Here is a 72,089-nt window from a genome sequence, read left to right as displayed (position 1 = left end):
AAAAAGGCAGCTTCAATGGGTGAGAACGGGCAAAACATGGAAAAAAGTTGAAAAAAAATAGCAAGAAGCAAGACAAAAAAGATACTGGCAAAAAGGGGCGAAAAATAAAAAAGAGATAGATTAGAAGTAGCAAAAAAGGAGGAAAAATTGTAAATAAGTGCAATGGAAATATAGAAAGAAAAAATAAAGGTTGATAATTTAATTTTAATGGGGAACAAACTGGCTGATGGATCATTCCTGAGGTTAAAGTTGACTGTTTTTAAGGTTGTCTGGGGGAAAAATATTTCAAATAAAGATGTAAAAGAGCCACAAATCATCACAAAAAAGCCTCATGTGGCTCAGAGCCAAGCGTTGAGTTTCACTGCTCTAAAGACTCTTCCTCAAGTGTGAGGAAGAGAAACAGCTGGCCCGCTGCCTCGCTGACTGATGAAGCAACTTTCCCTTGTAAATCTTCACGCCTCCTTCATAACACTTAACTGTTGCTGGAAGCACTACAGAGACCAGAGCCACTCACGGCCAACGCCAACAATCTGTGGTTAAATTTTCCATAAACTCATCATCCTGCATACAATCAGTGTAGGAGGCCTGCTACTATTTTCAGATTCACACACAACAGAGTGACTAAAGGGATGATGATGGTCATAAACCAAGCAGACATCAGGCAGAAACAAAAACCCGCTAATAATCCCTGAATCGTCAGATTAAGGTCAGATTAAACCCGGCCCTATCTGGTGAGATGCCAACGCTCCAACTGAACAAACGGCCGGGTTTTCCTCTGAGAGTTCCATAACCACCTCTTACTGCTACAACCCTAATTCCATAAAAGTTGGAGCGCTGCTTACAGTGTAAATAAAAACAGATTGATCATCAGATCTCATGAACCCATATTTATTCACAATAGAACAGAAACAACAGTTCATCTCAAAAAGTAGGACGTTTACCACTGTGTAGCATCCGCTCTGCTTTAACAACAGTCTGTAAACGTCTGGGAAGTGATGGGAGAGGAATGTTGTCCCATTCTTGTCTGATGTATGATTCTAACTGCTCAACAGTCCTGGGTCTTCTTTGCTGGATTTTTCCTTCTCTGATGCTCCAAATGTTTTCTGGTGAAAGGTCTAGACTTCAGGCAGACCAGTTCAGGACCCAGACTCTTCTCCTGTGAAGCCATGCTGTTGTGATGGATGTGGTATGTGGTTTAGCATGGTCTTGCTGAAATAGTGGCAGCCTTCCCTGACAGAGACGTTGTCTGGATGGGAGCATATGTTGCTCTAAAAGCTCTCTCTACTTTCCAGCATTGATAGTTCCTTTCCAGATGTTAGAGCTGCCCACGCCATAGGCACTAATGCAACCCCATACCATCAGAGATGCAGGCTTTAGACCTGAGCAGGAGAACAAGCTGGATGCTCCCTCTCCTCTTTAGTCCACAGGACACGGCGTCTGTGTTTTCCTCTGACCACAGAACAGTTTTTCTGTGTTTTTTCCTAATTTTCCCTAATTTACCTTATTATTGATAAAATGCTCCTCCAGCTGTTTTTTATTAGTACACTTACTTTTCCAGCCTTTTGTCCCCAGACAATACTTTTCAGGTCTGATATGTTGTTAAGTCCTACTGCAGGGGTGTCAGACTGACACTGGGTCCTGGGCCAGATTTGCTCCAATGAGACGACCCAAGGGCCGGACTATTTAGGCCAGGGATGTAAAAGTCAGTTATAACAAGGTCCAGATTCTGACTTTAGGCCTAACCAGAGAGCCCAACAGGGCCAACATTTAACCATTAACTGTCAACCTCATTCTGACCAGTAATATAATATGACAAAAACCCTGATGACAAATCATTCTGAGATAAAAGAAAGTCAAAATGATGAGTGTAAGGGCTCAAAATCTGAGATTAAAGATAAAACTTATTAGTTAGAAAGGTCACAACAAGAATTTAAAAGTCAAAATAATGTTTTTAAAAGGCAAATATCTCAAAGTCAGAATCATGAGTTTAAAAGGTCAAAATATGAGATAAAATAAGAAATTATGAGTTTAAAAGGTCAAAATATGAGATAAAATTAGAAATTTTGAGTTTTAAAGGTCAAAATTTGAGATAAAATTAGAAATTATGAGTTTTAAAGGTCAAAATTTGAGATAAAATTAGAAATTATGAGTTTAAAAGAGAAAAACATGAGATTAAAAAGTCAAAGTTAGGACATTTAAAGGTCCAAAAATAACAGAATTTTAGATTGTGAATTTAAAAGGTCAAAATATGATATAAAATTGTTAAATTTATTAATTGTAAAGATAAAATATGAGAAAAAAATTAAAAATCATAAGTTTAAGTCAGAATCAAGAAATGTAAATTCAGAAGCATGAAATGAAAACATTAATCATTATTTTTTCTGACCTTTCTAACTTTTCTAAATATTTTTACTCTTTTTCAGATATTTATGTTTTCACAAGGTTATTTTGAGTAATCAAAGTTACATTGATGCTATTATACAGTAGAAAATCTGCAGACCTCATACTGATATAATAAGAGTATGATATGATCCTGCGGGCCGGGTATTACTGTACCAGTGGCCTGATTTGGCCCCCGGGCCTTGAGTTTGACACCCCTGTCCTATTGTGAATGATATAAGGGTTTATGAGCTACCTGTTTTTATTTACATTGTACACAGTGACCCAACTTTTTGGAATTGTGGTTTTAAAATTTGAAGTAACTTCTTGGCTAAGAGCCTGAATGCTAACGATAGCTGCTGTTGGTGAATGGATGATAAAGTATCTTGTTTTAATGTTGGTTGTTTGTTTTTCCGGTGGTTGACAATAATCTGGCAGATCTTTTCTATCAGTCAAATGTTACCGGGACTCAGTAGCTGATCTTCTAGCCTGAGCTTGATGTTAGAAGAGGATGTAATTATGGCCACACACAAAGATGCATGTCATCACTTTAATACTTAATTAAAAATTTTCCACCTTTTCTTTCAGAGCATCGACGAGCCACGACGAGCCAAGCAAGAGGCAACATCCCCTCAAGGTGTGTGGTTCTTTACCGTCAGAAAACTTGATGTCATAATCTACAAATGCTCTCAATTTCTCCTGCCAAACACAACAGACAGAACCTGTTTCTTCACCTCTTTTTCATACGCTCTTTTCATGAAAACTGTTTGTTTTTTGGCAGCTGGTGTTCAAACAAACCCTGACAGACTGCGCATTGACCTCAGTGAGTATTTTTCTCTAAATTTGTCTCCTTTTGCATGACTGTGGCAAGTACAAATATGCATGTTTCACATGCTTCAGTTTGCTTGAAATTCCACAAGTATTTCTGCCAATACTCCGTCACAGTGGTTGAATATAATCACACGAAATAAACTCAATATCCTCTCCAAACAATCTAGAACTACTCACACCCAAGATGATGCAACGTCAGGAAACATGAGGCGCTGGCTAACATCGCAGCAGGAAACTCAAACGTAGGAAGATTTACGAGGAGTGAAACCAGATGCAGTTTGGTCTTGGCACAATTACTAAGTCTTTGGTAAATGTGGAATAAAAAGCTGCTAGTCATTCTGGCATAGCTGCACTGATCCTGAAAAAGGACGGTGACATCCAGTGAGGGTAATACTCCTACAGCATCACTCACTTCAGTCAGATGTAAAAAGTTTTAACTTTTTGCCTAAATTCCGTGCCACTTGTAACCTGACACGCCAGACACGTTTGTTTCACACATCCGTCTGGAAAACCTCTCATAGACCGCGTTTGGGAAAGGGTAGAGGCTTTGAAAAAAACTCAGTGTGGTTGGCTGAACATTCTGTCACATCTTTACAGGCCAATCAGAGCAACAAAACACGTGACGTAGCCGCTATTGAGGTGCAGCTACCAAAGAATAACACGAACCATGGCGACTGTAGACATGTCAATAGTCAAATTTTGTGGTTTTTGAAAAGAAAATGACTCACTGCTGTTCTTTGTTCTTCTTTTAATGGAGAAATGTCATCAAGTTCTGATAAAACTGGCACTTTAGCAGCATCTACGCTGCTAAATAAATAATGAGTTTTCAATGTCAAAATGTGAGATAAAATTAAAAATACTGAGTTTTAAAGGTCCAAAGATGAGCTAAAAATGTAAGATTTTAAATAGAAAAGGTTAATACTTGTGATTAAAATTCAGAGTTTGGAGTTCAAAATTTCTAAATGTAAGATAAAATTCAATTTCACGAGTTTAAAACGTCAAAATATGACTTAATAATAAAATCGTGAATCTAAATGATTAAAATAAGAGATTAAAAGTCAAAACCATATCTTTAAGTCATAATTGTGAGATGCAAATTAGAAAATATGGAGTCAAAGCCAATTTTTTTTCCCACATTCCTGACTTTTTATCTAATTATTTTAACTCTTTCTAATTCTTATCACTCAACAGGGATGTTTTTAATCATCAAGGTTAGGTTTACAGTGTTATACTGGAGGAAATCTGCAGACCTCATACTGGTGGGCCGGTTAGAATCAAAATATGATGTGATCTGGTGGGCCGGGTAAAACTGCACAATGGGCCGGATTTGGCCCCCGGGCCTTGAGTTTGACACCTCTGCTCTGAATGGACAAAATCTGCAGGCATGATGTGATCGTTAGTTTCACTGTAGATCTCACTCCCTCCACCCCTTTCCTCCCACAGCCTCCCAGAATGTTCCAAACGAGACCTGTCCTCTGTTCCTGAAATGGGAGCCTCTGTTTGGGGACAGACACTACAGCGAAGAAAAGCGAGCCATCAGGATCCCGGTGAACGGCTTCTATTTCTTCTACCTGAAAGTGTTTTTCTGCTGCAAGCTGAGCAAGACCAAAGAATATGACACATTAAGTGTGAAGCTGCTCAAGTGGAATCCACAGCATGAAAAATCAAAACCCCTCACCAGTGAAATGGAAAGTGCACCGTGCAAAGACGACGTTTTCAGGGTTTTAACTGTGGGGCAGCTTTTTTATTTGAATCAAGAAGATCACGTGAGAGTGGAGGTTCAAGAGGGAGAATCAATGATCATTAAATCATCATTCGGAGCTTTTTACACATAGAGAGGAAGGCTGCAGGAGAATATGCATTTCCAGTGCATATCAGAATTCTCTCTTTTATTTTATTATAGTTTACTTACTTCCATCCAGTCCCCTTATTTGTGGAAGTTCTTCCTGTGAGGGTCGTGTACTGTAAAAGGAGACTTAGCCGCTGTGACTTATCTAATTTAACCTCTCTTAATGCTGAATAGAAGTATCATAGGAATGTAAAGAACGATGCTCATGATAGTTAACCCTTTCAAGCCTGTTTACATATTTTTATACCTCTATCTAATCAAAATGATCATAAATGACAAAAAAAAGCCTTCTGAATACAGTCTGATAAATTATAAAAGTGGATTATCAGTTACCAAAAACACCTAATTTATCAAATGAGATACAAAAATTTATATGTTAAACTTTATGGAAATTTAGATTTTTTTAGGGGATTTTAGTAGAAAGTGAAATAAACATTTCAGTTCCAAAAAATGAGATTTTTCTGGCTATAATTTGTGTTTTCAGGCTTAAAGGGGTTAATCTTGGTTATTTGTCTACTATAGCCAGTTTTTTATAAAAACATGACACTGAAACACATAAATAATTTTGAGATACTTTTATTTCATTCCTACGAAGCCTGGTAGGTGACATGAACATGTTTTTTTTTTCTTAATACGCACGCGTGATTGATATAGTATCTCGCGCACGTTTTAGTATCTCGCACGCGCGTTTTAACTAATTTATTAGTCCACCTGTCATCTCTGTCTCAGACACCATCCAGCATCATGAAGTGCTTTAATGCGGACTCTTTCATTTTCCGTCAGCTCTCCACGTTTTACCATTTTTGAACAGGAATGAGGAATTTCAAACTGAATTCACCCAAATTTGAGCCGGCTCACTGGGCTTCTCTGAGAAGTCAGAAATCAATCAAGCATAACATTCAACCACTAAAACTCATTTTTCTGTTCAGGAATGACAGTAAATAACTATAATTTGACATATTGATCAAGGAATAATAATGTGCTTTACTATTTTTTCAGTTTTTTTGTAAATCAGTAAATTAGAAAACTATGGATAAAATAATAATTGTATTTTAGCATTGAAAATATCATTTGGGTTGAAGAGCTTCTACATATTGGTGTATTAACCATTGCAGAAACATCAAAAATGATTTTGTTAATTACCAATGCTGTTAATTTAGGGCAGCTGTGGCAGAAACCTGACTTTGGGTGGTCTAATACATTTGTTAAGCACTGTAGATAGTATAGGCTATTTCGCGTGCACGAGATATATGAATAAAACGCGCGTGCGAGATACTAAAACATGCATTTTAAAAAAAATAAACGGGCTCCGTACATTCCTCCTACAATCAAACATTCCAGTTCCTTATTTTTCTTCTTGATTGTAAGTCATCTATGCAATTTGCTTGCTACATTTTATTGCTATTTTTTTCAACGCTTTGACACCTAATTGAATTTTATGGCCTTTAAGTGTTTTTATCACCCTTTTTAGTCATAGATTGCTGTTGATATTCTGGCAGTTTGGTTTCATTACATTCCATCAACTAAAAATAAAACTCCAAGGGTCAAAAAGACATTAAAAAACACATACCTCAAAACTCAATAGCTACCTAGCTAAGGCAAGAGCAAACGCTCTAATACTTGCAAGCTAACTGTGTTATTGGCCAGTTTACATGTTAACATAAAAAGGCCTTTAACTTTGATTTTATAAGCTTGAAATGGTCATAATAGTTGTAAAATCTTGGCATAAGCTTTTTTCGCCTTTGTTTTCAGTAGGTGACATTAATATTTGCTGGATATTATGCTAGCATGAGGTGGTTACCTTAGCGTTAAGTAGCTAATATTAGTATTGACCAGGTAGCGGTTAATTGTTAGCAGAAGCTGTCCACCTTTGATTAAAGTAATACTGGCTGGACAAAATGTTAACATGAAGTGGTTGACCTTAGCTTTAAGTAGCTAACATTGTTAATAGACAGTCGTTAAATATTAGCATACGCTGTCCACCTTTATTTCAATGCTAATATTACTTTTGGGTAGCATAAAAGCTAGCATAAGGTGGTTTAACTTAGCTGTAGGTTGCTAATGTCAATATTAGATTGTTTTAGTGAGGTAGTTGTGACATTTTTGCATAAGCTGGCCTCCTCAGCCTTTACGGTAATATTAGCTACCGATATCCGATATGCCGATACGTACAGATTCATTTTAGCCGATACCAATGTCAGTACCGATATTCAAAAACCCTTTTCAGACAAAAATTGTCAGTCCTTTTGGACACTTAAGGTTTAAGGATGATCAAGGAAACAAACTTTTATCCTTAAAAAACACTTTCAAGTTTAAAGAATGAGGAAAAATCCAGAAAAAGACCAAATACAAAATATGGGATGTAAATATCGGCAGTAATTTTGATATCTGCCGATACCAATACCAGACCGATAATATCGCGCATCCCTATTAGCATTAGCTATTGTTCTTAGCGTGATCATTTTTAAAAGTTTGGCCAGCAATCATTAAGAGAGAACTGAAACATTTATCCTTCATTTAAACAAAGTCAGAACTTTTTCACAGCGTTGAAGAGCTATTGTACAACCAGTCAGATATGCTTGCTATGTTTTTTTGGTTGATGAAGTCAAACGTTGTTTCGCTTCCTCTATTATCGTTAAGGTTTATCTGATTATAATTTTCTTGGCCATGCTCAAAGACTCACAAACACCCGCCACCATCATTCCTTCAGTCTGTGGATAAACAGAACAAAATGTTTGTAGATCAGCTCTAACAGAAGTTCAGAAGATATGTTCCCCAGCTTTGGATCTGATTTTAATGAATAAATAACAAAAGTCAATTGCATTTATTTGTACCTATCTCATGTTGCTTAAACTCCAGGAATAAATATTTAACAGCTATTTTCTACAAAATAAAAACAAAGCAAACAGGACAGTCTTGAGTTCACATCAGAAAATGTGACTTGAAGGGAGAAAATTGAAGTTTTACACCTTAAAAAGTATCCTTATAAATTTTGAATAAAAGTGTAAAAATAATTTATTTGTAACACAGGCTGTTGCTATAATGTTTGTTTTTTATGCTTTATATTTTTTTTTATAATGGGTGCCTTTTAACTGAACTAGTAAGAGATCATATTTGACTGTAAATGGACTTTTTTATTGGACTCTTCTCTATCAACAGTTACCTTTTATGCAAGAATCTAACTCTATATTCACTTTTTCACTTTTTTATGTACAAATAAACTCTTAAAATGTCTAATCTTGTGATCGACGGCTGTTTCTTATTTTGAAAAGAGCTTGAATCAAACCCAGGGGAAATGTTGTGATAATGAACACAGAAAATAAACCTGGCTTATGTACAGATTCCTGCTTTGTGTGTTTATTCATCAGGGTCACTGCATGTGTCTAAAAGTCCAGTTAAATACCTTTGAAAGACCCTGGCAGACAAAGTTTAATACCCTTTTCTTGGTGCATCAGTGCTGTCTTTGCAAGTTTTCCTTTATAACAGGGGCCGGATCCTGGATTCAGGTCTAACCTGAGCAGGGTTGCCAGGTCCGCGGTTTTCCTGTGGAATTGGGCTACTTTTAACGTACTGCCACGGGTAGACTTTGTTGTCCGCGGGTTGAGCAGACCCATTTTTATGTCTTGTCAGTGGCGCAAAAAGTGGGTATGCACTATATACGACGCATAGGGGCGCCGCGCTATGGGGGCACCAAAGCGATGGGGGTAAAATTATTTCAAGTCAGCATTTTCTGTATTTAACAGCTGTTTGTGCATGTGTAAATGATATGATCAATAACGGAGGCACGTCACTGATTAGGCGCCCCTCCGCTCCTTCACCTCCCCTCCTCTCGCCCCACACACACACACACACACACACACACACACATTATAGGCGCTCCAGTGCGCGCCCTCTCGAGCACGTGGGTGCTTTCATTTAAATCGTGGCACTTATAAGGCTTACTTAAAAAAAAATTCCCCCGAAATCCTCTATAAAGGTGAAAACTGTCAGCAGGAAAGACTGCAATAAGTCACATCAATAAATCTAAGTCCACACAAAGAAGACAGACTTTAACTGCCAGATTCAAATGAAAACTTGTGTATGATTACCGTCGGGTGCGTCCAGGATGGAGGAATGTGTGTAAAAGAGCGCAGAGGAAGTCCGCTGACAGCGCGTCTCTTCAGTAAGTCTATAATACCTTCATAGAGGTGTGCTGTCTTGTGTTGAAGCTTCTAATGGCCTCATTTTAACACATTTCTTCAGGCATTTCCTGCCGATGCTCTCTACTCGTATTTGATGATGACTTTTGTGATACGCATCATCATCAATGAGCCAAACACACCCGGATCACATCTTAAAATAATGTAAAATTAAGTAAAACGTGTCCAAACATAGGTGTTTTATTTGATCTTTAATGCACTAATAATGAATACTGTCAAAAGGGTAGAAAAAGAAAAATGAAAGCAACAAACTGGCAGGACAGAACGATTTGTGAGGGGGAGCTGCAGGTGAGAGGCAGGGCCGGCTTTAGACATTTGGAGGCCCAGGGCAAAGAAAAACATGGGGACCCTCCCCCTTTAGCTAAAAGTATCAAAAATTAGAGGAAAAAACATAGAAAGCATCCCTTTAAGTTAACAGAGTCACAGGACTACAGTAAGTGTCCAAATATGAAATATAAATACCCAGACACCCATGATTCATCAGCTCTTTGAAAAGCTTCTCATAATAGGTAGTTGCACCCCTGTGTCTTGTGTATGAGTATCTGTAGCAGAAAAACTACTCTATTTACACTCAAGTACAACTAAAACAACCTGCAGAGAGGCAGGAAAACATGAAACATGCCACACAGACACACACTGTATTATTTTGAATTTCAGCATTGGGCTTGTTTTGGGCTAGTTTTTATCTGCCATTGGGCTAGCTTTGTCACACAGACCTGGCAACACTGAACCTGAGGGCCGCACAGGGTCCACATTTAACCATAAACGGTCAACATCATTTTCACCAGCAATGAATTATGGGGCGGAAAAAACATTAGCACTGATAATGAATGATTTTGAGATAGAAAAAAGTCAAAATGACGAGTTTAAACGCCCAAAATGTGAGATAAAAATTCAAATTTATTAGCCCAAAAGGTCAAAACATGGCATTTAAATTCAAAATAATTCTTTTAAAATGTAAAAATATGAGCAAAAGTTGAAATCGTGATTTTTAATGGTTCAAATGTGAGATTAAATTTTGAAATCATGATTTTTCTAAGGTCAATATATGAGATAAAATTAAAAATCAGTTTAAACCATTAAAGTGTGAGAAAAAAACTTTGAGCTTTACAGGTTCAAATATGACTTAAAATTTAAAACTGAGGATCTGAAAATTGTGAGATAAAAGTAAAAGTAAGGAGCTCAAAGGGTAAAAAGACGAGTAAAAACACAAAATCATGAGTTTAAAAGGTCAAAATACTACAGGGCCCACCTTTTTAACCAAAAACTCTCAACCTGATTTCACCATTAATTAAATATGACAAAAACTTAGCACTGATGATAAATGCTTCTGACATTTAAAAAGTTAAAAAGAAAAGTTTAAAGGCTCACAATCTGAGAAAAGTACATTTATTAGTTCAAAAAGGTCAAAACATGAAGTTAAAATAGAAAAATAATGTTTTTTAAAGGCAAATATAATAGAAAGAAAGTCAAAATCATGAGTTTAAAAGGTCAAAATATGAAATAAAATTTATAATCATGAAAGTAAAAGACAAAATATGATTCAAAATTTTTAATTGTGAGTCTAAAGGTCAAACTATGGGATTATGAAGTCAAAGTTTGGAGTTGAAAATATGAGATAAAATAAAAAATAATTGGTTAAAAAGGTCAAAATATGACTTAAAAATTTGAATTATGAATCTTAAAGCTCAAAATATTATGTTAGAGTTCAAAATTATGAGTGTAAATGCCCAAAGAATGAAATCAAAAGTCAGAATCTGAAGTTTGAGTCCTGATTGTGAGATGAAAAATTGAAAATGTGAAATTAAAACACAAATTAATTTCTTTTCCCACATTCCTGACTTCTTATCTAAATATTTTTACTCCTTACTTTTTTAGATTTTGTGACTTAACAAGGAAATCTTAAATCATCAGGATAAGTTCACATTTTTATACTTTTAGACCTCAGACTGACGGGACAGTTACAACAGAAATATGAGGTCATCTAAGGGGCCGGATTGAACTGTTCCACGGGCCGGATTTGGCCCCCAGGCCTTGAGTTTGACACCTGTGCTTTACAACCTTGATCCCAAAAAGGGATGAGCTGATATCAGCTGATATGATCAGCTGATCAGCAGGTCATGGTCGACCTTGATTAAAGGATTAGACAGTGATGTCACCCTCAGACACCAGGAGACAGACAGCGTACTCCATGTACAGACTCGTTTACCAGCAGTCTGAGAAAGTACCTCAGAGCCCCGCCCCCCAGCCCCTGACATGACTGTCTGCTTTGTCGCTCACAGATCCAGATAACCATGACAGTATAAAATTGGTTTATAGCAGAGATGAGGCAATATTTGTGGACTGTAACAGAACTGTTATGTCTGTTTTTTCTGTAGCCATTCTTTGAGGACATCTCTGTGTACCAGTACGGCCAACAGGAGTCATGGAGGTCTGCAGACACAGAAGGATTTAAGCAGCCAAAGGCTCTGGGTGAGGAGATATCTAACAGTATGAAGAAGATTGTGGGTTTCATATACAACCTCAATCCCAAAAAAGTTGGGGTGCTGTGTAAAATGTAGATTAAAACAGTAGTTAATGATTTCTTAAACCCATTTTTATTCATAATAGAACATAAAAAAACATATCAGACAATAAAACTTAGACATTTTACCATTTCATTGAGAATATTAGTATCATTATGAATTGAATCACACAAAGTTGAAACTAGCCTTTTGGCCTAAATGGAAAACTGTTCTGTGGTCAGAGGAATCCAAATTTGAAATTCTTTTTGAAAAACCACGAAAAAGCCCAGCAGACTAAAGAGGAGAGGGACTGGAATGACTTTGATATGGCGTTGGCCTCCCTCTGCAGCTCTAACAGCCTCCACTCTTCTCTGAAGGCTTTCTACAGCATTCTGGAGAGTTCCTGTGGGAATGTGTGTCCATTCATGCTGTAGAGCAGGGATACTCAACGTGGGGCTCTTTTATTTCTTTATCTAAATATTATTCCCCCAGAAAACCTTAAAAAGGAAAATTTGACCTCAGAAATTATACTTTGCAAGTAACATTAATCAGTTTGTTTCCCACACTTATACAGAAGTCTTAATTGTCAAACTTAATCGTCAACCTCTAGTTTTGTCTGTGTATTTCCATTGCCCTTATTTGCAATTTTTTTGCTAGTTTTATTCAATGTTTACTGCTTTTAGCCCATTTTTGACACTTTTCGCCACTTTTATCCTGCTTTTTCGCCATTTTTTCAACTTTTTTCACCTTTTTTTTGCTGCTCTTCGCCCATTTAAGCTGCCTTTTTCAATTAAATGCCACTTATTTCCCGTTTTGCCACTCTCTGATGCTTTATGCCCATTTTCCCACCCATTTTTTCTGATTTGTGCCCATTTTAGTCACTTTTCACTCATTTTTTGCCACTTTTTGACCATTTGTGCCACGTTTAGCTTATTTTTTTGGCCATTTTTCATTTATTTTTTTCACTTTCTGCCCTTTTTGCCACTTTTTCTCCCCATTTTTGTCACTTTTGTCCTAGTGTTTGCCGATTTTAGCCCATTTCTTCCCCTTCTTCTTGTCACTTTTCACCAATTTTGACACTTTTATCCTACCTTTTGCAGGTAAATGCCACTTCTTGCAATTTTTTCCCATCTTTTTTCCAATTTGTTCACATTTTAGTCACTTTTCACTCATTTTTTTGCCACTCTTTGACCATTTGTGCCACTTGTAGCTCAATTTTATTGCCACTTCTCACCCATTTTTTCCACTTTCTGCCCTGTTATGCCACTTTTTCTCCCCATTTTGCCACTTCTTTCCTAGTGTTTGCCCCTTTTTGCCTAGTCTTGCCACTTCTCGCCCATTTAAGCTGCCTTTTGCTATTGAATGCCACTTTTTGCCCATTTTTCCACCCTTTTTTCTGATTTTTGCCCATTTTAGTCACTTTTCACTCATTTTTAGCCACTTTTTGACCATTTGTGCCACCCTTAACTCATTTTTTTTGGCCACTTCTCACCTATTTTTTTTTTCACTTTCTGCCCTTTTTTGCCACTTTTTCTTCCCATTTTTGTCACTTTTGTCCTAGTGTTTGCATTTTTTGCCATGTTTTTAACCATTTTTGCCACTCTCTGCCCTTTTATGCCACTTTTTCTCCTCATTTTTCTCCTAGTGTTTGCTACTTTCTGACTATTTGTGCCACCTCTAACTTATTTTAAATGTCACTTTTCACCACTTAGATTGTGGCTCTTGCAAATGTAGTTTTCAACCATTTGTCTCTTTGGTTAAGCAGGGTTGAGTAACTCTGCTGGAGAGCATTTATGAGGTCAGGCTCTGATGTTGGACCAGAAGGCCTGGCTCACAATCTCTGCTCCAGTTCATCCCAAAGGTGCTGGATGGGGTTGAGGTCAGAACTCTGTCTTTCTAGTCCTTCTTTGGTCTCTGGGCCACAGTCATGCTGGAATAGAAAAGGGCCTTCCACAATCTGTACGTCTTCACTGGAGGTAGGGGTCTAGCCCAGACCCTGAAGAACAGCCCCATACCATGATCCCTCCTCCACCAGACTTCACAGTCAGACAGGTAACGTTCTCCCAGCATCCTCCAGACCCAGACTCACCATCTGACTGTGAACAGAGAAGATGATTGGTCACTCCACAGAACACGTTCCCACTGCTCCACAGTCCAGTGTCGGTGTTCTTTACTCCGGTGTGCTTGGTGATGTTAGGGTTGCATGCAGCTGTTGCCATGGAAACCCATTCATGAGGCTCCTGCTGCAGTTTTAGTATTTACATCAATGCCAGTGTCAGATATGGAATCAGCAGAGCGATGGTGCTTCATGGCTGAGCTTCTGTTGTTCCTAAACTCTTCCACTTTCTAATAACTCACTGACAGCTGACTGTGGAGGATCCAGCAGGGATGAAGTTTCACCAACCATCTTATAACAAAGGTGTCATCATCACAGAACCACGCTGGAAGTCACTGACCCGTTTAGGATCACAGATGTTTGGACTGCATGGCTAGGTGAGGACTAGGTGGGTCTGACTGAAACATCTGAATTCAATAATTAACGAATGTGGCCAAATACTTTTGTCCATGTAGAGTATTTCAAGTGTAGCAGACTTCGTGGTGCTTCTGGGATGCTGGGTATGGACAACAGTGTATGTGGTGGAAATGCAACGACTGGCGAGAGAGGGAGCTCTGCATGCGGCTCACTGTGCAGACTGAGTATGTGCAAATTTAGGGTTACTCTTCCTTCTACAGAGCGACGAGGTGTAAACGCACAACAGACGATCTCCAAAAAGAGCCAACGTCAAACACGACAGCTAGGAGCAGCACGGGCAGAGCTCAGGAGGCCGGCGTCTCTTCTGGAGTTCCTCTCCACCGTCATAGATGTGACTGGAAATATAATGCACATGAATGAAAAGCCTTTTCAGAGGTAACTCCAAAGTGGCTGTTCACAATGTCATTTCATGTTAACAAGTGCCCAAATACGTCAAAAGGTGACTGCGTCCCTGGGAATACCACATTCCTTACCTTGTCAGTGGTGTTTTTCCATTGTCTGATCTAAGCTCATATTCCCGGAGGAATCTGATTTCAGCTGGGAATTCCATGCACAGGGTGAACCTCCTGTTGACCCAGTGGTAAACTTGACCAGACTTGATAAAGTGAGTGGGAGGAAAATGAAGCATGAGGCAACAGGAACAGTCATGGTGAGAATCTGTGGATCCGTTCATGTTCACCAAAGGGAAGGAGGTAAAAATAAACTCTTGTGCAATTCTGCTTTAGTATGCAGTGAAACATGGAGTAACCGATGAAATGTGGAGGGAGCCTGGTGATGTGGGTTGAACTTGGCTCCAGGAGTCATACACCTGACTAGACTTGAAGAGTGAGTGGGAGGAGGACGTGAGAGGAAGTGAGAGTTAGAATCCCATCATCAGCCTCAGAGGTACATGTGGGTTTGAATGTGATTGCTTTGGGGCTGGAACTAAAAATAACGTCAGCTGTTAGTCAACAAGTCTGAATCTGATGTCAGGATGATTTACTGTAATGATCAGAACCTCATTTTCTCACTCAATCATGCATCAGGACCTTTCAGATGTGGTCTTCTGTCCTTTTCATGTATTTGGCAATTTTTAAAGCAAGCAGTATGCAACTTTTCCACCATGAAAGAGTCATTTCAAAGTCCACCAAACAGTTCAGCAGTTTGGTAAGTTCTTACTGTAAATCAGTGTTACTCAACCCTGCTCAACCAAAGAGCCAAACTGTTGAAAGATACCTTCACAAGAGCCACAATCTAAGGGGTGAAAAGTGGCAAAAACAGCTTGAAGTAGCAATCACAATAAGTTAAAGGTGGCTAAAATGGTCAAAAAGCAGCAAATATGGGAGAAAATAGGGAGAAAAAGTGGACAAAGGATCAGAAAGTCGCAATAATGGGTGAGAAATACAAAAAATTGAGTTACAGGTAGCATAAAATGATCCAAAAGTGGCAAAAATGTGGAAAAAAAAATGAGTGAAGAGTGACTAAAATGGGCAAAAAGCAGTCAAGAGTGGCAAAAAAAATTAGGAGACAAGTGGTATTTAGTGGAATAAGGTCGATGAAATGGGTGAAAAGTAGTGAAAAAAGGCAAAATGGGATAAAGTGGCTAAAAGAAGTGGCTAATATGGGCAAAAAAGAGGAAACGGGGAACTTAATGACAAAAGGTAGTGAAAATGGGATAAAAGTGGCAAATATTGAAAAAAGTGGCAAAAATGGGGAAAAAGGCTCAAAAAACAAAGTCAATATGGGCAAAAAAGTAGGAAAAAAGTGCTATTTAATGGCAAAAGACAGCTTACATGGGCAAAAATGGGATAAATGTGGCAAAAATGGGGGGAAAAGTTGCAAAAATGGGCATAAAAGTGGTGTTTAATGGCAAAAGGCAGCTTAACTGGGCAAAAATGTGATAAATGTGGCAAAAATGAAGGAAAAGTTGCAAACAAGTTTCAATATATGCAAAAAAAAGTAGGGAAAAATTGGTATTTAATGGCAGAAGACAGCTAAAATTGGGAAAAAGTTGCAAAAAAGTGTCAATATAGGCAAAAGGGTAGGGAAAAAGTGGTATTAGATGGCAAAAAGTCAGTATTTTTTCACTTCCATATAATTTTGCCCATTTTTAACCCAGTCTTTCCACCATTTTACACTCATTTTTGCCCCTTTTTGCCAATGTCTTTGCCTTTATTGACCCATTTTTTGCCTCTTTTTAACAACTTTTCACCATTTTCACCCTCTTTTGCCGCTCTTTGCTCATTTTTTTCCACTTTCATATGATTTTTTCCCATTTTTAACTGCTTTTCACCATTTACCCACCCTTTTTTGCCTCTTTTTCTCCATTTTTTCCATTTCTTCACCCATGTCTGTCTCTTAAACCGTCTTTTAACTACTTTTCACTATTTTCCCACCCTTTATTTGCCTGTCTTTACAAAATTTTCCTCTTCTATATAATTTTTCCCATTTTTAACTCCATCTTTCATAATTTTCCACTAATTTTTACACCTCTTTGCCAATTTCTTGCCTTTATTGACCCATTTTTTTGCCTCTTTAATCCATTTTTGCCACTTCATAGCCATTTTTCCCCATTTATCCCTCTTTTGCCCCTCTTTGTTATTTTTTTTTCCACTTTCATATGATTTTTGCCCATTTTTAACTGCTTTTCAGTCACTTTTAAAATTTCAAGTAATATTTTGACTTTTTAAACTCATGATTTTGTGTTTTTACTCATCTTTTTACCCTTTGACCTCCTTACTTTAACTTTTATCTCATAATTTGACCTTTCAGATCCTCAATTTGAATTTTAAGTCATATTTTAACCTGTAAAACTCAGTTTATTTTTTATTAGCACTTTAATTATTTAAACTGATTATTTTTAATTTAATCTCATATTTTGACCTTTAAAAATTGTGATTTCAAAATTTTATCTCACATTTGAACCATAAAAAAAAATCATGATTTCAACTTTCTCTCATATTTTTACCTTTTAAAAGAATTATTTTGAATTTAAATGCCATGTTTTGGCCTTTTGAGCTAGTAAGATTGAATTTTTGTCTCAGATTTTGAGCCTTTAAACTCTTCATTTTGACTTTTTTTCAATCTCAAAATCATTCATTATCAGTGCCAAGTTTTTTCCGCCCCATAATTCATTGCTGGTGAAAATGTTGTTGACAGCTTATGGTTAAATGTGGACCCTGCTAGGTCCTCAGGTTGGACCCAAATTCAGAATTTGGCCCCTGCTGTGAATGAGTTTGACAACCCTGCTTTAAAGTTGTAGTCTTTTTGCTTCTAAAGAAGGTTTCAGGTGTAGAGAAGAGTGCACTGTCAGGTCATATCATCAGAAACTGTCTAGGCAGAACAAGGCTGCCCTGTCCCTGCAAAGAGCTGCAGGTGAATACCTGTAAATACGTAAATACTGACAATCTCACCCAGCAGGTATGAGCAGCCGAGGAGGGAAAACCTGGGGCACAAAAGTCCCCAGACATCCACGCTAGTTCAGAATGACGACTCCAAACACCTCGGACATATGACTGATTCAGCGTGCAAACACGATCGGCTCAACATGAGAGTCCTCACTGAACATGCGGCAACTTCTAAGGCGGCTCCAGCAGGAGAGAGAGGGATGGAGGAGCAGGAAGTCACGCCCTTCTTAGAGAGATTACAGCAGGTGTTGAAGGAGCTGTGTCATCTCTTCATGTACGTACCTGCACAAGGTTGCTGTCCTCCCCCGCTGTGTATGACCCCACCCACACCTGCAGAAATACCATTCACTTAAATGTTCAGAACACCCCCTTCAATCAAAGACGTGAATGTGTCCACTACAGTGAAGGATCACACGACCCATTATCACGGCTTAAGACAGACAAGTATCACGGATAATGAACACAGGGTGACGTCTGCACACACGTGGATGAGCTGCTGATCCCAGTGATAACAGCGTAACAGAAGCTCCTTCAGGGTTTATTCTAACGCCGTAGAGCAGGGGTGTCAGACTCAATCACAGCAGGGGCCAGATTCTTAACTTAGGTCTTACCTGAAGGCCTACCAGGGTCGATATTTAACCACTGAGTGTCAACCTAAATGATTTTGAGATAATAAGATCAACATTACAAGTTAAAAAACTCAAAATCTGAGATAAAAAGTCAAACTTATAAGTTTAAAAAGTAAAAACATGACATTTAAAGTCAAAATAATATTTTAAAAGGCAAAATATGAGATAGAATACTGAAACCATGAGTTTTAAAAGTCTAAACTAAGATAAAATTAAAAATCCTGTGTTTTTAAGGTAAAATAAGTGAGATAAAATTTAAAGTTGGGAGTTGCGAAAGGTCAAAACATGAGGTAAAGTCAAAATCATGATTGTAAAAGGATGAAAAACTGAGATAAAATTAAAAATCATGCATTTTTAAGCTAAAAAAATGAGATAAAAGTTAACTTGGGAGTTGGAAAAAAAGGTAAATATGTGAGTTTAAATTCAAATCCCAATGTTAAAAAGTCAAAACATGAGATAAAATTCAGAATCATGATTTTTAACAGTCAAAATATGAGGTAAACATTGAAACCATGAGTTTCAAATGTCAAAATATTAAATAGAATTAAAAATCTTGAGTTTTTAAGGTAAAAAAATGATATAAAATTTAAAGTTAGGAGTTGAAAAAGGTCACAACATGAGATGAAAGTCAAAATTGTGACTTTAAAAGGTCTAAATAGGATTTAAAATGTAAATTATGAATCTAAAAGGTAAAAATATGAAATAAAAAGTCAAAACCATAACTTTTAGTCAGAACTGTGAAATGCAAAATTGAAAATTTAGAGAAAACACAAATGTCTTCTCCTCATTCCTTACTCCTGACAAGTTCACATTTTTATACTGGAGGAAATCTGCAGACCTCATACTGGTGGGCCAGTTGGAATCAAAATATCCTCTGATTTGGTGGGCCGGGTGTAACTGCACCACGGGCCGGATTTGGCCCCTGGGCCTTGAGCTTGACACCTGTGTCGTAGAGAGGCAAGATTGTTGGGAATGGTTTGGGGTTTGGTGTTAGCACAAATGTACATCCCAAGGTGAGGAAAACTGGTTCGATTTTGGAGGATCTAGGTCAAAGCTCATGACATGGACAAAAGTATTTGTCCACATGCATCAATATTGATTCAGGTGTTTCAGTCAGACCCGTCATAAAGCCCTCACCTGTCCATGCAGTCCCAAACATCTGTGAACCTAAACGGGTCGCTCTGAGAGCTCAGAGACTTCAGTGTGGTTCTGTGATGATGACACCTTTGACATAAGACAGATGGTGAAACTTCCCCCCGGTGTATGACCACAAAGTGGTAGATCTGTCTCTAAGTCTGTTTACAGATTCAGCACTCATGCAGGTTTCAGTTCAGGATGATGTCAGAGAGATTTTAGTCAGAACTTCAGCAGGAATTAAGAAAACTGGAAGGTTAACTGAATGTGGTCAAGCCCAGCTGGTTGCCTCTTCCTTCTTATTTCATCATCCAGTCATGGGTCAGACCAAACGCCCCATAACTGGTTGATTTTGGGAAGCTGTCCTCAGCATCTTATGATCACTGAATCACCATATCCTCCTTTTTTCCCCCAAGTCAGTCCATGTGGTTTCTAACAGTTTCGTCTTTGGCCACCTCCCAGTGACCACAGTGAGTGGAAAAATACACACTAACAGCTTCTCTGACCACTTAGTCTAGGTATTACACTGACTCACTGCCTCTACAGCAGGGGTCCTCCACCTTTTCAGCCCACGACCACCCAAATAAAGGTGCCATAGACCGGGGACCCCCACTGTACCTGAAGGTGGTTGGACAGCCATGAATATTCTAGAATAGTCATGTGGAGATGAGGCCGTCCATAAGGGGGGATAAAGATGGAGGTTTAGGAGACCCAGCCACACCGGTGGCCATGGAGGTCAGCAAAACCATGGTCTATTGTAAAGTTAAGCTGTGAAAACCATACTTGATATTTGACCTGAATAAGAACCACTCCAATCAAAAAAACAAATATCTTTATTTATTCATTTGTGTAGTCAATGGCCTTCTTAAAAATGAAAACTTTTGTTTAAAAAACCAAATAAAAATGGGTTAAAAATGGTAAATAATGGCAAAAAATCATGGAAAAGGTGGTGAGATTGGATATTTAAATAACATAAATGGGTTAAAAGTGACAAAATGGGATAAAAGTGGCAAAAAATAACCAAGACTGGGTTAAAATGGCAAAAACGCACACAAAAAGTGGTAGAGGGGGATTCAAAAGTGGCTGAAATGGCTTTAAAGTGCAAAAAAAAAAAAAAAGGTGGAAATTAGGTGGAATCGGATGACAACCTGATAAAAACTGGCAAAAATGGTTTAGCTGTGGTTAAAATGGGCAAAAGGGGGTTAAAAAGTGGTTAACAGTGGCAATAATGAGGCAACAAAGACAACAATAGACAGAAAGGGGCAAGAATTTAACTAGGCAGAAAAAAGTGGTGGAAAGAGGACAAAAATGAGTTTTAAGACGCAAAATGATTCAAAATTGGCAAAAATGGTGTTGAAAAATGATGAAAAACGGTCAACATTTGTTAAAATCGATGTAAAGTGGCACAGTGTAATTTTAAAAATATTCTTAGTTTTTTAAAGGCATCTGGTGACCCCCTCTCAGTGTCTTGTGACCCCCAGGTTGAGAACCACTGTTCTACAGTAAATGATGTTTCTGTACTCCTCAGTTGAGTCCTGATCTGCCACCTTCGGGGGCGGGGTCAAGAAGAGACGTGCAGCAGAGAGGCCTAACAGTCGCTGTGTTTGCTGCTCCGTGTTTTTGCTCCATCTACCCTGCAGCTGTGTGATTGGTTCAGGAGAATCAGTTTCATGCAGGCAGAGAAAGTTTCCAGTCCGTGCAGAGAAAAATGAGAAAGTGTGAGTTGCACAAGTGAGTGGAATCAACGTGAATGAGAGAAGAAGGTTTCAAGAAATGTGAGTTATCAACCAAAGATCAGATCAGACAGACATTTTGATCACCAAGGCCGTTACGAGTCTGAAGAACAATCAGAGCTCAAAATCAAAAATTCATGCCCTAAAAATGTTCCAATGTGCTCTGAAGTTTTGCAACAATAATGACTCTAAAGCTGGTGCAGAGGCAGGCGTCTGAGAGTGGTGGTCTGCAGCCAGACCGTCGTCTTTGCCGCCGTTTGTTGCCCTGTCCCAACTTTATTGAGACTGAATCCATGAGCTCATACTTTTAAATGGTAAAATGCCTCAGATGTGAACAGTTCCTTTATTTTAAACCTTAAAGGTGTCAAGCTATTATCAGGTTCTGGTGTTCAAATTACAAATTCACGCCACTCTTTAACCGCTGATCATCACCGTTTCTGCACATTTTTACACTTTTTTCCACATTTATTCACTTTTATACTTTTTGCCAAATTTCTTTGCCTTTTATTGACCTCTTTAACATAAATCTGCCACTTTTTAACCACTTTTCACCATCTTCCCACCCATTTTTTACCTCTCTTTGCTAATTTTTCAACTTATGATCTCTGCCCATTTTTAACTGCTTTTCACCCTTTTCCACTTTTTTTGCCCCTTTACTATAATTTTATTTTATTTCTTCATCCATTTCTGTCTCTTTAACCTTTTTTTTTGCCATTTTTTAAACCACTTTTCACCATTTTCCCAGCCTTTTTTTGCCTCTCAATACTAAATTTTCCACTTCCATATAATTTTTGCCGATTTTTGCCTTTCTTGACCCATTTTTTTTTGCCTATTCAAACCATTTTTGCCACTTTTTAACCACTTTCACCATTTCACCTTCTTCTGCCCCTCTTTGTTCTTTTTTTTTACACTTTTATATGATCTCTGCCAGTTTTTAACCACTTGTCCCTATTTTCCACTTTTTTTGCTCCTTTATTATAATTTTAATTTATTTCTTCACCCATATCTGTCTCTTTAACCAATTTTTGACACATTTTAACCGCTTTTCACTATTTTCTTACCCTTTCTTTGCCTCTCTTTACTAAATATTCCACTTCCATATAATTTTTACTGATTTTTAACCCAGGCTTTTCACCATTTTCACTAACTTTTGCCCCTCTTTGCCAATTTTTTGCCTTTCTTGACACATTTTTTTGCCATTCTTGACCCATTTTTTTGCCCTTTTAACTGCTTTTCACCATTTTCCTACCCTTTATTTGCCTCTCTTTACTAATTTTTCCACTTCCATATAATTTTTTGCTAATTCTAACCCAGCCTTTTCACCATTTACAAGTAACTTTTGCCCCTCTTTACCAAATTTTTGTCATTCTTGACCCATTTTTTTGCCACTTTTTAACCACTTTTCACCATTTTAACCCTCTTCTGCCTCTCTTTACTCATTTTTTCCACTTTCATGTGGTTTTTTACCCATTTTTAACTGCTTTGCACCATTTTCCCAGCCTTTATTTGCCTCTCTTCACTAAATTTTCCAGTTCCATATCACTTTTTGCCCATTTTCAACCCAGCCTTTTCACCATTTTTCTCTAATATTTGCCCCTCTTTGCCCTTTTAGACATTTTTTCTTCTTTTAACCCAGCCTTTTTTTCTTTTATTTCACTTATTTAATTATTTTTCCCTGAAAGTTATTTCAGTTCCCCCTACTTTATTCTCTGGCATCCTGATGTGTATTTATATCATGGCTTAGCTGTAAAATCTGACATCACTTTCCAAATATTTCTCTCCATTTGCTCATCCACATCTTTCACAATAGCCGTGATAGTGTAAGAAACGTGCCCAGTGCCAGCTCTCCATCTCAGCTCTCACCACTGTCCTGCATGCTGCTTCTTGTTTTAAGTTAGAATGACACAGAAATGGTGAAACAGATGGGATTTCGAATTAAAAACACATCTCAGAAATGGCAACATAGATCAGTGTCAAACCAGATGGATGCGTCATTATGTTGGGGTTGTGTCATTGACAGAAATGGGGGGGGAGCAGCAGACCGCCCTGTACGTTATTCAGAAATGCTGCTCAGTGTAAATAAAACTTGAGTTTAACACCAAAATAAAAGCTTGATCAAATCAGATCCATCAGTTCTTCAGCTTATTTTGCTCTGAGTGGCTGAAAATTAAAAATAAAACCCACACTATGACTGCTGTCAGGGGCGTCTAGTCTGGCGTCTAGTCTGGTGTCTAACCTTTAACTTTATTCTGAAAGCTTCAGATCAGGAAGTTTCAGTAGCATGCTGGAAAATCTCCAAAGAGGAAGCTCCAGTAATCCAATAAACTCATGACAAACACACGAGCCAGGACTTTCTGAGTCAGCCTGAAGAAGAAAAGTGCTGAGATAAACATCTTTCAGTGATTCACCCCTTTCCTTTACAGACGGCTGAAAAGGTTTGGATTGAAAGCAAGCTACACACAAAGCATTCTGGGAGTGTGCAGTAGCATGACGGCGTGGCGATGCTCTGGCAGCATCATTCATCCTCCACTTCTAGACTTCCTTTCTTCTGTTTTTAGGTCCTCAGGGAATTGTTGTGAAAGATACTGGTGTTTGTTTGTGTGAGCAATCACAGAAGTATTAAACACGTCTGAGAGTCTGACCGGCCTCGGTCTGAGAGTCTGACCGGCCTCGGTCTGAGAGTCTGACCGGCCTCGGTCTGAGAGTCTGACCGGCCTCGGTCTGAGAGTCTGACCTGCTTCGGTCTGATAGTCTGACCTGCCTCGGTCTGAGAGTCTGACCTGCCTCGGTCTGAGAGTCTGACCGGCCTCGGTCTGGGAGTCTGACCTGCCTCGGTCTGAGAGTCTGACCGGCCTCGGTCTGAGAGTCTGACCGGCCTCGGTCTGAGAGTCTGACCGGCCTCGGTCTGAGAGTCTGACCGGCCTCGGTCTGAGAGTCTGACCTGCCTCGGTCTGATAGTCTGACCGGCCTCGGTCTGAGAGTCTGACCGGCCTCGATCTGAGAATGTGACCGGCCTCGGTCTGAGAGTCTGAGAGTCTGACTGACCTTGGTCTGAGAGTCTGACTGACCTTTGTCTGAGAGTCTGACTGACGTTGGTCTGGGAGTCTGCCTGACCTTGGTCTGAGAGTCTGACTGACCTTTGTCTGAGAGTCTGACTGACCTTTGTCTGAGAGTCTGACTGACGTTGGTCTGAGAGTCTGACTGAGGTTGGTCTGGGAGTCTGCCTGACCTTGGTCTGAGTCTGACTGGCCTTGGTCTGAGAGTCTGACCGACCTTGGTCTGAGAGTCTGACCAGCCTTGGTCTGAGAGTCTGACCGGCCTTGGTCTGAGAGTCTGACCGACCTTGGTCTGAGAGTCTGACCGACCTTGGTCTGAGAGTCTGACCGACGTTGGTCTGAGAGTCTGACTGACCTTGGTCTGTGAGTCTGACTGACCTTGGTCTGAGTGTCTGACTGACCTTGGTCTGAGAGTCTGCCTGACCTTGGTCTGAGTCTGACTGGCCTTGGTCTGAGAAGAGTCTGACCGGTCTTCGTCTGAGAGTCTGACCGGCCTTGGTCTGAGAGTCTGACCGGCCTTGGTCTGAGAAGAATCTGTCTGGCCTTGGTCTGAGAGTCTTACCGGCCTTGGTCTGAGAGTCTGACCGGCCTTGGTCTGAGAGTCTGAACGGCCTTGGTCTGAGAGTCTGAACGGCCTTGGTCTGAGAGTCTTACCGGCCTTGGTCTGAGAGTCTGAACGGCCTTGGTCTGAGAGTCTTACCGGCCTTGGTCTGAGAGTCTGACCGTCCTTGGTCTGAGAGTCTGAACGGCCTTGGTCTGAGAGTCTGAACGGCCTTGGTCTGAGAGTCTGACTGAGGTTGGTCTGGGAGTCTGCCTGACCTTGGTCTGAGAGTCTGACTGACCTTTGTCTGAGAGTCTGACTGACCTTTGTCTGAGAGTCTGACTGACGTTGGTCTGAGAGTCTGACTGAGGTTGGTCTGGGAGTCTGCCTGACCTTGGTCTGAGTCTGACTGGCCTTGGTCTGAGAGTCTGACCGACCTTGGTCTGAGAGTCTTACCGGCCTTGGTCTGAGAGTCTGACCAGCCTTGGTCTGAGAGTCTGACCAGCCTTGGTCTGAGAGTCTGACCGGCCTTGGTCTGAGAGTCTGACCGATACTTGTCTTAAAGGGGTCATATATGTTATCTTTAAGTTACAGAAGATCACAGGTGACAAAGTAAAGCAAAAGTAATGTAACTAGGAGTGTAACTAGTTACTTGCAGAGAGGTTTAAGAGAGCTGACTCTGATCAGGAATCATGGAGCAAGTGTTTCATCTCATCCGAATACGTTTCCCTGTGGGCGTGTTTCAGCAAAGTCCTGGTATCTTCTGGCATTCTGACTATTTCTGCTGCATTGTTGATAACTGCTACTGCAGTATAAAATCATCTGTCTACCCATCCAGATGTAGCACACCTGGATCGGTAGCACAAATCAGCTCTGTCCCTCACTCCTCTGAGCTCATAACAACAGGAGCGTTTAACTCAGGTGTGACGTCATTCCCAGCTCCAACATCAGACTTCCAAGGTAAATGGAACACAGCAGAAGTCCCAGAATTAAGACTCAGTGCAACATTTTAGGATTTAGAGAAAATCTGTATATGTTTATGATTTTTTCATGGTCCCAGTTTTGAATCAGGACTCCCATGAAGCCTTCTGAGAGGGATTGAGGACAACTGGAGCAACGATGTGGCAGGTAAATCAGCACAGACAAACAGACAGACATGCTGCCACTGGAGTCGTAAGATCATGCAGAAATATCAGGAGTCTGACTTCAGATTCAAACATGTCAAAATAAAACCTGGTCCTTGAAGAGAGCAGAGCCACTCCTCATTACTCCAAACATCAGGGTTTCTGACACTGCATTGACATTACTGAACTAATATGAACTCCACCTCAGTGTGAATCACAGGAGGGGCTTTAAAAATCACAGTGAGGCTTCATTTAGCCCCAAAGGACAACACACCCATGAGTCACGTAGCTTCACTATCACCGGGTTACTCATCAAAACAAAGATTTCACATCGTCAGAGGATGGAGTCACCCAGGGATTTACTGTCTCATGGGATGCTGAAGGATTTCCAAGAGACAGCAGGGCACTGTGTGACCTCTGTGATCTCCAGCAGATTGGCTTTATCAGTCCAGGGAAGCCCCTTCACATCACTGTTGAATCTAGTGAGCTCACTGTGTGAGTAAGCCAAAGATAGAATCTGGTGGGCTGGAGTCTCTGCTGTTCTTCTGTTAAAGCCTGGGCAGCACAGTCTGAGTCTGCTCAGGAGATCAGATGTAAGATTAGGAAGTAGATGAGTTATCTGAGTCTGCCTTAGAATAGAAACATAAAATGAGTTTGTTCTGATTTGAAATGGATGAGCAAAAGTTTAAAACTGAAACATAAGTCACGCAGCAGAAGCTGCTCTGGAGCTTGTCTGATAAAGATTATCACCACATATGTGAAGCTTAAGGCCCCAGCCCTTCATCTGACATGTCTTATTTTTACAGATTTTTCTGTTCTGTTTTCTGTCTTCTCGAGGTTCAGCAGCCAGGACTTAAAAAGTAAAAAAAGACAAAACAAAAAAAAAAAACGCCATCACCAGCCAATAACAGAGTCTGATATCCAAACTCCTAACCCTAATAACCGGATGTTCCATCCTTAGTGTTTGTGCGAACTGTCAGTGAGTCTTTACATCACTGTGGAGGAATGTTGTCCCATTCTTTCATTCAGCCACACTGGAGGGTTTTCTAGCATCAACGGCCTGTTTAAGGTCATGCCACAGCATCTCAGTCAGATCCAAGTTCAGACTTTGACTAGACCACTCCAGAACCTTTATGTAGTCTTTAGTCCATTCAGAGGTGGACTTGCTGGTGTGTTCGGGATCATGGTCCTGTTCCATAACCCAAGTGGTCTTGAGCTTGAGGTCATGAACTGATGGCCGGACATTCTCCTTCAGGAATTTTCTGCTAGAGAGCAGAATTCATGGTTCTGGTGGTCCAGGTCCTGGTCCAGACCACACACTACCACCACCATGTCTGACTGTTGGTCTGAGGTTCTTCTGATGAAATGCTGGGTTAGTTTGACTCCAGATGAACGGGACGCACACCTTCCAGAAAGTACAGCATAATTTCCCAGAAGTCTCAGGGATCATCTGGATGTTTGTCATCAAATGTGAAATTAGGTGTTGTGTTCTTTTTTGTCAGCTGTGGTTTTGGTCTAGGAAATCTCCCATGATGCCATTATCATCTAGCCCCATTTTGCCACCTTGGCCCATTTTTTTTTTATTTTTAACCCATTTAAGCCACTTTTTAACAACTTTTCACCATTTCTGAACCAAATTTTGCCCCTTTTTGCCTTCCTTGGCCCATTTTAACCAGTTTTTTCCATTTCAAACTTCTCTTGACTATTTTTTTGTTTGCCTATTTTAACCAACATTTAAACGATTCAACAACTGACATCCATTTTTTGCAAATGGTTGCCTATTCAAACCAATTTTCTTCAATGTTTTAACCACTAAATTATAATGCTGAAATAGTAATGTCTAAATTAAATTATAATGCTGAAATAATGTCTAAATTAAATTATAATGCTGAAATAATAATGTCTAAATTAAATTATAATGCTGAAATAATAATGTCTAAATTAAATTACAATGCTGAAATAATAATGTCTAAATTAAATTATAATGCTGAAATAATAATGTCTAAATTAAATTATAAGGCTGAAATAATAATGTCTAAATTAAATTATAATGCTGAAATAATAATGTCTAAATTAAATTGTAATGCTGAAATAATAATGTCTAAATTAAATTATAATGCTGAAATAATAATGTCTAAATTAAATTATAAGGCTGAAATAATAATGTCTAAATTAAATTATAAGGCTGAAATAATAATGTCCAAAAATCCTATCAGATATGTATTTAATGAAAGGCTAAACTAAGACAAACAGACTTGGATGCACCAAGCCAAAGGTCATTTTTTAAACCGAAACCCTTATCTTATTAACATTTTTTTTAATATTCTAGAATAAATACTAAATTAGGCCTGTCTGACAGACACGTTTGTCTCTCTCACATTAACTCATACAGATGTGGAGGATGCTGGACTGGGTTTGTCAGTTTGCCTTTAAAACTCTCACACATGTGAATGCTGCATCGTGTTTATTTCTGAGGACGTGCACAGCCTTCAGGTAACTCTTCCTACAGTCACAGTCAGGTTTGTTTGAGCTAATCTCTCTCTCTTGAATGACTGCAGCTGGCTTCTGTTTCCTCATTAGAGGAAAACTGACCTGTTAGGTGTTGGATCACATTCTTAGTTTAAAAGAGTCGGCTGATGTGTTCTTCGTTTGCAGATAATAAAGACCCAGACAGACATGGTAATATAACACACATGCATTTTTATTGCACATCAAACCGGCAGCCAAACGTCTGAGGATGACAAGAACGTGACCATAATAAGGGCCACAAAAGTTATTCCTTCAATTCTGCAACAACACCACAAAATAAAAACATGAAATCAGCAGGAAACATAAAAAATCACTGATTGAGTTCATAAGCACAAACCAAAGCAGGACAGTTTCTCTAAAGTGTTGAAGAATCTCGCTGGGATAGAAATGGAATAATCATCATAAACAGCTAAACACAGAGGAATGTTAGGAAAACTGGGTCAGTCATTTATTAGAAACCAAACTCAGAGTTTCTGAGTGAACTGGACATTTTCATCTTTATAAATTTGTACATTTGGACGTTAAAGCTGTAAACTGAAACCCTCAGAGTCATTTCCTCTCTAAGTCCAGATAACGATGAAGATTCTGGCTAAAATCTAAATATTTCCTTGGTGATCTGCCCCGTTAAACTACATCTTTTGAACCTCAAAAACTTCATAAATTCACAACTTTTTAAACTAGAAAATTTAAGATTTGTCTCCAAAATGTACAACGTTTCAGACTTTTCCTTCACATTTATGACTTCTTAACCCAATCGGGAGTTTTCTTCCAGACATTTAGATTTAAACTTACAAATTTAACATTTTTCTCCTAAATTAACACCAGTGAAGACTCTAAAGTTCATTCATTTCATGTGAATTTATGACTTTTTAGACTTTAATATCTTGATTTTTTTTTTCATGTGAAATATTTTTGAAATTCAGAAATTTATATTTCTATTTTGAGCTGACAGATTTTAAACCTGATTTTTTCCCATTTACAATTTTTTAGACCAGAAAATTTCAGGTTTTTTTTATCAGAGATTTACAGCATTTAAACATGAAAATGTAACATTTTAACACTGATTCACGATTTTACACTCAAATATTGTTATTAATTTATGTAAATTTATGTTCTTTTTTACATTACAAACGAGAGAAAATTGTTAGGTTATAGCTTTTTTTAACTCAAATATTTAGGTTTTTTTTTTTTACATTAATCACTTTTGATATTTACGACTTTTCAAAGTCAAAATATTGACATAACAGACTCAAAACTTTCAATTTTTTTCTTGTAAATTTATGATTTTTTTAACTTAGTTTGATTTTTTTTTTAGCACATTACAAAAATTTTAAATTAAAACATTTATATTTTTCTAATTTATGACTTTTTAAACTTGAAATTTTGAAGGTTTTTTTCTCATTTGTGGCATTAAAATTTAATTTCTTTCTTGTAAATTTACGACTATTTATCCTTAAGTTTATATCATGCAAATTTCCAGCGTTTTAAACCCCAAATTCTACTATTTTCTTCTAAAAATACAACTTTGTAGACACATTTTTTTAATGTTTGGCTTTTAAAACATTTCAATCCAGAAATAACTGTAAAGTGACAGCTTTATAAAACTCAAACAAAAAAATTACGGACATTATTGACTTTTTAAAATTAATATCTTTAGTTTTTTCTTGCAAATTTATGTCTTTGTAAACTAAAAATTTAGACTTTTCCTCCTAAATTGACAACTTTTTAAAGTAAAAAATGGAGGTATTTCTACCTCCATTTTTTTACTTTTTGAACTTAAAAAAATTTAACCCTTTTTCTCATAACATTTTTTTTAACTCAAAAATTTCATTTTTTTTCCCTTGTAAATGTATATCTTTTAATCTTAAAAATTTGAGTTTTTTTTTCTCACAAATAAATGTTTTAAGCTCAGTGTTTTTTCTATTTAATGTACAACTTTTTAAACTTGTAATTCTCCAGTTTATTCTGATGAACGCAAAAATTCTGAGTTTGGTTTCTTCTTAATTCTAATTCTATAATCTCAAAAGTTTAGTTCTTTTCCCGCTCTTTTTTAAATATATTTTTCAGGTTTTTAGATCGGGCCCTGCACGCCGTCGTACATAAAATCCAGACTAACTCGGTGGGTCTGCTCATGTCACCCTCTGTGCTTGGAAACTTTAAGTCTTGGTAAAACCACAGAATAGGTCAAAGGAAGAAGGTTAAAATCTAGTCCGGAGGTTTCAGGGTCGGTCAAAAAGAATTAAATGCCCATCAGAGAAAATAAATCTGTATCAGCGTTGATCCCATGGTGGTGGTTTTCTATTGGCTAATCCCAGCAGCAGCATTGATGAGAACACACCATACCAGGCAAGGGGCTGATCAAAACCAGGACATGTTAGTGTCGTATGGAGCTCTGTAGGGACATGGGGCTTCTAAACGGGTCGGTCCCGGGCAAATCGGGGCATTTGGTCCCCCCAACCAAAATCTAAGAAGAGCTGCTGAGCGGATAGCACGCATAAAATGCAGCATAAAAGAGAATAAAAGCACAGATCTGATCTTCTCTGAGGGAGTATTTGGCCTGCTGGCGATTCTACAGGAAACATTCATTGTCATCCTCAGAGCTCCAGGGACGCCCAGGCTTCAGTCACCACTACAAGGATGAGGGACACTCTAGGATCTATTACTAGCACACAGGAGAAATCCCAGCAGGGAATTCCCTTTGAACACTACATTACACACACAATGAGTCAGACTCACAGCACCGTCTCCATCCAAATAAACATCAGGCTTTTACATCATCCAGCTGGAGTCCCACAGAAAAAACCAGACCTGCTACCACACTGATGAGTCACCCTTAACTCTGCAGGACCAGCTCGTCAGCAGATTGTATCAGCCCATTTCCCTCGTGATAAACTGCCGTGCCCATTACTACAGCCTGTCACACGTCCAGCTGATCCTTCTGAGGAAACGCTCCAGTGTCATCACGGCCTGGAAGCTTTAACTCAGCCTTTTTCACTTTTTAGTCACTACACGAAGAAAGCAGGTGGCTGATCTGCAGAGCTGTCCTGAATGTCGCATCCAGTGATTCATTCTTGGCCTTTCACTTCCCCGCAGCTTTGTTCCCCATCATTACAGCAATCACAAAGTTCAAACACAAACTCAGTCTTTCCTGCAGAATTTAGAGAATCCGTCGTTTTAAAGAGATCTGCAGATGTTCCTCTGACCTACGCCAGCATGCCTCTGACGCACATCCTGAACACGTTTCATGATAAGTGTGTACAGTCGCCGCTCCACCCTGCAGCATTCCAGGAACCTATCTGGAGGACAAGGATGCACGCCATTGGTTGTAGCAAAGCCACAGCCCGCCAGGTAGCGGCGCAGGTGGAGTATGTAGAAATACACATGCACAAACAGATGCTCTCCCTCTATGATGATGAACAGAGACGCCTGAATGGACTACAGAGGGCACTGCTGCTTCAGACATCACTCCAAAGACATAAAACCCGACCTCACCATGGACAAGATCCGGTCCAGGTCACTGGGACCGCTTTGAAAATGGACTTCTGCGACATGGCGTGCTCTTTACAGCATGTAACAGTGAGTTTTTCATGAGCCGAGCCACATAGAGGCTGCTTTTCTGAGCAAATCATTAGACATCCATCCATCCGTTTTCTATACTGCCTGTCCTGTTGGAGTGGAGCCTATCCCAGCTGTCATTGGACGAGAGGGGGGGTACACCACTAGTCAATCACAAGGCTGACGCCGCTGAATTGCATGCTACGACGTACGCCAGTATGCAAGAATTAACCGTCATCAGTGTTTGTCTTCCAGTTACGCCGCCAGTGCCGTGGTTAATAATGATGTAACCCAACAGCGAAGCCGCTGCTGATGATAAAAATCTCTGAGATCAAACTTCTGCTTTGTGGCGTTGTCTCCATGCTAATGCTAACGCTGTTAGGGTCAGTGTCACGTTTATTGGTTCCTTTCTTCCTGCATTCCTATTGGTCGGTTAGTTGTAGCAGCAGTCATACTCTGAGATCGCTGTCCGAAAATTCGGACACTGTCAGAATTTTATCCCAGACTATGTTTGGTCGCCATGACAACGGCCTTCTATCAGCATCACAGATCCCCACAGCACGATGCTGTCGAGAAGCCTCCCCACAGCATGATAATGCTGAGAAGCATCCCCACGACACGATGCTGCTGAGAACCATCCCCACAGGACGATGCTGCCGAGAACCATCCCCACAGGACAATGCTGCCGAGAACCATCCCCACAGCACCATGCTGCCGAGAAGCATCCCCACAGCACGATGCTGCCGAGAAGCATCCCCACAGCACGATGCTGCTGAGAAGCATCCCCATTTTGATCTCACCAGACCAACAAACTATCTCCACTTGACCATGGAGTCCCCCACATGCCTTTTGGTGAACTCTAGTCCAGATTGAATCTAAGTTTTCTCAGTGTGACATAGGATCCCTGTTTTAGAGACATGACTAAGATATCACCAGGATTGGTCATCATTAATCTGGAACGGCCCAAAACCACACAGAGTACACCCGGCTTTAGAGATGCCAATGACCCTCTTCCTCCTCCCACATCTAAGGGATGAAAGAAACCCGTGCATGGACATGGTGATGTTTCTGAAGAGGCATGCTTGCATTTATATCTGGGTACGTTTGTGTTCACACTGACCAGATGAAACCAGACTTTGGGGTCAAGTGTACTCAGATCCAGACCTGGTTTCTTTAGATAGATCCAGCCTAAAGCCTGAGGGGGGAAACGCTTTCAGGAGCTGGAGAATGTCCCTCAGGGGAGGGAGGTGTGGTTTGATGGTTTCATACCTCTCTCTCTCTGTCCTTGCAGCAGCAGGAAGCCATCATTAAGAAACAGCAGCCTTTTCTTTGCATACATGGTGACCCTCAGGATTATTGCTGTTGGTTAACACATTCTGATATTTCCTTTCAAACATAAAGCAGACGTTCCTCTCTGACTTCTGCTCTGTGGAGAGGATCTGTTAAACCTCCCTGTGTTCCAACATCTCTGAGAAGAACAAAACCTCCACATCATGTAGATCTAAATAAAACGCTGACCCAGAGAGGAAGTGAGCTGAGCGCTGGGTCAAATATGGCCATGATCTCATCACTGCTGTGTCATAAAGCAGAACATAAATCAGCATGAACCAGGCTCAGCTTTACATAAAAACAATGACACTTCACTGTTAGAGAAGGAGGAAGTGCTGCTGTGATTGTTTTCTGAACAATCACAGTGAAGATACATTACTGCATCAGGACCACACTCTGTCTAGATCTGCAAAAACGTCCCACAGAAACACGGGGGACTGTCAAATTTCTCATCAGAAACATGGATCTACTCTTTTTAATAAATTTAAAACACAAAGAAAAGCTCTGAAAAGCTCGAGTTGCTGTAAACTCTGAACAGATCAGATGGCTGTTTATGGGTCCATCCTGCCACCATGAGGGTTTCAGATTCATTTTAGAGACACTGACTAGACCCTCACACATCTGGATGAAACAGGCTCACACTGCACAGATATGATGCAAAACTTTACTCACTGACTACAGGGCCTTTAAAAATTATTCACCCCCTTTTACTGGTTTTATAAATCAACCATGGTCAATATAATTCAGCTTTTATGACTAAAAAGTTACAAAAATTCTATTTAATGTCAAAGTGAAAACAGATTTCTACAAAGTAATGTCATTAAATAAAAATCTGTTCTCTAGAATAAGTGGCTGCATAACTATTCCTCCTTCTAGTCAGTATTTAGTAGAGTCTCCTTTGTCTGCAGTCACAGCTCTAAGTCTGTGTGGATAGGTCTCAGTCAGGATCAAACATCTGGGCTCTGAAATTTTACTCCATTCATAAACTGCTCAAACTCTGTCAGACTGAATAAGATTGTCCTCCAGGATTCATTTTACTCTACCTTTACAAGCCTTCCAAGGCCGGCTGCTGAGAAGCCTCCCCACAGCACGATGCTGCCGAGAAGCCTCCCCACAGCACGATGCTGCCGAGAAGCCTCCGCACAGCACGATGCTGCCGAGAAGCATCCGCACAGCACGATGCTGCCGAGAAGCATCCCCACAGCACGATGCTGCCCAGAAGCATCCGCACAGCACGATGCTGCCGAGAAGCATCCGCACAGCACGATGCTGCCGAGAAGCATCCCCACAGCACGATGCTGCCGAGAAGCATCCCCACAGCACGATGCTGCCGAGGAGCATCCCCACAGCACGATGCTGCCGAGAAGCATCCCCACGACACAATGCTGTCGAGAAGCATCCTCACAGCATGATAATGCTGAGAACCATCCCCACAGGACGATGCTGCCGAGAAACATCCCCACAGCATGATGCTGCCGAGAAACATCCCCACAGCATGATGCTGCCCAGAAACATCCCCACAGCATGATGCTGCCCAGAAACATCCCCACAGCATGATGCTGCTGAGAAGAATCCCCATAGCACGATCCACAGTGGGGATGGGGTGTTTTCTCAGTGTGACATAGGATCCCTGTTTTAGAGACATGACTAAGATATCACCAGGATTGGTCATCGTTAGTCTGGAACGGCCCAAAACCACACAGAGTACACCCGGCTTTAGAGACGCCAATGACCCTCTTCCTCCTCCCACATCTAAGGGATGAAAGGAACCCGTGCATGGACATGGTGATGTTTCTGAAGAGGCATGCTTGCATTTATATCTGGGTACGTTTGTGTTCACACTGACCAGATGAAACCAGACTTTGGGGTCAAGTGTACTCAGATCCAGACCTGGTTTCTTTAGATAGATCCAGCCTAAAGCCTGAGGGGGGAAACGCTTTCAGGAGCTGGAGAATGTCCCTCAGGGGAGGGAGGTGTGGTTTGATGGTTTCATACCTCTCTCTCTGTCCTTGCAGCAGCAGGAAGCCATCACTAAGAAACAGCAGCCTTTTCTTTGCATACATGGTGACCCTCAGGATTATTGCTGTTGGTTAACACATTCTGATATTTTCAGAACATAAATCAGCATGAACCAGGCTCAGCTTTACATAAAAACAATGACACTTCACTGTTAGAGAAGGAGGAAGTGCTGCTGTGATTGTTTTCTGAACAATCACAGCAATCATTTCTTCATGATGGATTTAACTGAACTCTGGGGGATGTTCAGAGACTTGGAAATGTTTCTGTCTCCATCCCTTGATTTGGACTTTGCATTAACCTTTTCTCTGAGTGTTCTTTTGTCTTCATGGTGTAATGGTAGCCATTCCTACTGCTTAACCAGTGTCTGTAGCTTCCAGACACAGGTGTCTTTATACTCCAATCACTAACTGAGGCTACTAACACCAACTGTCTGGACCTCTGTTGAATTTCATCAGTCACTTTAAAGGGGTGAATATTTATGCAGGCACTTATTTTACATTACAGATTTTTATTTATTTGACATTACTTTGTAGAAATCTGTTTTCACTTTGACATTAAAGAAGATTTTTTAGATTTTTTTTTGTTAAAAAGGTAAAATTTTATTGACCATGATTTATTTACAATCTCAATGAAAAGGTCAAACGTGGGTTTTCTGCTCTGTAAATTTCAGGCTCACCTTGTAAAAGATGTGACGTCTCGCTCTCTTTCTTATTGCAGACAAACAGAAGTGTGGCACTGATGAGCTTTTAACACCTTTAAGTGTTGAAGAGTGAGGAAAGTCAAGGAAATATCCCCGTCTGCCCTTCTACCTCTCACCAACCAGTCTTAATAATTGTCACTGACTTTTGCATAACCATGTTCCTGGTAATGTACATCCATTAGTCTTTATTTTCCCTCTCATAATCAATGCAGGTCTAATTTTAGGTGTTTTATAAGTTGAAATGAGATTATTATGTAGATTTTCCAGCTGTGTGGCTGAGGTTAAGAGCAATGACATGTTCTGGTGGAGGAATCAGACAGATACCCTCCCTATAAAGTGAGTTTTTGCAGTGCCAGCAGTCAAATCAAAAACATTACTCACACAACACAACAGTTTCCTCCCATCTGTTTTTCAGAAACTGGTTTGCATAAGTGTTTGTGTGCATGAGTACGTGTTAATGTGTGCTCCCTTCTGATTGGTCCACTAACTCAGCAGTTCTAGGTAGGTGACAGGAACTTTGCCTTTGTCGTTCCCACGTTCTCCGACCAGCCAATCAGGGTCCATTCCTGGGACGGTGTACACGGTGATGAGCTGCAGAGATGGGAAACATCAGAACAGGCATTATTCAAAGTTTGACAGAAATAAAACTTTCAGAGGATGAGGGCTGGAAAACGAAAGGAAAAGAGGGAACAAACACATCCAGTTCATGTTTGACATTTGAATGATCTCCTTTCTTCTGCTCACTCCTTTGCAAGACTCTTTATCCGGCTGTGAACTTTGACCTTTTCTCTGGCATCTATGAGTCATCCCCTCCAATTCCTCCCCCCCCGGATGATGGCTGTACAGTCAGGAAATACAACGGTCAGCTGGCAGGCATGAGGCAAGAGTAAGATGACTCAACTACTGTACTTCCTTTTTGTCTATAAACCCAAAACAATGACGCATCCACCAGTTCCCCAAATCAGAGAGTCTACAAAGCCTGGCCAGACACCACCAGGGGTTTCTGAATCACTGATCACACTTTTTTTTTTTTTTGCTCGTATCAAGCCGAAATCACGAGGCACACTGTATTCACAACAATAATAGCCACTTTAAAACATTAAGCAGTGTCAGATGTACAGATGTAACCATACTGTCTGGTCTTACAAATACTCAAGGCACACCCAGTGTAAGTGTCCATTATTACTGCAACTTTATGGCAAGAACTGCAAGAACTGTGACCAGACCTGCCCACAGATCTGGCTGGACCCCTGAAAACCCCCAGAGAATGGGTGTCGTCATTTATTGATATCAGTGTGTGTGTGTTGGGTCAGTACCATTAGTGCTAGCATCCTGGCTAACAGTTACCTCATTAAGAGCTGAAAAGCATGGCAGGCTATTATTGGGTTGAATTTTTTGTTGAAAATATTCATTCATGCTATTTTTAACCAAGTTAACAACTTGTTCTACCTATTTTTGGCTGTTCTTTTGACAGCTTAAACCATTTTGCTGCTTTTTAGCATTTTTACCGCTTCTAATTACTACTTAGACCCATTTTTTGCCTCTTTTTTGCTACATTTAACACATTTTTGCTACCTTTAAGCCACTTTTCACCCAATTTTGCTATTGTTTGGCCATTTTTTTCAAATTTTCCAGCACTTTTAACCCCTTTTTACCACCTTCTTACAACATTAAACCCTTTTAGGCCACTTGTAAGCCTTTTTTGCCACTGTTTTGAAACTTTTAACAAGTTTTTGCCAATTTCAACCCTCTGTTTGGCCCTTCTGACCAATTTTAGCCCATTTCCGACTTTGTTTTGCCAATTTTTACCAATTGTTTGGCCACTTTTTTATTTATTTATTTATTTATTTATTTACCAATTTTCACCCATTTCTGACTTTGTTTTGCCACTTTTTTGCCAAATTTTGCCATGTTTTTTCATAATTTTAACCCATTTTAGAGACTTTTTGCCCACTTTGCCTTTGTTTGACCACTTTTTTTGCCCAATTATATCACTTGTAACCCTTTTTTACAACAGTTTTACAACACTTAAGCCTTGTAGGCCACTTATAAGCCATTTTTGACACTTTTAACAAGTTTTGCCAATTTTAACCTGTTGTTTGGCCACTTTTTTTTTAACCATTTTTTGCCCATTTCTGACTTTGTTTTGCCACTTTTTGCCCAATTTTGCCTTTGTTTGACCACTTATTTGCCCACTTTTGCCCTTTTCAATCACTTGCAATCCATTTTTACTACCTTTTTACAAGATTTAATCCTTTTAGGCCACTTGTAAACCATTTTTGTCACTATTCTGACACTTTTAACAAGTTTTGCCAATTTCAACTCATCATTTGTCCCTTTAAAACAATTTTCGCCCATTTCTGACTTTGTTCTGCCACTTTTTGCCCAATTTTGCCTTTGGTTGACCACTTATTTGCCCACTTTTGTGACCTTTTGCCCACTTTGCCTTTGTTTGACCACTTTTTTGCCTAATTTTGCCTGTTTTTTTTCACTTGTAACCCATTTTTAACCACATTTTTACAACATTTAAGCCCTTAAGTCCACTTGTAAGCCATTTTTGCCACTATTTTGACATGTTTAACAAGTTTTTGCCCATTTTTACCCATTGTTTGGCCACTTTTTTATTAGTTTTCGCCCATTTCTGACTGTTATGCCACTTTTTGCCCAATTTTGCCCTTTTTAATCACTTGTAATACATTTTTACTACCTTTTTACAACATTTAACCCTTGTAGGCCACAGCTTTTTTTGCCACTATTTTGACAACAAGTAAACAAGTTTTTGCCAATTTTTACCCATTGTTTGGCCACTTTTTTATTTATTTAATTATTTATTTTTTACCAATTTTCGCCCATTTCTGACTTTGTTTTGCCACTTTTTCCCAATTTTGACATGTTTTTTCCATCATTTAACCCATTTTTGAGACCTTTTGCCCACTTTTGCCATCTCCATGATCCCCCAGTTGGCTGGGCCCCAGAAACCTCTCCCCTTTATCTCCCTTTATACGCCACCTTGACTGTAACATTATTTAAAAAGTCTATTTTCTATCAATTTAAACATGGTGTGCCTTGACATTTTTGCTTAACCTCAGGTGTGCCTTGGACAAAAAAAAAGTTTGCGAAACACCGGTCTAGAGTCTAGACCAATCAGGAGTAAATCACTGCCTGTCCCGCTGCCACTTTCTCCTCCAGTGATGCTGATTGGTCCAATCATTCTCCGATTGTGTTAGTTTGAAGCTTTGTGAGATGCCTGGATGAATCTGGACAATCCATCTGCTTTGCACAGTAATGCTTTTCCCTCTATAGGTAAATTTGCAGGTTTAGCTCAACTGGTAGGACTGGCGCCCCTATAGGGAGGCTACAGTCCTGGCACACTGGCTGCAGGATGAGTCCCTATCCTGGCACTGTTTGGCACATGTCTCTCATCTCATCTCTCTACAGCTGTCCCACCAAAATAAAGGAAAAAATTTGTGAATGAACCAATGCCCCGCTTGTTTTACTTCTGAGATAGTTAAACGAGTGCGTGAGATTGTAGCAATTGTGCAGAATGTATTAAATTAAACTTATGATGCAGGAAAATCCTGCAATCCTCCATATATCACGCTGCAAACTGACAAACCAGTGGGAAACGTGGTTAAAATCAGCGACAGTGGGTTCATGTTTGCACCAGCTCCCTCTTGATCTTCTCACCACAGCAGGCAGAAACCTGCACGGCCCCTCACAGGTGTGTGGGGGCAGGTGAGCCGTGAATATCAGAGGGATCAGTTCCTATACAGACTGACTGAGCGGCCCATCTGCAGGTCACCTGATGATCATTTTAACATTTTAAAACTCATTCATCTGGGATCAATAAACTTTTTGTCTTTTTATTCCACACATGCATGTTTCTCATACTGAAGCTATTGGTGATATTTATGATCCTTATTTATGCTCTTTAATAAACCTCGTCCACATGCAGACTACAACAGAAACTCTTCAACCTTTATAAACGTAGTGTTGACAAAATATCACACAGGCATAGAGACAACAGGAGGAGACGGAGACATGCATGTGTGGATAATAATAGTGAAGAAAGAGAACATGAGTATATAAAGTCAGTGGAGGACAATCAATCATCATTAACTAAATTTACTAAAATACAGTGCTTAACTAATGTATTAGACCACCTGTCATATCTGTCTCAGAGACCATCCAGCATCATGAAGTGCTTTAATGCGGACTCTTTGATTTTCAGTCAGCTCTCCACGTTTTACCATTTTGAACAGGAATGAGGAATTTCAAACTGAATTCACCCAAATTTGAGCCGGCTCACTGGGCTTCTCTGAGAAGTCAGAAATCAATCAAGCATAACATTCAACCACTAAATCTCATTTTTCTCTTCAGGAATGAGTAAATAACTATAATTGACATATTAATCAAGAAATATTAATGTGCTTTACTATTTTTTTTCATTTTTTTTGTAAATCAGTAAATTAGGAAATTCATGGATAACAATAATAATTCTATTTTAGCATTAAAAATATCATTGGGGTTAAAGAGCTTCTACATATTGGTGTACTAACCGTTGCAGAAACATAAAAATGATTTTGGTAATTATCAATGCTGTTAATTTAGGGCAGCTGTGGCAGAAACCTGACTTTGGTTAGGGTTAGGGTGGTCTAATACATTTGTTAAGCACTGTACATCATCTTACCTGTTATATGCTACAATAAACCGTTAGCTAAATATTTTTTGGTTATTAATTTGTTAAATCTTTCAGATGTCTCATTTGCATGTAAAGGCCTTTTGGACAGTATAGATAAACTTTAGACTTAATATTGGTCTGACACAGTCCTAAAGTTACTCCTGATATGGCAGGAAGGCAAAAACGTTCATTTCCAACCCTGTAATTCATGCATGCATAAATAAATAATGATGGATAGATAGACAGACAGAGAGTCATTTGTGTCAGTGTCTCATTGTTTTTTCACCCCCCCCCCCAAAGCTGTAAACCCAGAGGAAACACTGCCTTCATTATTAGTAGTCATCCATGACGCCAAAACGTCGGTTCACTCTTTACTAAATGCACCTCAGGAACACAGTTTTTATTTACCAGAGGTGTCTGTTTCAGCAGAGGTGGACCAAGCTGAGTAGGAAAACTCAGATTCTGCTGCCATCAGATTCAAAATGAGTAAATATTAGAGTTTTGGCTTTCATGCCCCTGCTTCATGACATCTGAGTTTAATCAGAAGATAAACATAATAAGGCCTCTCCCTCTGGTCTCACATCTGTGACACAGAAATCTCAGTAAAAAGAACTGAAGGATCTGAACCAGCATGTAAACATTCAAATACCCCTGTCAACATCAGAACAAAATGTGTGATTATTTAAAAGCAATTTGGGGAAAATGTAAGTCTGTATTGGGATGACTGCATCCTGATTGGAAAGCTGGTGATGAAATGGAACATGGACCACCTCAATGATGTTGGTATTGTACGCCTAATCACTTGTGTCTACATCCTGGTGGTCAGATATCAGACGTTCAGAAGTTTAAATGCCAGGTGATTCAGAGTTTCTAACCATACCTCATCAGCAAGGAGAGACAGCTCACTGGTGTCATGGGCATCGTAGTCATACAGGACCTTGGCTTTCCTGGCTCCGGTAACAGGGAGCTGCGATTGCTCCATGGTCAGCGTCTTGGGCTTCTGGCCAGCAGAGGAGGAGGTGGAGGAAACCGCTGCCCCGGTGGGTGGAGGTCCAGACAGGAAGGCAGATGAGACGGGGTTTGGGCAGACGGCAGCAGAGGAGTTAGGGGCGCCGATGGAATTAACACATCTTCATAAACAATAGGAGACAACAAAGGGAATAAGTGAAGTGAGTCAATGAGTTTTGGATTCCAGTCCAGGACGGCCCCAGTAATTGTGCAACACTGATCACATCCAGATATGAGAATTATTGTTCTTAGATTTTAAAAGTCAAAAGAGTGAAAAGATCCAGTTTCCTTCCATTATACTGATCTTTTGTTTTCTAGTCAATGTTTTCATTTTTTATTGAAATTGATTTAACCAGGAGAACCGCACTGAGATCAAGAATCTCAGATACAAGATTGTCCTGGTCATGGTTTTGTCTTTTCTTTGGCTCTAAAAATGATCCCGGTCTGTATTTTCAACCAAAACAGGACCTTCAGGATATTTGTGTGTGTCATTTTTGATCCAAACTACTTCCTGTTCAGAGACAGAGGTCTTACTGGTCCAAATAACATCCTGAATTGATTACTGCAATAGCATCCTTAAAGGTACATCCTCCAAAGTCCTCAATAAACTTCAACACATCCAGAACTCCGCAGCACGTCTCCTGACCCACACCCGCTCCCGTGACCACATCACCCCTGTCCTCCAAAACCTCCACTGGCTCCCTGTCCCCTACTAACCTGACACGCCAGGTAAACCTTCCATGGACGGCGTCTGGTAACGGGCAGCGCCACTACTGACAAGTGAACTCCATAGAGAGCTGCATAATGGTAACCATGGCGACTGTAGACATGTCAGTACACGACTTTTGTGGTTTTTGAAAAGAGAACAACTCACTGCTGTTCTTTGTTCTTCTTTTAACGAAGAAATGTCATCAAGTTCTGATAAAACTGGCACTTCAGCAGCATCCATGCTACGCTCTTCCTTTATAACTGCACCAACCTCTTGTTGCTGCTTGCTTATGTCACGACTCTGCCACGCCCGAAAGTACTGCCCCTCATCGCTGATTGGTCTTTTCATTTTCTAACCGGGCCTAAACGGTTCAGACGGGAGCTTTGCAAGATGGATTCACCCGTGAGAAACAAGGACACGGGCGTATCCATCTGCTTTGCAAGGTTAGTCCCCTACCGCATCCAATTGAAAATCCTCCTGACCTCCTACACTATCGTACTCTCTCTCCTAATCTCTGCTCCTCAAACCTCAATCTCCTCTCTCCACCAATAAGAACCAAGCATCAAACCTGGGGGGACAGAGCCATCTCCATAGCTGCCCCCTCCCTCTAGAACTCATAAACATATCCAAGACTGTACGGCCCTGATGATCAACTGGCGGCCCAGGGGCCAAATCAGGCCCCCCAAAGCTTCCTGTCAGGTCCCCGAAAGATCATTTAATTCAAAGAAGATGTTGTGGTTTGAAGAGTATCCTTTGGCTTTAAATGTCTGCAGCTGTTAAATCCATCCCACAAACAATAAATAGTGAAAAAGTCTGAGAATGACTAAACATTTGATCTGTTTTACAGAAATATACTGTAATAATTATTAGATATTTTAAAATTAGGGTTAAGCTTGGCACAAATGTTGCAAAAATGACCAGATAAAGTGGTGAAAAGAGGTTCAAATGTGGCAAAAATGGGTTAAAGAGGGAAAAAGGAGGAAAAAATTTGTTACAAATTACAAAAATTGTTCAAAAAAGCAAAGAAAATGGGTTAAAAAGTGGCAAAAATGTATAAAAGAGTGCCACAAAAGGGATAAAATATGCAGGAAAAGTGGTTTAAAGGGGTTAAAGAATGGCAAAAATCTGCTGTCAGGTCTGTCTCCTGTGTCCTGCTGCACGATAAATAACAGGGATAGATTTCCCTGGTAATGCCTACAAATGTCCTGGGTTTTAAAAGAAAATACAAATATTACTATAATAATTTGTTAGCCAGACCAAAATATTTATTTAATTTTTGTGTATTTGAAAGTCTGGCCCCCAGAGTTTCTGTCGAGACTAAATCTGGCCCTTGTGCAGGTGGACTTGATGATCCCTGCTGTACGGACTCGTCCACATTCAAATCATCGCTCCAAACTCACCTTTCTTAACTGGCTTCTAATGTTTGATTCTGTTGCGGTCTTGTCACCTTGATTACTTGTTTTTTTTCTCTGTTTGGCTGTGATATTGTCCTGTTTTGCCTTTTCTCTTTTTGGTGTAATGTCTTTTATTATCATTGTAAGGCGCTTTAGAAAGGAAATGTATTTTTATTATTACTACATAAGAAGAAACTAAATATGCATTCCAGACAAACGCTGAGCTCTCAGGAGGTTAACCTGATTTCCAGTCTCTTCCTCTGCCAAACCCACCTTCACCCCAACAACCTGTAGGCTCTGACGTGGGTTTCAGGATTCACTCCTTAAATTCTGCAGGTAAAACAAATCTGAGAGCAGAGACGACGTCAGAGCCTGACCCCAAACACAGACATGCTCTGCTGACTGACTGAACTAACCTGACTACATTTCAAGCTGAATCCATAAGCATCGTCCTGTCTTCATTTTTGTCTGGAACCAGAAACTGATTGTAGAAACATGTTCCCAGTGTAGTCCCTGAATAATGATGTCTTTTTGCACATCTGCTCTTAATTGTTTTGTCACTCTGTATATAAACTGAATTCCTCAGGGTGCCGGTGTGACGCTTCAACATCCCTGGTGGATCAGCCTCCACCAGGGCGTACAAGCAGGGATGTCCATGGCTTTGTCTGCTGTTTGAAAGAAAAAATTATTCACGGGGCAGCTGCTGGGAGAAGCATTCAGTTGCTTTCAGGGAACTAGTTGTTGATGTTTTTCCTCAGCAGTCCGGCCCAAGTCTAGCGTTAACCAGCATCTGGTTTCCATCACATGGTGACGTGCAGGGCTTCACATTTACACTGGCCAACTAACCAAATATGGGTGATCTCAGCTGTGGCAGGTACCAGATTGACTTCAACTAGTAAATTTGGCCAGTGGAATTTATCAGTATCACAACCTCATTATTCTCTGGTGGATGTTTGTCTGAGTAAGAATTAGATGAAACTGATTTTCTGAATAAAGTTAATTTAAAGTTGATGTTAAAGTTAATGAAGGAAATGGAGCATGTGTTTCATCTCATACCAGACATACCCAATTTGGCATGTAACACATAGTTTCCTATCAACTCAATTCTGGCCAGTGGAAATCCAAAAAGTGAATGTCAAGCCCTGGTGACGTGTCTATGTGAGCATGTCATGCACCTTCAGCTGAGTAATCCTACATTCATTAATGTTAATCATAGCAGTAACAGCACAGTGGGAATGACGCCGTTTAAAACAAATGTAGACTTTTAAAGAATGTACTAAATGTAACATTAACGCTAAATGGCTCATGAAATGACGTAAAAGAACACCCACACATTTATTTTACGCGTGATTGTGGTGACTGCTCTCCTGCTGAGCTTGCTCAGTTATCTTTTGGCACAAGTGCAAAAAATTAAAAAATTAAAAAATTAAAAAAATAAAAACAAAGTGCAAGAGGACTGTAAACACAAGTTTAAGATACTGAGATTGAAACTTCTTTGTCTTAAGTGAAAAATCCATCCAAGTCTACCTGGCCCTGTGTGAAAAGCCTTTGCCCCCTAAACCTAATAACTGGTTGTTCCAGCCTTGGCAGCAAAAACTGCAAACTAGAGCTGCAAGCAGCACTGAAGGGCCCTGGCACCCTGGCACACGCTGAGGTACCCCAATCTTAGGAGGTGCTCCTGCTTTCTTACAGTAAGTGGCGCATCAGCAAAAACATGTAATTCACATTTAAGTTTGACCCTAGTCACGTGAGATTTGAGAAGTTTAGGTGACTTCCTGTGGGATAAGGAATTGCTCACCAATAAAGAAATGGCCCAATCATGTCACTTCCTGTTTCCAGTAGGAGTGCTCATAAAATTAACATTTGAATTTGTAGAGTGGCACATTTTGATCCAACATGGGAAATTAAAGTCAATCAGATGTTTGGTATGAGAGTTGCGCATACTTCCTGTCAAATTGACGAGATATTGAAATGCTTGCCATCACCAGTGAGACATCCTGCAGAGAAACATGTCTGTATTGTGGCCGATTATTGAGGCCTTCTTTTTCAAAATCAGAGCTCAGTAGATTACACACAATAAGAGGATTGAAGATATGACCCATTTGGGCCACTTCTTGATGCCAGTAGGGGGCACTATGATGAGATGTTTGCATGTGGGCGTGTTCAGTGTGATCCTGTTGTCTAGCAAGAAAAAGAAGATCACAGAATATTGTTTCCTAAAGTTCCAATAGGTTAGAGCCATTTGGCGCCATCAAAAGTGTTTTATTTTGGGAGCGCAGATGGTCAAGTGATTAAAGGCGCTACCCATGTCCGCGAGCGACCTGGGTTTGAATTCGGCCTGTGGCCCTTTACCGCATGTCTCTCCCCACTCTCTTCCCTTTTTCCGAGTCTATCCACTGTCCTTCCATTATGAAATAAAGGCATGAAAAGGCCCAAAAATAAATCTTTTTTAAAAAAAAAGGGGGTCTTATTTTGAAATGGAGATTCCTGTTTGGATTTGGGCATGACTCCAAGAGGCTTTATTGTAGGTCTGATGATGAGCCATATCCTGGCCAACAGTCAGATGCCTAGGCTGAATGGTGCGTGAAGGCTGAATATTTAAAGGGAACATTCAAAAATTTTGAGGTGGAAATGTTCACCCACCAGAAGGTGGCGCTATGAAAAAGTAATGATACTGCTGTATAAATATATTCACAATCAATGTGTGATCATTCCTGTGAAGTTTGGTGATGCCTGACATCAGTATTAAAAATAACAAAGCACTATTGGTAAATTTTCACCGCCAAAAATGCACAAAAATGTAGTTTAAGTTTGTGCTCTGGTCTCAGCCATTTCTCCTGCATGGTTGATTCCCTTTGTGCCACTTTTCTTCTATTTTTGCCACTTTTTTAACCCCTTTTCATTACTTTTTGGCACTATTTTTTGTCATTTATAAACAATTTTTGATACATCTTGTGCCTTTTTCCTTTTCTACCATTTTTTGCCACATTTTAATCTCTTTTCCACACTTTATCTGGTCATTTTTGCAGCACTTCTGCCAACCTTGACCCTTTTTTAAATATCGACTAATTATGAAAGTAAATTTCAGTAAAAACAGATCAAATGTTGAGTCATTCTAAAACTATTTCAGTGTTATTTGTTTGTGGGTTGGACTTAACAGCTGCAGACATTTAAAGCCAAAGATACTCTTAAAATCTTCTTTTCCCTCTTTCTCAATTTAATGATCTTTTGGTGGCCAGACAGGAAGCGTTAGGGGGCCTGATGTGAACCATGGGCCACCAGTTGAGTATCACTGTTTTAGAGGATAGCCCCAAGAGACTTTTTTATTCGTCTTATCATGATACATATGTGTACTGATTTTCATGCATGTAGCTCTTATCCTAATCCTATCTAACTTCATGCATCATGTTTACTGAGGAAGAGACAGCACAGTATGAAGAAAACATGACTTTAAGGAAGCGGTTAAACACAAACAGACCAACGTCTCAATGCTCATGCGTTTAACGTGTGGAGCAGATGATGCAGCGATTGCTCACCTGCTGAGCTCCCTCTGAAGGTCCTGCATGTAATGATGACACTGGGCGTAGTAGGTGGCCTGAGCCTCCGCAAAGTCCTGCAAACACCGCAGATGGTTGAGCTGTGGGGAAGAGAGAGAACAGGATGAGATGGATCTGTAGTAATTCACTCAGTTTGCTTATTTCCATCTAAATACAAGTGAAAGAAATTATTTAAGTATTTAATCAATCTTTCCAGAATCAGTCTAACACATGTCACTGAGTTTGTGTTGGAAGGGCAGCATTTGGGATTCTTTCATACAAAAATGCTCCAAAGCTGCTCCATCAGGCCTGAATGTGAACTTCAGAACAACAAACGCTCTTACAGTGCCACAGACACCAGACGTCCACGACGACCGAGATTAGACAAAACGGCAGGTCAGAATTTTTCTTGTATCTTCCATTCAGTTTGACCCTCAACAAAAAGCAAAAGACATGTATCCTGACACAACATTTCTGTCTCCTCCTTGTTGTTGGGAGCACAAATTACAAGCTTCAATTCTTAAAGCATTAAAATAACATTTAAGTCTCCTGCACATTGTGAAAATGTACAAACATCAATGATGGTTCCATCTCCTGTAAGCAGCTGAAATGAACAAAAATTGGAAATTATCCCATCTTCTGCAAAAATTCACTAATTACTGCTCCTGTCTCCTCCATCTCCTCTCCCCTCCATCTCCTGTCTCCTTCATCCCCCCTTCCCTCCATCTCGTCTCCTTCATCCCCCCTTCCCTCCATCTCCTGTCTCCTTCATCCCCCCTTCCCTCCATCTCCTGTCCCCTCCATCACCTGTCTCCTTTATGGGCTGAAGTTTCACCTCCACTGGCTCCCTATCAAGTCCCGTATCAACTACAAAGTCCTCCTCCTCACATACAAATCTCTCCATGCTCTGGCTCCTCAGTACCTTTCTGATCTCCTCCATCCATACACACCATCCCGCAACCTTCCATCTTCAGACACCAGCCTACTTTCCATGCCCAAAACCAAACTCCAAACCTATGGAGACAGAGCCTTCAGTGCTGCAGCTCCCACGGATGTCTCTTCCTGCAGACATCCGTAGCGCTCCATCTCTGGACATTTTCAAAAAATGCCTCAAGCACCACCTGTTCACCACAGCCTACAGTCTTCACTAAACCACCCCTTACACTCATCCTACCCCTCACATAGTTTGTCCATGTATATGTGTTCCTGTAAAGCGTCCTTGGGTTTCTTGAAAGGCGCTATATAAATTCAAGATATTATTATTATTATTATAAAGCTGAAATCAAGATGGATGTGAACATTTCCAAGAAGCAGATTAAGGTGGAAGAAAAATAGATAACTTATTTGCTGTCCCAGATTCTAAATAAACAGTTCCTGTGAAACACTCTCCCTTGTAGAGACGGAGTCGTTGCATCGTCTCTTCCTGTGGCAGTGGTGTGAACTGACCGTGGGGTTTAGTTTCAGCTCGTCTCGTTTGGTATCTCTGTTCTTTAGAGATGCTGTCCTTTGTTGGATATGGTGGATAATGTCAGACAGGTGTTTTCATGACTGAAGTTTGCTCATGTTAAGGTTAGATATTTGGTATTGTGCCTACCACAGGATTGCTTCATCTGTTCGTGTGAACTTTTCCTAACTGAGTCTTTGCGTTGCCTGTCTGACAGATGATGAGTTACTGGAACGAGCTCTGAGCCACAGACGATGTTGACGAGTAATGGTATCTTTCCAGACTTGCGTCTCTTTTCTGTTTGTGTATGTCACTGTCTGGTGCTTCTGACTAACACTTCTCCAGAAATCCTTAACTTCTAAAATCAAGACTTAATGCTGTTCTCACATGTGTGCTGCTAATTCCCTCCAGCAGCAGTCTCGTGACCTCTGCCTGCCGGTCGAACTCTGTCTGGGCGACGCGAAGTTCGTGCTCTGCCTGTTGGATGGTAAGAGGAAAGGAAGGAAGCATTAAAAGAGAGATCAGAAAGGAACGCATAAATCTCATAAATCACAGAAACAAAGAGGAGTGAAGGTACTTACTTTATCCACCTCCTCACTCAGAAGCTGAAAGGAGCAGCATGGAAAGACAAAAAAACATCATGAAGGGCTTAAAAATAACAGCACTAAATTTTAGATTAAAGATGGGATTTATAGGAAATTAGAAACACAGGGATGCTGGAGCCAGTTTCAGTTGGGGATGCTGAAAGAGAAATCTGTGTATGTTGGTGCCAAATGGGAAAAATGTGTTTTGTAATGAGGAGAGGCTTCCATCCAGCTACTCTACCATAAAGCCCAGCTCTTTTAAAGTATCTTTTTTAGTACATAAAAGTCAGAGTGCATTAATAGTCTGGTCGCAAGATGTGCAAGGGGAGAAAGAATTCTGACTAGACAGGACCAGAGGTATAAGCAAATGCAATGATGTGAGCAGATTTATCTGGGCTGGACATTTAAGAAAGTTTATAAAAGCAAAATGTGCCTATGAGGCATTTTACCGCAGTGAGTTTTCTGACATATTTAAGTGAAGTAACTAAAAACATGGAAGAAATAGTTGGTAACCTTCAGTTTGAGAAAGACAAACCCAAAATAGTCACTGAAATAACTGTAAACTTCAAAAGAAATACTAAATTATATTGGACTGACAATTAACTAATAAAATCAGATTTTTGAATTTTGCTTCAATGTATATAAAAGAAAAAAAAAAACTAAAGAAACTGGCTGGACTAAAACCATTGCACCGTTAACTTCATGATTTTGTGGCAACCTTTGGAGGCAATCGCTTTGATGAAGAGATATCTGTAACTCTCAGTGTGACTTCTGCACCTGTCCCAGGTATTTTAGCCATCTTCTGTTGATCAAACTGCTCCACCTTTCCCAGATATTTTGGCCCTCTCCAGCTGTCCCAGGTATTTTGGTCCTCTCCTGGTGATCAGACTTCTCCAGCTGTCCCAGGTATTTTGGCCCTCTCCAGCTGTCCCAGGTATTATGGCCCTCTCCAGCTGTCCCAGGTATTTTGGTTCTCTCCAGCTGTCCCAGCTATTCTGGTCCTCTCCTCTGATCAGACTGCTCCACCTGTCCCAGGTATTTTGGCCCTCTCCACCTGTCCCAGGTATTTTGGCCCTCTCCAGCTGTCCCAGGTATTTTGCCCCTCTCCAGCTGTCCCAAGTATATTGGTCATGTCCTGGTGATCAAACTGCTCCAGCTGTCCCAGGGATTTTGGTCCTCTCCTGGTGATCAGACTGCTCCACCTGTCTCAGGTATTTTGGCCCTTTCCAGCTGTCTCAGGTATTTTAGCCATCTTCTGTTGATCAAACTGCTCCACCTGTCCCAGATATTTTGGCCCTCTCCAGCTGTCCCAGGTATTTTGGTCCTCTCCTCTGATCAGACTGCTCCACCTGTCCCAGGTATTTTGGCCCTCTCCACCTGTCCCAGGTATTTTGCCCCTCTCCAGCTGTCCCAAGTATATTGGTCATGTCCTGGTGATCAAACTGCTCCAGCTGTCTCAGGTATTTTGGCCCTTTCCAGCTGTCTCAGGTATTTTGGCCCTTTCCAGCTGTCCCAGGTATTTTGATTTTAATTGATCATGTTATTAATTATTAATCTGATTATACATGTCTGAGAGTTGATGGGTCATGATTCCAGGACTGCAGCAGCCTCAGCATCCATGCCTCCTGTATCCCTGCATTAACGTTCTGAAACTGAGAAGTTTGATTTTTGCAGACTGGACATTCCCTGTGAGTGCTGACATTTACAGAGAATACTGACATGCTGCTTGTTTTTCTTCTAACTGAGCAGTGAATAATAAGTGTGTGACGCTTGTCCGTGTGACAGCTTTTGGCTGAAGAGTAATCAACCTTTGCTCTACTTTCTGCAGACATGGCTTACTGTCAGATTGCGCCCCCTTGTGTTGAATGTAGGTTATCATGAAGCAGGGCATGTTTCCCATCACTTCCGCATGGACCACAGGAGTTAAACTCAAGGCCCGGGTTCAAATGCAGCCCACGGTGCAGTTTTACCCAGCCACAAGATCATATCTTAATTATAATTGGTCCCTGCGATAAGGTTTGCAGATTTCCTCCAGCATAAAAATGTAAATTTAATCTTGAAGTTAAAAAAAAAAGCCTTGTTAAATTATAAAACTCTGATAAAGTAGAGATAATAAGATAAAAAGTCAGGAATGAGGGAAAGAAACTGTTTTCATTTCATATTTTCATTTTGCATCCCAAGAATATGACAGAAACTTAGGATTTTGACTTTTTATTTCATATTGTGACCTTTTAGATTCATAGTTTGACCTTTTCTCTCATATTGTGACCTTTTAGATTCACAATTTTTCATTTTTAATCAAATCTTGACCTTTGACCTCCTAACTTTGACTTTTAATTCCATATTTTCACTTTTAAAACTCCTGATTGAGAATTTGGTCTCATATTTTGACCTTTAAGAGTCACAATTTTGAATTTAATCTTCTATTTTTGACTTTTTAAACTATTGATTTTGTATTTGATCTCATATCTTGACCTTTAAACTCATGATTTTATTTTCTCTATCCTATATATTTGCATTTTAAAAACCTTATTTTGACTTTTAATTTCGTGTCTTGACCTTTAGGACTTATAAAGTTGTACTTTTTATCTCAGATTAATTGATGCTGTGATGTTCAATCATTTTGACTTTTTTTTAGAAATGTTAAAATAATTCATCATCACTGTTTAATTTCCCCAAAATTTACTTACCTGTGAAAACACGGTTGACAGTTTTCAGTTAAATCTTGACCCTGTCAGGCCCTCAGGTTGGACCCAAATTCAGATTTCAGTCTCTGCTGTGATTGAGTTTGACACCCCTGCCATAGACTAGAGACCATGCAAAACAGCTGGGGAACACTAATGCACATCATGTAGCTTCCATATGAACCCTGGGAAATGTAGTCATTGACCCTGGATCATTTTTCAACAATGAGGCAAAGAAATGTCAACCCCCCCCCCCCCCCCAAATCTCAGACTCTACTATGGAACAGAAAAAAATAACCATCTGGTTCTTTGATTTTTTTGGTATCCACATAAAAGCTCAAACGAGCAGCATGGTGGTGCAGGGGTTCCTGGTTCTCTTCCTGGTCAGGGCCTTTCTGTGCAGAGTTTGCACATTCTCTCCATACATGCTGGGCTCTCTACCTGCATGGTGGATTCTCTCCGTACGTGCTGGTCTCTATCCGTGAATGCTGGGTTCTATCCGTGAATGCTGGGTTCTCTCCGTGAATGCTGGGTTCTCTCCGTGAATGCTGGGTTCTATCCGTGAATGCAGGGTTCTCTCCGTGAATGCTGGGTTCTCTCCGTGAATGCTGGGTTCTATCCGTGAATGCAGGGTTCTCTCCGTGAATGCTGGGTTCTCTCCGTGAATGCAGGGTTCTCTCCGTGAATGCTGGGTTCTATCCGTGAATGCAGGGTTCTCTCCGTGAATGCTGGGTTCTCTCCGTGAATGCTGGACTCTCTCCGTACGTGCTGGTCTCTATCCGTGAATGCTGGGTTCTATCCGTGAATGCTGGGTTCTCTCCGTGAATGCTGGGTTCTCTCCGTGAATGCTGGGTTCTATCCGTGAATGCAGGGTTCTCTCCGTGAATGCTGGGTTCTCTCCGTGAATGCTGGGTTCTATCCGTGAATGCAGGGTTCTCTCCGTGAATGCTGGGTTCTCTCCGTGAATGCAGGGTTCTCTCCGTGAATGCTGGGTTCTATCCGTGAATGCAGGGTTCTCTCCGTGAATGCTGGGTTCTCTCCGTGAATGCTGGACTCTCTCCGTACGTGCTGGTCTCTATCCGTGAATGCTGGGTTCTCTCCGTGAATGCTGGGTTCTATCCGTGAATGCTGGGTTCTCTCCGTGAATGCTGGGTTCTCTCCGTGAATGCTGGGTTCTCTCCGTGAATGCTGGGTTCTCTCCGTGAATGCTGGGTTCTCTCCGTGAATGCTGGACTCTCTCCGTGAATGCTGGTCTCTATCCGTGAATGCTGGGTTCTCTCCGTGAATGCTGGGTTCTCTCCGTGAATGCTGGGTTCTCTCCGTGAATGCTGGGTTCTCTCCGTGAATGCTGGGTTCTCTCCGTGAATGCTGGGTTCTATCCGTGAATGCTGGGTTCTCTCCGTGAATGCTGGGTTCTCTCCGTGAATGCTGGGTTCTCTCCGTGAATGCTGGGTTCTCTCCGTGAATGCTGGACTCTCTCCGTGAATGCTGGGTTCTATCCGTGAATGCTGGGTTCTATCCGTGAATGCTGGGTTCTCTCCGTGAATGCTGGGTTCTATCTGTGAATACTGGGTTCTCTCCATGAATGCTGGGTTCTCTCCGTGAATGCTGGGTTCTCTCCGTGAATGCAGGGTTCTCTCCATGAATGCAGGGTTCTCTCCATGAATGCTGGGTTCTCTCCGTGAATGCTGGGTTCTCTCCGTGAATGCAGGGTTCTCTCCATGAATGCTGGGTTCTCTCCATGAATGCTGGGTTCTCTCCAGGTTCTCCAGCTTCCTCCAACCACTAAAAACATGCTCGTTAAGTTAATCGATGACTCTTAATTGGCCGTAGGTGTGAGCTCGCCTGGTGTTTCCTTCTCTACATGTCAGCCCTGTGATTTACTGGTGACTGGTCCAGAGTGTACCAGACTCTTGCCTATTGCATAGGCTCCACCCCCCTGTGAGCCCCAATGAGATAAGTGGTGTAGAAAATGGATAAAATTTTACACTTTTTAAAATCCACAAACACGGTTTGAAAGTTTTTTTCTTTCAGTAAAGTTGTTTTCTCCTGCACAGTTTCCTTTGGATTTTGGATGCTTTTTTTTCTGTGACAATAATGAAATTCACCAAACTAAAGTGAGGGATGCTTTAAATCTACAGCAAAGACACACTACATTACCAGGGAGAGCCTATAGGAGTCTTTTCATTTCTACCACTATAAAAACAAAATATTTCTGATCCTACTGGACGGTTTCTGACACATTAGTCCAACCTTGCTCTGCTCAGCTGTGTTAGGTTCAGCCGCCACGTCCCAGCTCTCCCAGCCGCTCTGCAGCTTTTTCATGTCAGAGTCAGAACAAAGCAACACTGAAACCACTCAGAACATGCTAAATACACAGAATTACACAAATAGCCCATCTCTAATCAAATGTGTCATTTCTGCTGCAGCCAAGCTGGAGCTTAAAGTCCAGGTGTTTGGTGCTTAAGGGCCACCGTACCTATCTCTATGAAACAAATGAAGGATAAAGTTTGAGCATCCAGGTGACTAAAACAAAAGATAAACATGCACAAACATGCTCAGTCATCACTTTTGCATTTATGCTGCAGTCATCAAGCAAAAGAGCCGTTTTATCAGTCAGACAGGACTCAGTCAGAGCAACACTGATGTTTCTGCTGCACATATTTTTACTCTAATGCAGCGATACTCAATGCATGGCTCTAGACCCACATGTGGCTCTTTCAGGATTATTTGTGGCTCTTTTATGTCTTAATTTTAAATATAATTCACCCACAAAACCTTAAAAAAGGGAAGCTTTTTGCCATTTTTCACATTTTTTTGGCCCTTTTGTGACCATATAAGCTACCTTTTGCCATTAAATACCTCTTGTTCCCATTTTTAGCAACTGGTTTTTGCCACTTTTTCCTCATTTTTTGCCACTTCTATCCCATTTTTGCTGTTTTTCACCACTTTTTTGCCCATTTTTTCCTATTCTTGCCACTTTTATCCCATTTTTGTCATTTTTTTCAACACTTTTTTGCTCCTTTTTGCCCATTTAAGCTACATTTTGCCATTAAATACCACTTGTTCCCATTTATTGCCACTGGTTTTAACTCTTTTTCCCCATTTTTGACAATTTTTGCCCCTTTTTGCCCATTTAAGCTACCTTTTGCCATTAAATACCACTTGTTCCCATTTTTGGCAACTGGTTTTTGCCACTTTTTCCCCATTTTTTGCCACTTTTCACATTTTTTGGCCCCTTTTTGCCCATATAAGCTACCTTTTGCCATTAAATACCTCTTGTCCCCATTTAATGGCACATTTTTTGCCACTTTTTCTCCATTCTTGCCACTTTTATTCAATTTTTGCCATTTTTAACCACTTTTTTGCCCCTTTTTGCCCATTTTTGCCATTTTTCACAATTTTTTGGCCCCTTTTTGTCCATTTATGATTCCCTTTTGCCTTTAAATACCTCTTGTTCCCATTTTGTGCCACTGATTTTTACCACTTTTTCCTCTTTTTTTTTGCCACTTTTAGTCATCAAGCAAAAGAGCCATTTTATCAGTCAGACAGGACTCAGTCAGAGCAACACTGATGTTTCTGCTGCACATATTTTTACTCTAATGCAGCGATACTCAATGCATGGCTCTAGACCCACATGTGGCTCTTTCAGGATTATTTGTGGCTCTTTTATGTCTTAATTTTAAATATAATTCACCCACAAAACCTTAAAAAAGGGAAGCTTTTTGCCATTTTTCACATTTTTTTGGCCCTTTTGTGACCATATAAGCTACCTTTTGCCATTAAATACCTCTTGTTCCCATTTTTAGCAACTGGTTTTTGCCACTTTTTCCTCATTTTTTGCCACTTCTATCCCATTATTGCTGTTTTTCACCACTTTTTTGCCCCTTTTTGCCCATTTAAGCTACCTTTTGTCATAAAGTACCTCTTGTTCCCATTTTTAGCAACTGGTTTTTGCCATTTTTTCCTATTCTTGCCACTTTTATCCCATTTTTGTCATTTTTTTCAACACTTTTTTGCTCCTTTTTGCCCATTTAAGCTACATTTTGCCATTAAATACCACTTGTTCCCATTTATTGCCACTGGTTTTAACTCTTTTTCCCCATTTTTCACAATTTTTGCCTCTTTTTGCCCATTTATGCTTCCCTTTTGCCTTTAAATACCTCTTGTTCCCATTTTGTGCCACTGATTTTTACCACTTTTTCCTCTTTTTTTGCCACTTTTATCCCATTTTTGCCATTTTTCCCCACTTTTTTGCCCCTTTTTGCCCATTTAAGCCACCTTTGCCTTTAAAACCACTGGTTTCCTATTTGTTGCCCTTCTTTCTGCCACTTTTATCCCATTTTTGCCATTTTTCACCAGTTTCTTGGCCCCCATTCAGCATGTCTGTTAGCATGTTAGCTCTGCAGGTCCTGTAAATTTAGCGTGTCTGTTAGCGTGCTAGCTCTGCAGGTTTCCTGTATCTGTGTGCTTTGTGTCAGTTAGGACTCTTACCGCTGATGCGCTGGCAGACAGAACATAGTTTCGAGGCCTCGTCTCCTGAAAATCAGGCGCAGCCTACAAACAGAGCAGGGAGGGGGAGACTCGGGTTGGCACGGTCATGCAGTCAGTCATCGGGCAGAAACTCTACATGACGGTCATTCAAAGTTAGACAGAAGCAGCAGCTAACAGAGAAGCAGCAGAAACACATGAAAGCAGAGCGTAGGCAGCAAAACTCAAACCTCAGGACCGGATTCACTAAAGGACTGCACTGCTTTGGTCCTGGTCACTCTGGAGCAGAACCCTGGACTACATTACAACACCAACCACACCAGTGGGAGTTTGGTGCCACTTTTTAACCATTTTTCTCCCTTCTTAGGTCATAATCTTTCATTAAAAGAGAAGTAAGATTACTGCATGTCTGTTATCAGGAGGATCCATCCCTCAAAGCTTCAAGCTGATACTCCTGTTTCTAGTCAGAGTATGATCGGACCAATCAGAGTCATTTGAGGAGAAAGAGGCGGAGCGGAGGTGTGGTTTAGACCTACTTCATCATGTCCCATCAGCTTTTTTAAGGCCCTTCCCAAATCCCACCTCTGATCTGAATTGTCCCACTGATCTGTGAAAATGCTCATCTGTTCTGTCAGATTACACCTCATCATCACACAGCAGGAGACGTTCACCTTTTTCTTGTGGAGACTCCTGAATCCAGGCTCACATAGAGCTCATGTATCAGGGTGAATCATCCGAGTTTTACGGTAATTAGCAGGGTGGTTTGTGCCTAAATGGAGCAGACGGTGGGTGTAAATCTGCAGAGTTCCTGCTGCTATTAGCAGCACAGTCCAGTCTTTGTGAATCAGGCCCTGTCTTTTATTATTACAGCAGTTTAGAGAAGAGAAGAAAATACAGGTCTGAGCATCTTTGAGTCAGTGTAATCCATACAGAAGCTTCTCTCTCTGTGGCCCTCAGCCATGCTGCAGGCAGAGACAGATTAGCATGCTGGCTAAAATATGACCAGCATGATGCAGAACAACAGCTGAAGAGATTCTGTGTGGGAAATATTTTTTTAAGTTAAAAATGTAGAAGCTGTGTGCCTTTCTGCTCTCATCACACGTCCTTCTTTAGGCATTTATTTTCCATAGACTGCAAGTGGCCATTAAAAACAATTCTAAAACAGAAAGCAGTAAGAGTGAGTGCTATAGTGCCCCCAGCTGGTCTTTTACTCTAACTACAGCTGCACTGCTACTGCACTTTTCAGCCTCAACAGATCTGAATGTTATCAGAGGAAGAAGAAGATGGATACAAAAAAGAAGACAAGAAAAGGAAGACAATAAAGAAAAAGACAGATAGGGAAAGGAATAGAGGAAAAAAACACCTGAGGTAAAAAGAGAAGAAGATGAAGGATAATAGGAGGATGAAGAAGAACACCAGGAAAAGAAGAAGGCAAAGAAAGAGATGATGATGGAGAGGATGAAGGAAAATAGGTCAAAGACTAAGGGGAACTGAACTACTCGTACACAAAATCATCAGCAGATGGTTTTGTGGCGGAGGCGTCCATCTTTGTTCAAACGTGCTGCTTAAATAAATGTGAGATGAAAAAAGAAGAAGAAGAGACATAAACTTTATCTCACCGCTGCTTTGGCCTCGGCCTGTTTCGCTTTTTTCAAGCGAGCTTTGCAGATGTCCAGATCCAGACGTCGGTTCTCCAGAAGTTTCCGCTCTTTCTGCGAAGAACAAACAAAAAAAAAATCATGAGACTGCAAAGAACGATGCTGGAAATACGCTGTATGTATTCTGCTACCACGCTCCAGCTTCTGTGGGTGGAAATAAACCTGATTACGCTTTATTTTTCTAAAGAAGAAGGAGAGGAAGAAGAAGAGAAAGAGGAAGATGGTTGAACTGAAATTAGTTTGATTAAAATCTGAAGACAAGGAGGCAGACTGGAGCTGTTCTTCTTGTTTCCAGGTCCTGATAAACTGGAAGTTTGTATCTTCCTAAAGGGAAACACCCCTTCAATGTCCATTTAAGGGCGTGAGGCTGCAGGGCCGTGTGACTAAGGGTGCTTTCACATTAGGCCCAGTTATTTCAAACCGCGCTGCGGCGCAATTCCTCCCCCTCCCCCTTCCCCCGCTGGCGTGCTTTCACACTAGCAACACTGATCCGTGCCCAGGCCCACTTGCGAATTTACTCGGTCTGAAACAGCAGGTGGCGGTAAGCACATAGCTGGTTTACAACCCTGCCAAGGAGGAGAGAGCAGAAGAAGCTACCATGGCAACCACTGGGGTCATGACCTGAGCGAAGATTATTTTTGTTTTGACCCGGCAAAAAGTCCATCCTGCAGCCATGGATGATGAAAATCACTTTTTAAGTTGCCAGCAACTTCGCTCTTCATATCTGGCTGGATTCTGATGATTTCCGCCCTTTATCGAGGAAAAATGTGAACAAACTGCTGCACTGCAGAAAGTTTAGTTTTTACTTTGACGTCATAAAGCTGATACGGCGCTCTGTCCTGTATCTGAGTGTGGTTGCATTCACATCTCATCCAAACCGTGCCAAAGTACACTTGAATCGCGCCCGAGACCACCTCCCCATGTGGGCCCGGGCACGCTTTGTTTGCATTCACACTACCCAAACGAACTGGACCCAGGACTGGGCCCCTAGTGTGAAAGCACCCTGAAATGAGATGTCATGGTTCTAGATGGTTCCAGAACAGTTCCCTTGTTTGGCGAGAACCACGCAGCATCTTAAAGAGCTGACTCCTGAGAGTCTGCATCACATGAAGGCAATTTTTCTACAAAACTGTGACTATTTCTACTGTTAGGATTTTTTAGATTATTCTCTGGAAATTACAGAGAAATTTGACTTACTAACTTGAACTGTTAGGGGGAATCTGCTTTACAATATTTAGGAATTTTAAAGAAATACGGGGGGAAATCCTACCCCCAATCTCTTATATTTCTGTGTATTTTGAGTTTTTGATTCCATTTTTTTAATTTTGTTTCGGGGGGAGTGCTCTGAAATTCGTAGGTACTTTCACAGGCATTATTAGAATTTATAAGGGTTTTTTATTAATATTATTTTGAGGGAATTTCCTGGAAAAAATTTTTATGGATTTTTTGGGGTGAATTTGTCTTGAAATTTAGCATCGCTTACAAGTGGTTATTTGGGAAATTTATTTGTAAATTTTTGGGAAAAAAAAAGATTATACATTTTTGGTTGGAAATTCTCGTTTAGGTTTTTGGAAACTTGCAGGAAACCTTTAAATGGAAATATTTAAACTGTCTGAAGGTTTCACTGAAATGTTTAATCATATTTTATTTTTAATGGGATTTTTTTTAAAGAGGTTTAAGAATTTGCACAGAACTTCTTTTCATTTCTTGGAAATCTCTAATAATCCTAAAAGAAGTTTTCCAAGTTAAGAGAAAAAAATATTCTTTATCAAAATGACAAGTAAAGAAATAATAGTGCTGTCCTTGTACAGACGTTTCTGGTGAAACTCACTTCCTGTTCAAAGATCTGACTCGGGTTTTAGACTAATCAGGCCCCACTAGTCCTGAATAAGTGGGATTATCTAAAAATGCTCTCCAAACAGCCGCTCAGGTCTGGAGGGGTTAAAGAGCTGAACATCAGTGAGAGGCTTACAGAGATGGTCCTCCAGTCTCCTTCCAGAAAGTTCCTCAGAGGGGTGAAGAAGTTCATGGTAGTGGTGTGGAGGAACTCGCGCTCAGCTCCGCCCAGTCTCTTCTGATATTCTCCCACCGTGATCAGAGTTTTACCTATAACCAGAAACACAAATGCACACGTTGATCACACGTTTGTGATCCTCTGGAGCAGCGATGCTCAACCTGTGGTTCTTTAATGTCTTCATTAGAAACATTATTCCCCCAGAAATCTGTAAAAATGAAAATTTTACCTCAGAATTTATCCATTGCAAGTCATTAATGAGTTTGTTTCCCACACTGACACAGTAGGCTCTAATTGTCAAACTCTATTTTTGTCTATTGCCCTTATTTGCAATTTTTTTACTACTTTAATTCCATTTTTACTGCTTTTTAGCCCATTTTTGACACTTTTATCCAGCTTTTGCAATTTTTGGCCCCTTTCTTTAGCCTATTGTTGCCACTTTTCGCCACTCATGATTCTCCAAGTTTTTTCCACTTTTGGACCATTTTTGCCACCTATAACTAGTTTTTTTGCCACTTTTCTCTCAGTGTTTGCCACTTTAAGCTCATTTTTTGCCACTTCTTTCTGTCACTTTTCTCCCCTTTTTAACACTTTTATCCAGCTTTTTGCAATTTTTTGCCCTTTTTTTCACCTTTTGCCACTTTTCGCCCAATTGAGCTGCCTTTTGCAATTAAATGCCACTAATTTCCCATTTTGCCACTCTTTGATGCCAATTTTTCCAGATTTTTCCAGATTTTTGCCCATTTTTGTCACTCTTCACTCATGTTTCTCCATGTTTCTGCAACTTTTGGACCATTTTTGCCACCTATAACTTATTTTTGCCACTTTTCTCCCAGTGTTTGCCGCTTTAAGCCCATTTTTTTGCCACTTCTTTTTGTCACTTTTCTCCCCTTACTGACACTTTTATCCTGCTTTGTGCAATTTTTGCCCCTTTTTGCCCATTTATGCTGCCTCTTGCAATTAAATGGCACTTTATGCCCATTTTTCCCACCTTTTTTCTGTTTTTTGCCCATGTTAGTCACTTTTCACTCATTTTTTGCAACGTTTTTGCCACTTTTAACTCCTTTTTTTGGTCACTTCCCACCTATTTTTGCCACTTTTCTCCCAGTGTTTGCCGCTTTTTGACAGTTTTTGCCACCTTTAACTTATTTTAATTGCCACTTTTCACCACTTAAATTGTGGCTCTTTCAAATATATTTTTCAACAATTTGGTTCTTTGGATGAGCAGGGTTGAGTAACACTGCTCTGGAGGGACTACGGTGGCCCTGGAGGTCAGTTTAATGTCTACTGACCGTACGGCGTCTCTGGGCCAAACTCAGCGGCAGCGTCCAGCATGTATTGTCCCAGCAGCTCTGCATTGGTGGTCCTGGAGGGAATCTTCTTATCTAGTTTATCGTAGATGAACTCCTCTATCCGAGCGCCTGGAGGACAAAAACACTGTTATAGAGATATAAAAACACTAAAATCTCTGATTCTCTGATAGACTGTGAGGCTGCAGCCGTCTAATCCTCGGTGTTCCAACCGTGAAGTTTGGTCCATGGCGTCAATACTCAAACATAAAAGCTTGAACCCTCTAAGGAGACACGGTTTACATTTAAAAACAGACATTAAGTCAGATGTAGATTTTTGCTGCTTTCATGAGTTTTTCTGGGTTTTTAGGTTTGACATTACAGAGAGTCATTCCTTACACCAGGACAGGCCGTGTCAGAGGCCCCTCCATCACTCTGGGCCCCCTCCCCCCTCGTTCACGGCCTTGTTGGACGCTTTTCTAAAAAGACTTTAGTAACCATTGTCTGAGAGCGAAGGTCGCTTCAGCTGCAGCCAATCAGACGAGAGCAGCGTGTCTACCTGCATGGAGCTCATTAGTAATTCAACACCTTCCTGCCTGTCCCAGTGATGAACCCACAATTTTAACATGACAACACACATTCATCTATCAGCTTACTAAAAACACCGTACGGTTTAGTGAGCTTCATCCTGTGATTATCATGGAGACGTTTTCAACAAAGCACTCTGGGAAATGACTCACCTGTGTGATCGACTGGAGCATGAAGGGTTAAAAAACACACAACAGTTAGACACAACTAAGACATAAATACCAGCTTTAAACACATCTATTCAACATTGAAATAAGATGACTGAATGGAGATTTCACTTAAACACATTCAAATAAAACACACTGAAAATGAGACGTTTAAGTGTCTGCAGGGAAATCAGAACGTTTCCTCCATCTCCTATCCAGTCCAAAGAGGTGGGCTGATGAGTTAGAGTCTTATTTTGATTTATTTTTCTGTCCAATTAAACAGAAAAAATTAAACACTTTCATAAACTCCACTTTTTTGATTGGACTGGTCTGGTTTGTTCTGGTTGCTGATTGGTTGAGAGGACTGGTTATGTTTGTTCTGGTTGCTGATTGGTTGAGAGGACTGGTTATGTTTGTTCTGGTTGCTGATTGGTTGTGAGGACTGGTTATGTTTGTTCTGGTTGCTGATTGGTTGTGAGGACTGGTTATGTTTGTTCTGGTTGCTGATTGGTTGTGAGGACTGGTTATGTTTGTTCTGGTTGCTGATTGGTTGTGAGGACTGGTTATGTTTGTTCTGGTTGCTGATTGGTTGAGAGGACTGGTTATGTTTGTTCTGGTTGCTGATTGGTTGTGAGGACTGGTCTGGTTAGTTCTGGTTACTGATTGGTTGTGAGGACTGGTCTGGGTTGTTCTGGTTGCTGATTGGTTGTGAGGACTGGTCTGGTTAGTTCTGGTTACTGATTGGTTGTGAGGACTGGTCTGGGTTGTTCTGGTTGCTGATTGGTTGTGAGGACTGGTCTGGTTAGTTCTGGTTACTGATTGGTTGTGAGGACTGGTCTGGGTTGTTCTGGTTGCTGATTGGTTGTGAGGACTGGTCTGGTTTGTTCTGGTTACTGATTGGTTGTGAGGACTGGTTATGTTTGTTCTGGTTGCTGATTGGTTGAGAGGACTGGTCTGGTTTGTTCTGGTTGCTGATTGGTTGAGAGGACTGGTTATGTTTGTTCTGGTTGCTGATTGGTTGTGAGGACTGGTCTGGGGGTTTTTCTGGTCTTACTAGGATTTGGCTGCAGCAGCACTTCGCTCTGTCTCAGGATCTTCTCGGTCCAGTTCTTGGTGCTGTCCCCCCGACTGATCAGGTTCTCTAAGTGAGCGTCCAGCTCCGTCTTCTCAGCCTGACCCAGCTTCTCCTCCGTGAACTGAGACACAAAAACAGAAATGTTAGAGGAGATCAGGCGTGTTAGAGAGGGCCACACTCATTTAACTGTTGAAACCACTGAGCTAAACTGCTGTGATTGCTGGGATATTCTCATAATCATTGAAGGATAATATGAAGCTTGATTATTTGTTGGGTTTGGACCAACCAGGACTCTTCTAGAGCTGGTCACCATCGGGGGAGAAGGACCTCAGTAAGAGTGAAGACCAAGGACCTGATACTTGAACTCCAGAGATCTTGTGTGGAGATGGGACAAGGTTCCAGAGGGACAACCATCACTGCAGCTCTCCGCTGATCTGAGCTTTATGGAGGAGAGGAGAGCTGAAGACTCTCCTCAGAGGGAAACATGAAAGTCTGACTGGGGTTTTTAAGAGACCTTACTTCCTTCCACTGGCTCCCTGTCCCTTTAAAACTGAGTTACACCTTTTACTGATCCCTTAGAAGCTCTTCTGGGTTTTACCTAAGCTTATATTTCTAAAATGTTGACTTCTTGGGATCCTAAGGAGACTTCCCGGTCGTTCCAAAGTCCAAACTCAAATCTAAAGGAGATCAAGCGTTTGCCATCAGGGCCCCTTGACTTTGGGACGACCTGCCCGAAGAGATGAGGCTTCTGGATTCAGGAACGTCTTTGAAATCCCTCCTTCTAATTTTTATTTTCCATCTGTGAATTTTCTGTGTGTCTTCATTTTTTCTGCTGTCCTGTCTGTTTCATTTTCACTAGTGTAACACGTCTTCTTCTATTCTTTATTATCTATTCTGTAACTGTGTCACATCCTCATACCATGTAGTCTTTCATTGTGTTTCCTATTCTATGGCAGGTTGTCAAACTCAATCACAGCAGGGGCCGGATTCTGAACTTGGGTCTAACCTGAGGGCCTAACAGGGTCGATATTTAACCACTGAGTGTCAAATTAAATGATGTTTAGATAAGAAGGTCAACATGTCAAGTTAAAATCTCAAAATCTGACATAAAAAGTCAAACTTATAAGTTTAAAAAGTGAAAACATGACATTTAAAGTAGGGGTGTAAAGGCACGTGTATTCGTACCGTACCGATACGGGCCTCTCCGGTTCCATGTGGAGCCAAGCTCACAGACAGACGGAAAACCAGAGAACAACTCACTGTCACACTGTCCTGGCCACAGCAAATGACACCAACAGCCTGAATATTCCCAGGTAACACTGTCCTGTTGTCCTAAAATACAACAGTTGACAAAGACATTAGCTCTGACATTACTCTGCAGCTGTGTCATCCAGCGGACCAATCAAAGCGTTTGAAAAGGTTCAAACAAGAACATCACTTTAAAGAGGAGGAACCAGCCAGTTTTGAATTTCCTATTCTTTAAGATAGTTCTTATTAAAACAATGGTGCTCTGGCTTTGTGAATCAAAGCAATTTTACCTTCAACCTCAGCCTCAGAGGAGTGAGATTCTGTGAGTGAGACTCATAGCAGCTACAGCTGCGTCATAGGTAAAGTTATCCTCAGATTTCACACGGCTCTGACCTCTTTATCCACCAAGATGGGCTGTGAAAAGTTCTCCCAAACATTGTAGAAGGTCCCACTGGTTAAAAAAGTAATCCAGTGCTGAAGTGAGAGGGGTATGGCTGCAGCCCGGAGACCTCTGAAATCCTGATTATTAACAGTCAAAATATGAGGTAAACATCAAAATCATGAGTTTCAAGTGTCAAAATATTAAATAGAATTAAAAATCATGAGTTTTTAAGGTAAAAATGATATAAAAGTTAAAGTTGGGAGTTGAAGAAGGTCAGAACATGAGGTAAAGCCAAAATCATGATGGTAAAAGGTCAAAAACTAAGATAAAATAAAAAATCATGCATTTTTAAAGATTTCTGTTTTGGGGGCATTTTTGTACCTTTATTAGATAGAGGAGGACAGTGGATAGAGCTGGAAACAGGGTGAAGAGTGGGGGAGAGACATGTGGTAAAGGGCCTCATGCTGGATTCGAACCCGGGCCGCCCGCGTACATGGGGAGCGCCTTTAACCACTAGGCCACCTGCTCCCCAAATCATGCATTTTTAAGGTAAAAAAAAATGAGATAAAATTTATTTAGGAGTTGAAAAAGGTTGAAATATATCAAAATCATGACTTTAAAAAGCCTAAACAGGATTTAAAATGATGAATCTAAAAGGTTAAAATATGACATAAAAAGTCAAAACCATATCTTTCAGCCATAACTGTGAGAAGCAAAACTGAACTGAATTGAGAAAACACAAATTTCTTCCCCTCATTCCTGACTCCTGACAAGTTCACATTTTTATACTGGAGGAAATCTGCAAACCTCATAATGGTGGGCCAGTTCTAATAAAAATATCCTCTGAGCTGGTGGGCCGGGTATTACTGCAACACAGGCCGGAATTTGCCCCCGGGCCATGAGTTTGACACCTGTGTTCTGTGTTGTTTAGTTTATTTAACAGCCTTTTAGGACCTCTCTGCTGTTCGTCATTACTTGCTGAATTCCAAATATTATCTTTTAAAGAATTTGGTAAATACCCATCAGAGTAGTTCATATGTATAATTTATTTTTATTCATATTAATGCATTCTCAACAAACGATGTCAAACATGATGAAACAGCACCCTGCTGCAGACCTGATGGTTTATCTAATCCTGGACCAGAGAATAAGACCATCTGTGGGCTCAGACCGGTCTGCCTGGCTTCAACCATCCTGGCTCTGACTGACGGGCCGACGCAGCCAGCTGGACTCTAACGGAGCTCAGATGGACCAGAGATTCATCATCACTGTCAGTGAGCAGCAGGGGAATCAGAGACTCACTGCAGCTTTAGGATGGGATCAATGACGAGATAAAGCTCTGAGAGGAAAAACTAGAAAAGTAGGGGCCGAGTCAATACTGCCAGACCTTCAGGGACCATCAGAGACCCTCAGGGACCCTCAGGGACCCTCTGGTTCACGCTGGGGTCATTGGTTTGTGAGAATTTGATTAACCTTTGACCAGCTAAAGTCCAGCCCAGAGAAGGTTTGGTCAGGTGCATTTACACAGTGCAGTTTTGGTGCAGGCTCACAGGCGCCCCCTGATGGTCATCAGAGTAAATGCAGGTTTCTGGTCTGGCTCCAGTTTCAGACCTGCAGGCTGAATCCACATCTCATAAACCCAGAATTGCTGGGACACCCAGCAGAGACATCCTTTCTCACTAGATCAGCCAAACTCAGACTTTCAGCTGCAAGTATGAGTCTGTTTGAAGAGGACCGGGTCTAAGAACCAAGCACAGAGACCCACTCTGGGTCTAACTACACTTGGTTTTGGGGTATTGTGCACAGCTGTAATGTGTCCTTTGTCCCAGAGTTCGTCCTGCCTACTTCCTGTGCAGCTCTGCAGGTTTCCTGTTTCCCAAAATGCTCTCTGATAGAGAAGGAATCACTCAGAACTGCAGCCCTCAGATCAGTCCTGAAGAAATGAATCAGCAGATTTAACAACCTCTGACATGTTTAATCTGAGGATTATAATCCACATTAATCTGGGAGAATGTTATGTTAACGTCTGGTTTTGTCTGAAACCGAAGACATTTACAGAAGTGTGACGATCACTGAGGTCTGACGGTGGACCACAAATAAAAGATTAATTCCAGCTTCAAAAGAATCAATAATTAAATTAAATTCTTGGTAATGTTTTACAATGATGAAGAATTTCCTGTTTCATTAGTGGAAGCACTCACAGCGCTCTGTGTGAATCATGGACATTCTGCCACCAGGGGGCGCTCAATCAAAACAACAAAAAAAGAGAAAGAGTCAAGGGTTCAGATTTGCCAAGTAAAGAAATATAAAACAGCACAACAAATCCTTCAGGGGATGCACGGCGGTGCAGGGTTAACCCTGTTGCCTCACAGATGGTTTCGTGTTTGATTCCCTAATATACAATTATTTTTAGGTTCCCCTTCGTTAATATTTTTCAGTAAAGACAACTAATACATTATTCTTTATTTATTAGGCCAGGGGTGTCAAACTCAAGGCCTGGGGGCCAAATCCGGCCCATGGTACGGTTACATCCAACCCACCAGATCCTATCATGTCTTTATTCTGGTTTGAGGTCTGCAGATTTCCTCCAATTTAAAAATGTAAACTTAGCCGTGAGGATTTAAAATATCCTTCATTAGAAAAAGTAAAAAGTTCAAATAAATAGATAAAAAGTCAGGATTATGGTAAAATACATTACATCTCACAGTTATGACACAAAGTTATAGATTTAATGTTTTATTTCATATGTTGACCTTTTCAATTCACAATTTTGATTTTTTTAACCTTTTTTTAAGTATTTAAAATTTTTAAGTAATGTTTTGACCTTTTAAACTCATGATTATGATTTTTTTTCTCACAGTTTGATTTTTTTAGCTCCTTACTTTGATATTTTTTTACATAATTTGACCTTTTAGATCCTCAAGTTAAAATTTTAAGTTATATTTTAACCTTTAAAACTCCAAATTTAGATGTTTTTATCAGGCTTTGACATTTTAAACTGATGATTCTGAATTTATCTCATATTTTGACTGTTAAGAATCAGGATTTCAACATTCCATCTCATATTTTTGACTTTAAAAAACATTATTTTGATTTTAAATATCATGTTTTGAACCTTTTGAGGTAATAAGTTGAATTTTTATCAGACTTTGAGCCTTTAAATGTATCATTGTGACCTTTTGAATCTCAAAATCCTTTATCATCAGTGTTATGGTTTTTTCCCCATAATTCATTGCTGGTGAAAATGAGGTTGACAGGTTATGGTTAAATGTGGACCCTGCTCAGCCCTCAGGTTGGACCCAAATTCAGAATTTGGCCCCTGCTGTGATTTAGTTTGACACTCCTGACCTAAACAATATTCGACAGAATGTACCGGTAAAACGGTTTCAAACAAATATCTATTATTTATTGATAGTGATTCTTTTGGCTCATACCGCAAATTTGATTTAGAGGGCTTTATTGAAGAGGATTTTTAATGTCGATCTCATTTTAAATAAGAAAAACATGGTCATTAGTGTTTGCAGAATGAGCATAAAATCTCTGCTGCCAATAAAAATGAAACTGATGCTCTGACACATTTCAAGTCACAGAAATATTGAAACTTTTGCAGTATTTGCGATCGATGGCCCAGCCCTCAGCGGGGTAGGAAATGGATGGATGAAAGTGTTTGTTTCTCATTTTCACAAGAATAATGAATCTACATCCCTTTACAGTGTGACGGCGGTGAGCGCTCTCACAGCGCAGCGCCAGGTTTCGGCCCCTCTGTAGCTCAACTGTGTGGGAGTCCGGGGCCCAGATGGTCTACTGGTTGGGCTGTTGTTCCGTCTTGTTTTTTTTTTTTTGGTACTCAAATTTCTCATGGAGACGGCCAACGTGATGTTTAGCGTCTTCCATATCGAGTTGGTTGTCACTTATTTGGACAAACTGCCCAAAATGCATTCCCAGAGACGTTTCAGGGAGTTTGAGTCATTCTGCACTGTAGATGGGTTAAATGCTTAAAGATTTTTAATCAGATTGATTGTGAAGATGGATTAAACCGCAATTAACTCGTTCATTTTGACAGCTCGTTAAAAATAATAAAAAAGGGCAAAACTGGGCAAAAAAGTGGTCAAACAAAAGCAAAAGAGGGCAAAAATTTGCAAAAAGCTGGCTTAAATGGGTAAAAGTGGCAAAATAGATCACAAGTGGCAGAAAAGTGGCAAAAAAGGGTTCAAGCTGCTGAAAGGGGGTGAAAAGAGGTTAAAAGTGATGGAAAAAAATGGCCAAACAATAGCAAAATATGGAGAAAAGTGGCAAAAAGGTAGCAAAATGGATTAAATGTGGCAAAAAAAATCCCAAAAAAGTGGCAAAATAAGTCAAAAGTAGTAATAACAAAAAGGCTAAAAAAGAGGCAGCAAAATGGTTTAAGTTGTCAAAAGTTGTGGCAAAAAAATAGGTAGAAAAATTGGTTAACTTGGTTAACATTAGGGGTGCACTGATCGATCTGCAAAAATTGGAATCGGCGCCGATTTCCTTAATTTTAGTGGATCAGCAATCGACTGATCCTTGTAAATAAGATCAGTTTCATATGCCTCCACCTACTAAAACATGAAAAATGAAAGCCTAAAGGAACTGATATAATTTAGTAGTTTGGACAGCAATGCTCTAAACTTTTCATTCATATTGAGAGAACTACCTCATGTGCAGTTAAAACAACAAGTTTGTATTGTTTCACAGGTATTGTTCAATGTTTTTCAATAAAATAAGACTGGAACATTGAAGGTGTATGCTGTCAGTTATACAAAAAATCGGTATCGGCCAAAATCGGAATCGGCAGGTCAGGCTTTTTAAAGATCGGTGATTGGCCAGAAAATTGCAATCGGTGCACCCCTATTAAAAATAGCATGAATGAATAATTTCAACACCAATCTTAACCCAATAATAGCCTGCCGTGTTTTTCAGCTCTTAATTAGGTAACTGTTAGCCAGGATGCTAGTACCAATGCTGCTGCTCCAACACACACACTGATATCATCAATAAATCCCAGCTGGGGAGGTCCCACTCTCTGGGGGTTTTCAGGGGTCCAGATCTGTGGGCAGGCCTGTTTACAGGACTGGCCATAAAGTTGTATGGTACAAATTCACGGCACACTAGTGTGCCCTGCCACACCACTGGAGAACCACTGAACTACATTATGTTTATTTCTGACTCCTGCTGGTTCGTGACTGTCTGTTTCTTCTCTCTGCTATCAGCTCTTAATGCTGACAGAAACGTGAAATTGAGACTTTTTTAAACGGGGTTTGGTCTGGAGTTTCTTAAACCCGTGTATTTGGTGTTTAATCCTGAGTTGTGTGTGAATTAAAGGCTGCTGGCTCTGTTAGTGATGCTGCTGTCATGGGGCTCAGCCATCAATAATAGATGGAGGCTGGACAAACGTTGATCGGCTTACAGCGCCGCTGGTTCACGGAGAAAAACACCGCCAAATAACTAGGCATGCTCCCGTCTGATTCTGTGTTGAATTAAAGCTTTTAAATCTGCAGTATGGTGGAGGTATGAATGCACAGAGCAGGCCTAACGGGGGGTTTCAATGATCCACACATCCACAGCCTGCTCGGTGCTCTACTCCCGGATGTCCCGCTGATCTTTGCCCGCTAATGAAGCCTACCTGCACGGCCCGGGTGAAGAACACCCCCGCATCTGAAGCCAGTTTCTTGACGTTGAAATCCATGATGTCGGACTGTTCGTGGAGGGAATCCTCGGATCAGCTGAGATGATGGAGCTGCAGACGCAGGATGGTAATCCTCTTCATGGAGGATCGGAAATCTGCTCTCCGCCCTGCGTTTAAAGAGACAACAGCACGTCTGCGGCTCACGACAACCCCCCCACACCCACACTGCTCCCTGCAGCGTGTACAGTACCGTCATGTTACATAAGCGCATGCGCAGGAGCGGTCCGAGGCTTCTGAGAGCCCGGGGCAAAGACGGAGAGAAGGCCCTTCAACATTTTATTAAGGCAGCCAGAGAGAAGAGAATATCTGCAGGCCTTCCTCTCCAGATCACAAACCAAGACGTTTAAAGTAGGCCTTAACATTAATGGAAATAAATCACAATATATGGATAGTGTTACATGGATTACATTAAATGTAGTGTTAATAATAAAAGCAAAATAAAAAAATCTGAACATGCTGCTGAATGCATCACAACATCACAACATGAACCTGTGGATGGTACTAACACGTGACATGGTTGGAATGACAAAAACTAAGAGGAAAGAGAATTTTAAACTGTTTTTTAAATCAAATTAACAAAGTTTGTATGAGGCACACATCATATTTATCAGCATGATATCAGTATGTGCAGATAAAACCTCACAGTTATTTATTGTATCAGCTGATGTGAATATTTCAGCCATTATTTCCAATAATAATATAAATCAGCCGTGAATATCAGTCTGTACCAGCTGTAAATATCAGTCTATATCAGCTGTAAATATCAGTCTATATCAGCTGTAAAGATCAGTCTATATCAGCTGTAAATATCAGTCTATATCAGCTGTAAATATCAGTCTATATCAGCTGTAAATATCAGTCTATATCAGCTGTAAATATCAGTCTATATCAGCTGTAAAGATCAGTCTATATCAGCTGTAAATATCAGTCTACATCAGCTGTAAATATCAGTCTGTATCAGCTGTAAATATCAGTCTATATCAGCTGTAAATATCAGTCTGTATCAGCTGTAAATATCAGTCTATATCAGCTGTAAATATCAGTCTATATCAGCTGTAAATATCAGTCTATATCAGCTGTAAATATCAGTCTACATCAGCTGTAAATATCAGTCTGTATCAGCTGTAAATATCAGTCTATATCAGCTGTAAATATCAGTCTGTACCAGCTGTAAATATCAGTCTGTATCAGCTGTAAATATCAGTCTATATCAGCTGTAAATATCAGTCTATATCAGCTGTAAATATCAGTCTATATCATCCTTAAACCTTTAGGACTGTTCTATGTAGTGCAGTTTCATGTCTGAACTATATTCATACATAAATATTGGTATCAGCTAAAATGAATGTCAAAATACTGGTATTTAGTTTATTTGCCAAAATCAAATCTAGCTTCTATGAACAGCTGTGTGAAGGTGTTAA

At 40.4% G+C, this 72,089-nt stretch overlaps 2 protein-coding genes across 5 annotated transcripts in view; one reads left to right on the top strand and one right to left on the bottom strand.

The window, feature by feature from the left end:
- LOC121525382 overlaps positions 1-5,411 on the top strand; it is a 14,231-nt gene extending 8,820 nt beyond the window's left edge. Inside the window, exons 2-4 of the mRNA XM_041811364.1 lie at positions 2,968-3,016; positions 3,161-3,202; positions 4,654-5,411. Of these exons, the coding sequence (XP_041667298.1) occupies positions 2,968-3,016; positions 3,161-3,202; positions 4,654-5,045 (483 nt within the window). The 3' untranslated portion in view covers positions 5,046-5,411. The remainder of the gene's footprint in view (positions 1-2,967; positions 3,017-3,160; positions 3,203-4,653) is intronic.
- A 30,784-nt stretch (positions 5,412-36,195) lies between these two features.
- LOC121524677 (endophilin-B2-like) lies at positions 36,196-70,767 on the bottom strand. 4 transcript variants are annotated; one of them, XM_041810133.1, is made up of 12 exons: positions 70,606-70,767; positions 63,311-63,452; positions 62,263-62,274; positions 61,526-61,654; positions 60,192-60,325; positions 58,181-58,273; positions 56,565-56,627; positions 49,384-49,407; positions 49,190-49,279; positions 47,359-47,459; positions 41,592-41,841; positions 36,196-36,621 (listed from the first exon to the last, which is right to left on the bottom strand). In XM_041810133.1, exons 1-12 carry the CDS (start codon positions 70,666-70,668, stop codon positions 36,514-36,516), a joined length of 1,209 nt encoding a protein of 402 aa, XP_041666067.1. In that variant the 5' UTR covers positions 70,669-70,767; the 3' UTR covers positions 36,196-36,513. The 4 variants fall into 4 exon arrangements, with proteins under 4 accessions (XP_041666067.1, XP_041666069.1, XP_041666068.1 ...); XM_041810135.1 differs by lacking the exon at positions 56,565-56,627; XM_041810134.1 differs by lacking the exon at positions 62,263-62,274.
- Between the last annotated feature and the right edge of the window lie 1,322 nt (positions 70,768-72,089).

Source organism: Cheilinus undulatus, linkage group 17 (genome assembly GCF_018320785.1).
Source record: "Cheilinus undulatus linkage group 17, ASM1832078v1, whole genome shotgun sequence".
Lineage (NCBI taxonomy): Eukaryota > Metazoa > Chordata > Actinopteri > Labriformes > Labridae > Cheilinus > Cheilinus undulatus.
The sequence above is the reverse complement of the archived record's forward strand: the minus strand, read 5'-3'. Positions and strand labels throughout refer to the sequence as shown.

Excerpts from the sequence above, each read along its gene's own strand:
- LOC121524677 (XM_041810133.1), bottom strand. The coding sequence starts at position 70,668 with ATGGATTTCAACGTCAAGAAACTGGCTTCAGATGCGGGGGTGTTCTTC. Across the intron at positions 49,408-56,564 it reads TGTCTGCCAGCGCATCAGCG|CTTCTGAGTGAGGAGGTGGA; the intron begins GTAAGAGTCCTA and ends TGCTCCTTTCAG. Across the intron at positions 49,280-49,383 it reads TGAGTGAGGAGGTGGATAAA|GCAGAGCACGAACTTCGCGT; the intron begins GTAAGTACCTTC and ends ACCATCCAACAG.